Here is a 71430-nt window from a genome sequence, read left to right as displayed (position 1 = left end):
TAGTTATTTCCCTGGAAGCTCTCCTAAAATAGTTTGGGGTTCCTCTTAGTAAGAAAAATTCTTAAAAGATTTGTAGAGACCCTTAGTATCACTAGTAAGTGGTTTCTGGAGCAGGGTCAGGTCGACAGTGCCAATTGGAATAAGGCAATAGGAGATAGAGGAGGAGCCGACATTCAATTAACAAAGGTCATGCGAGGGTCGACAGAACCATATGCGGAGTTCCTAGCAAAACTGATGACTGCAGCTGGCGGATTCTAGGGAACACTGATGCCTCCCTACCGATAGTTAAACAGCTTGCATTTTGAAAATGCTAATAAGTGGTGTTAGGAAGCTATCAGACCCTGGAAAGCTCGGGCTAGTTTGTATGAGTATGTGAGACTTTGTTAGGATATTTGTGTATGTAATAATCGTTCATGTCTGGACTGGTGCCCTTTTGCCCTGGTGGGCCAGGGTGAGGTGAAATTATATAATGGCACTTACTCTGCAAACCGTACCTTTGAACAATCCGTTAGTGTCCAGAATAATGGGTCGGAGAGTTTGTCTGCTGCTGTCTGTTTGTCCCCTCCCTTCTTTCTTGTCCTCTCCAGTAATGCAGGAAATGCAACTGTGTTGAACTGTTCAGCGGAGACCTGCGCCCTCTCTGCCTGCTGGGCCTGGAGTGCGGAGAGGGTGGTGATGGTTCGTCTGCCTTCTACTTTAATCATGCCCATGATTGTTTCTGCACACCTTTCCCCTGTTCTACCTAAGAGGAGACGTGATTTTAGCATCACTGCAGCTATTGTCGCCATTTCAATAGCGGTGGCCGCGGCTGTGGTTGCTGCCGCCGTTGCTGTCACTCAAGCTGCTGCAAATATGGACACTATGGACAATTTAGCTGCCGGTGTTGCTTCTGCGTTGTCAACACAGTAAGATATGAATGGACATTTGCGGAATGGACTTTTCGTGCTTGGTCAGCAGATAGCTCTAATGTAAAAAGGGATAGACACACTTTTGTTAACTGCTCACATACCTTGTAACCCTCTGTACCATTTTATTTGTGTTACCCCTGTTACGGGTGAGGGTCTCATTGCCTGGTTTAGAGGACTCCTCCCAGAGTTGCAAGCTTGGGGCAGGGTGGTAGCCTTAGCTCTTGGCTTTTTGCTGTTTGTACATTCGGCATATGGTTTCTCTGTCGGCTACGGAAGCGAAACAAAGAACATGCTATTGCGGTCAGGCAAGCACTTGGCACCATGGTACTTGACCAGGACTCCCCAGTGGCACCTGGATGGGTCAACTTAGTCCTAGAGAACCTGTGAGACAAAGACGGGTAAGAGCGTAGCCCGTCCAGACCAAACTAAGACAGCGGTCCGGACCAAGTGCACCGGACTAGCAATGACGGGTAAGACTGGTCACGGGATGTGCCAACCTAAGACAGGCCAGGTGTCTCATTTAAAAGAAAAAAGGGGGAGATGTCCGGAGCCGTCCGGAGCATGCGCCGTGTTGCGTATGTATGCCATGAGTTAAGTTTCGCTTTACCGTTTCGCTTTCGGAGAACCACAGGTTTTTCCTGTAAATCACATGAGACTGGGAGGTACGGGGGGAGGAGCTACGAGGGTATAAGAGGAGAACACGGGAGAGAGGGAGAGAGAAGAGAGATTTAAGAGGAGACCCACGAGAGAGGAGAGTGCTGCGAGAGGAGCAGAGAGAAGGCCAGGGAAGTAAGAAAGACAGGGAAAAGAAAGACATGGAAAAGTAAGAGAAGGAAAAGGAAAAATAAAGAAGCATGCGCTAGCGTCAAGTTGTCTCAAGCCCCTCATTTCATCCTCAGCCCTTCTCTTTTCGTGCCTATGAACCCGCGGGTCGGGACACTACCTTTGCTTCAAATCCCTCATTCACCTTGGAATAACTCCCGTCTCTTTGGCCTGACCCAGAGTGACTGGTGCTCTCAGTCATCTCTCACGTAACAGTGGCAATGGTGCCCTCCCTTCCAGTTCCTCCTGCCACTGTTGTGCCTGGTTCACTCATCATTTCCTCAGAGAGGTCATCCCTAGTGTCACCATGTTACTTTTATGTCAGTGCTCTGGTCTTTGCCTTCCTCATGTTTTTGGCAGGATTGTTGTTTGTGACACTACGTAGTAACTGTTTGTGCTTTTATTTGTTGACCATGTGAGTCCCCTACTGGATGGCATCTGACTTGCAGAGAGGACTCAGCAGGCGTTACCCAAAGCCGGAGTCGGGGGGAGTGAAGGGGGAGGACAGTCGCTGGTGGTCATGGGACTGTGACCCCTGTCTCTGCTCTCCTCTTCACCTTCCTCTCTGGCTTTTGCAGCTCATGTGATCTTGGCTGAAGTCCTTAGGCTTGATCTGTGAGCCTCAAAGATAATGGGCTGTTGTGTTCCTTGTAGACCTCCTCAACAGGATGTGGTCTCTGTGCTCCTCCTTGGAATTAGCATGAGCACCTCCACTCAGCTCCAAGCACACAACCACAGCAGAGCACCAGGCAGACCAAACACACGAGGCAGCTACACCATTTTGACAATACAATTTGGGCCATAGCGATTGTCACTGTCCTTTACTGAGCTGTACTGAGGATGAAGACAATGTAAATTGAGCTGTTCTTAGATCAAGTTCTGGTGATATTGTAAACACCCTCAAATACTCAGTTTTAAAAATTCTTTTATATGTTGTTTTGTTTTCTTTCTATTTTATAGTCAATTTTCTTAGATTCTTCCCATCACTTGCTATTAATGCTATCTAACCCTCTGCTGTATTTTTGATTTATTTATATTTATTTTCTTACATCATTGTTCATTTTTGCAGACAATATTTGACTTCTCCCTTCAGGTGTAGTCCCCATAATTCTCCCCCCACCACAGCACCCATGAACCATCAGCATCGCTCCTTGTGATCTTCCCTCACCTGATTTGACCCCCCACTCCCTCCACTGCTGTATGCCCCAGACCTATGGGTGCCTGCAAGTTTTATCTTTTTTCCTGACCCTTTATTCAATGTCCCTATATTCCACCTGTAAATGAAGCCATCTGATGTTTATGTTTATGTTTCTCCTTCTGACTTATTTCAGTGAGCATCATCCCTTCCAGCTCCATCCATGTTGCTATGAGTGGCATGAGTTTGTCTTTTTGATGGCTGAGTAGTATTCCATTGTGTATATAGGCCACATTTTGATCCGTTCATCTGTTTGGGGCATTTAGGTTGTTTCCCTGTCTTGGCTATTGTTAATGGTGCCACAGTGAACATAGAAGGGCAGATTTCCTTTCAGATTAGTGTTTCTGTGTCCTAGGAGTGGGATCACTGGGTCATATGGCAAGTCCATCAAATATTAGTTATTAATGGGCAGAATAAACTGAATACCTCCTTGCCACTAAAGAAGTCAAGTATTTACCACTTGTCCTTGTGAAATTGAAGTCGCAGGGCATACGGTGGGGAGCACAGCCAGCTTGGCCTTGGCCACCCCTGGGGGCAGAGTCTGGAGGCTGAGCTCCCCCCATCATTTATTGAATAATCTGTTGAGTTCTACTTTCTGTTCCAGAAAGGAATGTGTTTTATGTTCTAAATTCTCAATAAGACATCTGGGTCTATTTCTAGACCATCTGTAATGGAAGCCCTGTGGGGACTGGTCACTGCAGGTTTAAAGAGTGTTTCTAGTCGGGAGAGACATGGATGCCCGGCCGACAGCTCACACGCATGTTCATGCCCATGTGCTTGGCTCGTGCGTTGTTCTGTGGGATCCCATGCATGTGCGCAGCACCCCACCTAGTGAGGGACACCCCTTCATTTAGACCAGGGTGTTGTTGACCATGTTTGGGGACATCTGTGGGTGTCACAACTGGACGGAGAGTGAGAAGACCACCACCATTCAGGGGGAGAGACCAGGGAAGCTCTCTGATCCCCAATCATGCCCAGAACAGCTCCCTCCCCACAAACAGCCAGAGCAGTGGTGCAGGGCCTGGAGGCAGTGGCCAGTGCGCCCGCCCTTGGTAAAGCTAAAGCGGTGGCACCTGCTGCATTCCTCACCCCACCCCACCCCCACCCCCGCCCCCAGCCCTCCAGCCGCCTGCGGGAGGCTTCCTGGGCACCAGCCAGTGGGCAGCTGAGCCCGGGTCCGGGCTGGCCAGAGATGCCACCTCTGGGCAGCGCCAGGCAGGCAGCATCGGGGAGCGGCAGGACACGCGGAGGGCCCCCAAGTGGCCATTCCCCCAGTAGGTCTGAGCACAGCCCCACCCCCACCCCTGGCTCCCCCTCCCGGAGCGGAGCGGTGCAGAGGGAGGCGCCTGTACTCACCCCCACCCCAGGCCCTGGGGCGCGGCTGCGCAGAGACGCCCCCGGCAGCAGCAGGGCGTGGGGAGAGGGGAGCGGTGGAGACGGGGCTCCGGGCCACTGCGCAGGGTGGAGCTGGAGCAGCCTCTGGCTGGGGAGCTGCGGGGAGAGGCCGGGGAGCTGGGCCGGCTTGGGGCTCCCCTGCGCCTCCAGAGCTGTGGGCACACGGGGGCGGCTCCCCGGGCAGGGGGCGCTGGTACCCGCGACACTGCCTCCTGGGACCGCGGGGACCGGGCCGTGGGAGGCGGCCAGGGCAGCGTTTTCCCTTGGCTTGTGCTTGGATTTTGCTCCTTTTCCTTCAGCCAATCCTGGCCCTCCTGCCCCTTTCCCGGGATCCCTGCCAGAAGGGGCTGAGACTGCGGCAGCTCCGGGCCTCAGCGGCTGTGTTTGGGCCACCCCTGTCGGGCGGAAATTTACCCACAGGGTGGAGACTTGGGGTGTTTCGTCGGAAACGCTACCTTTTTTAACTCTGTCCTTTCCCTTCTCTCTTGCACACCGACCCTGTTAAGATATTTTCTATGGAAGGTCTTTCACTCTAAGGGTATGTTTTGTCTACAAGTGGCAGACGGCAGAACCGATTTAGGGTGTACAGGGTTTGGGGGTTCAGGTGCCTCTGAGTCTGCCCCTAACACTGCTGCATGCCGCTGCCACTAAATATCCCTTTCCTTTTCTCACGGAGCTTTACCTCTTCTCACCCCTTAGGTAATTCCTTTAAAGTCCTTTTTTCTCTGCTTGTTGGGGGGCCTTGCCCTGGATTCTTCAGCGTGTGGTGAAGACTCCTCACCTGGGTCAACCCTTTCCTTCAGGTTTGCCCTGTGACACCTTCTGTCTGTCGCCCATTTTGTAAACTACTCTGGGTATGTGTCAGGATCTTTTAAAGAGGAAAAGTAATTTCCCCTCTGTTCTGCAGGGTTCTTGATGGAGGCCTTCCTGTAATAAAGGGCCAGTTAGTGGGAGAAAAATACATTTGAATGAACATGGACACCTGTTTGCACACCTGGGGAAGACCCAGGAAAACTGAGTAACCTGCCAACTTGGTCTCAGCCCCCTCCTCAATAACATCTTCAACTGCAGACAAAGGGCAGAGGATGGGGGGGTCAGCTCTGGGGGGCACCTGGAAGCTCAGAAACAAGGGTGTGGGTTGTGCAGACGGAAGGTGCCGCCACCTTCTCTGATAAGGGATGGAGCGATTAGGTCAGTGCCTTCTAGCCTGAAAACCTGGGAGCCTCCTCAGATGGGGAATGTTCCTTTATTTGTGGAAATGAGTCTTATAAAAGGGAAACCTCCACCTGCCTGTCAGAGCCTCCCCCCGCATCTGATTCCAGAAATGACCAGTAAATATAATCCTCCTGTCAAAGAGGCGCCTTGTAGAACCGCGAATTTCCTCCATCCACATTGCTGCAAATGGCTTGAGTTTATCTTTTTTGATGACTGAGTAGTGTCCCATTATGTATATAGACCCCATCCTGTTCCCCTTGACTGTTCTGGACCATACAGGTTGTTTCCAAATCTTAGCTAGTGTAAATAGTGCTGCAGTGAGCATAGGACCCGCAGGTTTCTTTTCAGATTAGTGCCTTTGTGTTCTTTGTTGATTTTTTTAAGGTTTATTTATTTATGCATACAGGAGCTAGGGTGCAGGCCAGAGGTTTGGGTAAGAGGATTCACCAGAGACAGAGTGGGAAGCAGAACAGGTGGATCTACTGAAATACATGGCTGAGGGGAGCATCAGGGAGACAGGAGAGGTCTGCCGCGCCATGTGGGTCATCTCCCTGGCTAGGGATCAAACTCAGGCTACAGTGGCTGTGGATAGTTTCACAGTGCTGAGGCTTAATCCCTTGTGCCACCAGGGAGGCCCCTCATTTGTGCTCTTTTGGGTAGATCCCTAGGAGTGGAACTGCTAGGTCATGTGGAAGATCCATTTTCAGTCTTTTGAGGACTCGCCACACTCCTGTCCATAGTGACTAGACTAGTTCATAGTCCCAACAGTGTGAGGGTCCTTTTCTCCACATCGTCTCCAGCACTTGTTTGTGTCTTTTTTTGGACTATGGGCCATTCTCACAGTGTGAGGCCATGTCTCATGGCTTGGTTTGCATTTCCCTGATGATAAATGATAAAGACAATTTTTTCATGTGTCTGTTGGCTGTCTTTATGTCTTCTTTGGAGAAGTGACTATTTAGCTCCTGTTCCCATTTTTGATTTGGTTGTTTTCATGTTGTTGAGTTGTATAAGTACTTTGTAGAACTTTGATATTAGTTCCTTATCAGATGTAGATCTTTGATATTAATTCCTTATCAGATTAATTCCTTATCACTCTTCCATTCAGAAGGGTGTCTGTGTGTTTTGGTCACTGTCTTTTTTGCAGTACAGAAAAACTTTAGTTTGATATAGTATCCATTGTTTACTTTCTGCTTTATTTGTTTCTGAGATTTATGTTAGGGAGCATTCTGCATAGGTTTCTCTCTATGTATTTGATGGTTTCAGGTCTTATATCCAAGTCACTTCTCCATTTTGAGTTGATTTTCATGTGTGGTGTGAGATAATGGTCTAATTTCATTATTTTACATGTGGCAGTCCAATTTTCCAGCACCCTTTATTGAAGAGGCTTTCTTTGTTCCAGTGTACGTACTTTGCTCCTGTCTTGTATATTAATTGTCCATAAACATGTGGTTTTATTTCTGGGCTCTCAGTTCTATTCCATTAGTCTGTGTGTCTGTTTTTGTTCCATTACCATGCTGCTTTAACTATTACGACTTTTTTTAAAGATTTATTTATACATGCATACAAGAGCTGGGGTATAAGCCAGAGGTGCAGGGTGTGAGAGGATTCAGTAGAGACAGAGTGGAGAACAGAGCAGGCAGATTTACTGAAATACACTACTGAGGAGAGCAGCGGGCGAGATAGGAGAGGTCTGCTGTGCCATGTGGGTCAGCTCCCTGGCCAGCCGGGGATTGAACTTGTGCTGTAGTGGCTGGCAGTAGCTTGATAGTGCTGTGTTCAACCCCCTGCCCCACCAGGGAGGCCCCCTTAAGTGTGATTTATTCATTCCCCCCTTTTTAATGGCAGGAAAGCTTTGGTTATTTGGGGTCTTTTGTGTTTTCATATGAACTTCAGTAATCTTTGTTCTATTCCTTGAAGAACGCCATTGGGATTTTTATTGGGGTTGCATTGAATCTATAAGGTGCTTTGGGTTGGATGGCCATTTTAACAATGCTGATTCTTCCAACCCATGAGCTGGGTCTATCTGTCCATCTCTCTGTGATTTCTATTTTTTTCACAATGTTTTCTAGTTTTCCTGGTAAGGTCTTTCACCTCCTCTGTTAGGTTTATTCCCAGGTAATTGATTTTTTGTGTGTGAGATTGTAAATGGGATGGCTTTGTTAATTTCTTCTTGTAGTTCATTATTTGTACATAGGAAGGTATATGTTTTTAAGTGCACAGTTTGGTGGTATTACGTACACTTACACTGTCATGTAACTCTATTTTCTGAAACCAGGATGTTCCCAAAGGCTTGAATACATCACCAAAATAGCCCTGTGTTCTTTCTGCTCGTAGCTTAACTGTTAACCAAGTCTAACTACTTTCTACTTTCTAGCCTGGCTACATTACCAAGATGAACATGATCTTCCCAAGCAGTTCTGCTTTTCCAGATGAATAGAACCTCGCAGCCCAAGGCTGGTCCTTCGTCTGAAAGGTATCCGGCTATCAGAAGGACCTGACTTAAGAATATCTCCCTTTAGGATGTCAACAGGGAACAGAGTATGTGACAAAAGATAATAGGACAAGTTGAACCACACAAGCACATTTTAAGCATCTGTTATTTTAGTAACACCCCTGGTCCAAAGTAAGTAATATGGCCAAGTCTAAAGTCATGGTGTAGAGACGTTCACTTCAGCCACACTAATGCTATGGTAAGAGTCATCTATTCCTTGGGGATGTAAAATCTGGTAGGATCATTAACTCAAATCATGACATACTTGGTGAGCAATTTTACCCTTTCAAGGTAGTTTGGAAATGACAAGACACCATGTTTATTACCATTTTTTATTAACTTAACATGATTTTTATGATTCTTTAAACATCTTCAGTTTAACTATAACCTACTTTGCACTTTAACCGAAGTAATATGTTTCTGCTATAAAGCCATTTTTATGCATTGTCTTTTGCAATGTAGCAAATTGTCCCAAAGTGAGTGACTTAACCACAATTTTGTACTTCATTACAATTTAGGCTGTGCACAGCTGGGATAGCTTGCTCATATAAGGACCTCCACTGAGGGATCCAAGATATCTACTTTATACCTGGAGCTGGATCTTTGATCAGAGATATCAAAAACATTTTAATCTTGTCCCACTACTTTATTAAAATTCTTCTTCACTTTCATCCCAAACAAAATATGTAAATTTGGGCCTCCCTGGTGGCACAAGGGGTTAAGCATAGCACTATGAAGCTATCGCAGCCTCTGCAGCACAAGTTCGATCCCCGGCCAGACAGGGAGAAACCCACATGGTGCAGCAGACCTCTCCTGTCTCTCCCGCTGCTTCCCTCAACAGTGTTTTCAGTCAGTCTGCCTGTTCTGCTCCCCACTCTGTCTTTGGTGAATCCTCTCACCCTCCACACCTTTGGCCTGTACCCCAGTTCTTGTATGCATAAATAAACAAGTCTTAAAAAATAAATGTGTAAATTTATTTAAGAAGTATATACTACCAGTAAGGCATATATTGAATGTCAGTAAGATTCCCTTCCTTTCAACTTAACATATGAGAAAGAACAAATTGTAACCATTACATATATCCTCAACAGAGTCTCCTGCTAATCCTTAGGAGACCACTGTTGTAGATTAGTAGATGGTTTTCCTAATGACGAAATTCATCTAAAACTCATTTTGGTTAGGTTGACAGTGAGTCCGAAAATATCTGAGTTATCACAATAGCTTTTTTTTTTCTAATTTACATAATAGTACTAGTGATTGACAGATGGTCTATGCAATATTTCCAAGACCTGGGAATATCTTATAGGTCTGTCCTCAGTATCTTATGGGTACTGTCCATTTTATCCAGTGGATGAATTAAGGAGTGGGAAGAGATTGAAGGGAGATGGCACAGACCGGGAAGTAGCACACACCTCCTGTCCCCATATCCAAAGGATAACAGCACATACAAGAATGGGCCCATAGCCTTCCTGGAGCCTCCCTGCTCCATAAGTCTCGACATTATGAAGCTGTCCACAGCCACTGCAGCACGAGTTCCATCCCCAGCCAGGGATCTACACACATAGCGCAGCAGACCTGTCTCCCCGCTGCTCCCCGCAGCAGTGGATTTCAGTGGATCTACCTATTCTGCTCCCCACTCTGTCTCCAGTAAGTCCTGTCACCACCCCCCCACCACCACCTCTGGCCTCTGCCCCAGTCTTGTATGCATAAATAACTCTTAAAAAAAAAGAATGGGGGCACAAGGGGTTTAGACACAGCCTATGAAACTATCTCCAGCCACTGCAGCACAAGTTTGATCCCCAGCAGGCCTGGAGCAACCCACATGCTGCAGCAGACCTCTGCTGTCTTGCCTGCTGCTCCCCTCAGCCCAGGATTTCAGTAGATCTGCCTGTTCTGCTCCCCACTGTCTCTGGTGAGTACTCTCGCTCCCACACCTCTGGCTTCTGTACCTGTCTTGTATGCATGAATAAAGAAATCTTTAAAAAAAAAATAAAAGAATGGGCCCACATCCCAACACGGGACCAGGGATGGGATCCACTGAGATGCCCCATTTCCAAGACCCACTCCTATGCCCAGTGCTAAGTGGTCCCACAGGGCTTGAAGGTCAATTGGAAAATAAGTGGCAAACTACCCTCTATTCTTTTACTAGTTATCAGTGATGTATAAAGCTACTGCTTTGTCCTTGATTTGGGACTGTCTGATCAAATCAACAAGTAGAAATTTTTAGAGATGAGGCAGGATGTGGAAACACCATTAAATGGGACTGCATCACATTAAAAAGCTTTTTACACAACAAAAGAAAAGATCAACCCATGCAAAATAAAGACAGCCTACTGCATGGGAGAGGCTATTTCTACAAGCATACATTTGATAACGAGTAAACTTTCAAGGTATGTAAAAATTCCTACTATTCAACAATAAATTTTCTCAAAGGACAGAAGATCTGAATAGCTACTTCTCCAAAGAGGACCCACGATGGTGACCGGGAACATGAGAAAATTCTCATCATCCCTTATTATTAGGGAAATGCAAATCAAAACCACAATCAGATATCGTCTCACACTGGTGGGCAATGTTTTATTTTTTCTACCACCGACGAGGGACAGCGGGGCCGGGGCTGGTGCAGGGCTGGGGTGGGGGCTGGGGGGCGAGCCCGACTCTGCTTCCCGCTTCTGCAGGGCGCGGGGCAGGTGCCCGCAGCCGCTGCAGCCGCTGCTCAGAGGTCCCGCCGTGGACGCCGCGGGACGGTCGCAGACCCAGGGGAGGCCGGACACAGAGACGATCCGGGCTGCACAGGCGGCCTCACATCTGTCCTGCCGGGAGGAGCAACGGGAACCCGGAGCCCACCAGGGCGGAATCCACCGGACCCAGACCCACGGACTCCGGTGGCGCGGGCTGCGCCCGGGCGGGAAGTCTCGTGCGGGAGGCCTCGCGAGACCGTATCGCGGCCAAGTCCAGCTGCGCGTCGCCGAATCTCGCGGGATCTCACCCGGGGGTCGCGCGCTCTCCAAGATGGCGGGTGTCCTAGCCGGGTTTCTCCGGTGGGGAGGTTTACGCGATCGCTTGTCCTTCCCCAGCCCTTGTCCTTCCCCGGCCCCTGATGACCCCGTCCGACCGCCTTCCGACCTCGCCGTGCCAGACGCCATCGCGGCCACAGCGCGCGCATGGACGGAGACGTCTGGGGGCAAAGGGAAAGGGCCGAGGAGAGGTGGCCGGGCCGAGGGCGCAGCGTCCCCTGATGGCGGCGGCGGCGGGAGGCGCCGAAGAAAGGAGACAGGACGGCTGGGAGGGGCGGGCTCAGGGGAGGAGGAGCTGGCGAGGGGCCTAGCGGACCCCGCAGCCACTGCGCTCATGATCTAGTGTTCATTGTCCTTCCGCCTGGACACAGTTACACATGTACGTTTGTAGGGTAAGGAAAAAGTATCAGGCTTTTCTGCCCTCCTGCCATTAGGCTAGATGAGGGAACCCTGTGGTCCTGAATGCATGCCTGATGGCGGGCACCTGAAGTGGGTACAGCTGGGCTGAGAGACTGAGGTTATAGGGCGGCATCATGGGGACACGAGCAGAAGCAGAGAGAACACCAGCGAGAGCCCAGATAGAGTGAAGAGTTGCTGAGGGGACTGCCAGCCTCCCAGCACCCCTGCCTTCCATACGCCTGGTAAATCTAAATAAAAGACCTGCAAAAGCCACTGAGGGCTCCCAGGACTCATTCCTCCTTTACCCAGTCTGCATGGGATCACAGAAAACCTGGTCAGCGGCCCTGTCCTGCCGCTACAAGATGGCACTGTAGGTTCCTTATAAATGCCTCAGTGCTGCAAGGTGCATGCCCGGTGACCAGGAAACTAAAGTGGACACTGCCCAGCACAGGCACAAACACTGACGTAACCACAAAAAATTAAACCCCTGGGGTTCAGCAGCATACGGGCCTCTACCACAGGTACTTATACAGTCACTCCTGACCTATCCTGACGCCCCGCCCCCAAAAGCAGCGCCCACGTTTTAACTCTATGGAGAGGGTCACCAGGCGGTCAAATCTAATGACTTGGGGTCATGCAGAGGTCAGTGAGTTCACAGAGAGGTCAACCCTAATTACTTGGGGTCTTGATTTCACCAAGAGAGAGCGCTCCTTATGGCTACTTATTTAGCTATATTTGTTCTCGAGGGAAACCGCCAGCTTTTTTTCTTCTGATTGAAATAATGAAAAACTTCAGAGAGGATGTCAAATTCATGATCCGTAGATCACCCTTTCTTATGATATGAAGTATTTATATTCTTTAACAGGAAAGCCATACACAATTACTTACCTAAATGATTTAAATGCTATTTCCTAGAAATCTAACAATGACAAAAACTATACTTTGAATTTACTATTTTATTTTTTTAGCGATTTACTTATTTATGTATACGAGAACTGGTTACAGGCCAGAGATTGTGGGGGGGGGGCAGTTTGTGTGTGAAAGGATTCACCAGAGACAGAGTAGGGGGCAGAGCAGGCAGACTGACGGAAATCCACTGCTGAGGGGAGCAGAGGGCAAGACAGGAGAGGCCTGCTGTGCCATGTGGGCAGCTCCCTGGCCAGTGATTGAACTTGTGCTGTAGAGGCTGCGGACAGTTCCATAGGTTGTGTCTTAAACCCTTGCGCCACCAGGGAGGCCCTTAATCTATTATTTTAGATAGGAAAATAGTAAAAATGTTTTTAGTATCAATGACCCCATGATAGGGTTATAAATATATCAGGGTGTAATTTAGAGTTTGTCTTAAATCCCATTAAGCTAATATGCTAGATTGTTTAAAAAACAAAAGTATTTGTAGAAATATTAGTAGGAAAACCATAGGTATCCAACAGATTAAACTGTAGATGAGAACTTCAAATTCTTTTTATTTTATTTTTTTTAAATAATAGATTTTATTTTTATATTCCCCATACAATTGCAACCCCCCCATTTTGACCCCAATCCCTCCACTCCCACCCTCACCCCCCAAAAAGAGTCTCTGGTTCATAGTTTTTTGTTGATTTTGATTTTCACTTTCTTATAGTTATTCATTTTCCTGGTCCCTTATTTAAGTTTTCTAGATTCCTGCTATGAGTGAGACCATCCGGTATTTTTCTTTTTCTTTCTGGCTTATTTCGCTGAGCATGATCCCTTCCAGCGCCATCCATGTTGCTGCAAATTGCATGTGTTTATCTTTTTTGAATGCTGAGTAATATTCCATGGTGTATATGTACCACATCTTCTTGATCCAGTCATCTATTTTTGGGCATTTGGGCTGTTTCCAAAGCTTAGCTATTGTACATAGTGCTGCTATAAACATAGGGGTGCAGGTGTTCTTTGGAATTGATGTTTCTCTGCCCTTTGGGTAAATACCTAGGAGTGGAATTGCTGGATCATATGGAAGCCCTATGTTTAGTAGGTCCAGAAATCTCCACACAGCTCTCCATAGTGGTTGGACCAGTTTGCACTCCCACCAGCAGTGCAGAAGAGTTCCTTTTTCTCCACACCCTCGCCAACATTTATTGTTGCTAGTTTTTTTAATATGTGCCATTCTCACTGGTGTAAGATGGTATCTCATGGTAGTTTTGATTTGCATTTCCCTGATTACAAGTGATGTTGAACATTTTTTCATATGCCTGTTGGCCATTTATATTTCTTCTTCAGAGAAGTTTCTTTTTAGCTCTTCTGCCCATTTTTTGACTGGATTATTTTCTTTGTTGTTGTTGAGTCTCCTCAGCTCTTTGCAGATTTTTGTGTTCAGTCCTTTATCATTAGTGTTGCGTGCAAAAATGTTCTCCCAGTTGGTGGGGTTTCTCTTTGTTTTTGTTATTGTCTCTTTTGCTGTGCAGAAGCTCTTTAATTTGATGTAGTCCCAGCTGTTTATCTTTGCCTTCACTATCACTGCTTTGGGTGATGTGTCTGTAAAGATGTCTTTCATGTGAATATCACGTAGTGTTTCGCCTATATTTCCTTCTATATATTTTATGGTTTCAGGTCTTATGTCTAGTTCTTTAATCCATTTTGAGTTGATTTTTGTGTATGGCATGAGGTAGCGGTCAAGCTTCATTCTTTTGCAGGTAGCGACCCAGTTTTCCCAGCACCATTTATTGAACAAACTTTCTTTGCTCCAATGCATAGTCTTTGCTCCTTTGTCAAAGATTAGTTGACCATAAATCTGTGGGTTTATTTTTGGATTTTCTATTCGATTCCATTGGTCTGTGTGTCTGTTCTTGTTCCAATACCATGCAGTTTTGATGATTATGGCTTTGTAGTAGAGTTTGAAGTCTGGGAGTGTGATGCCTCCATTCCCTTCTTTTTTTTTCAGGAGAGCTTTGGATATTCGGGGTTTTTTGTGATTCCATATGAATTTCATCAATAATTGTTCTATTTCTTTGAAGAATGACATTGAAATTTTGATTGGAATAGCATTGAATCTGTATATTGCTTTTGGTAGGATGGCCATTTTAATAATGTTTATTCTTCCAATCCATGAGCAGGGGATGTCTTTCCATTTCTTTATGTCTTCTTCTATTTCTTTTAACAGTGTTTTATAGTTTTCTTTGTATAGGTCCTTTACCTCTTTTGTTAGATTTATTCTCAAATATTTGATTTTTTTTGTTTCGATAATAAAAGGGATTTTTTTTTTTATTTCTTCTTCAGATTTATTGTTTGTGTATAGGAAGGCTACTGACTTTTGCATGTTGATTTTGTATCCTGCCACTTTGCTGAACAGATTGATGAGTTGAATTAGTTTTTTTGTGGAGTTTTGGGGTTCTCTATGTATATTATCATATCATCTGCAAATAGTGATAGTTTGACTTCTTCTTTTCCTATTTGGATTCCTTGTATGTCTTTCTCTTGTCTTATTGCTCTGGCTAGGACTTCCAGTATTATATTGAAAAGCAGTGGTGAGAGTGGACATCCTTGTCTTGTTCCAGATCTTAATGGAATTGCTTTCAGCTTTTCACCATTGAGAATGATACTGGCTGTTCGCTTATCATATATGGCCTTTATGATGTTGAGGTATGTTCCTTGTATCCCAAGAATTTCAAGGGCTTTTATCATGAATGGGTGTTGCACTTTGTCGAAAGCTTTCTCAGCAACTATTGATATTATCATATGGTTTTTATATTTCTTTTTGTTGATGTGTTGGATAACGTTGATTGATTTTCATATGTTGAACCATCCTTGTGTCCCTGGAATGAATCCTACTTGGTCGTGGTGAATTATCTTATGGATACATTGTTGGATTCTGATAGCTAAAATTTTATTGAGGATTTTTGCATCAGTGTTCATTAGGGAGATTGGCCTGTAGTTTTCCTTTTTTGCGTTGTCCTTGTTCGGTTTTGGTATTAGTGTAATGTTGGCTTCATAGAACGTGTTTGGTATTGTCCCTTCCTTCTCAATTTTTTGGAAGAGTTTGTGAAGGATAGGCACTAATTCGTCTCTGAATGTTTGGTAGAATTCATTTGTAAATCCATCAGGTTCTGGGCTTTTGTTTTTGGGGAGGTTTTTGATTACCATTTCAATTTCGCTTCTTGTAATTGGTCTGCTTAGGTGTTCTATTTCTTCTTTATCTACTTCGGGTGATTGTAGAGTTGTAGGAATTTGCCCATCTCCTCTAGATTGTTGAACTTGTTTCCATATAACTGTTCATAGTAGTTACTGATTATTCTTTTGATTTCTGCTGTATCCGTTGTGATTTCTCCTCTTTCATTTATGATCCTGTTTATTTGTGCTTTCTCCCTTTTTTCCTTTGTGAGCCTGGCTAGGGGTTTGTCTATTTTATTGATTTTTTCAAAGAACCAGCTCTTGGTTTCATTGATCTTTTGGATTGTTTTTTTAGTTTCAATTTCATTTATTTCCGCTTTGGTTTTTATTATTTCTTTTCTTCTACTGGTTTTGTGGGGTTTTTTTTGTTGTTCTTTTTCTAGAATTTTGAGCTTTGAGATTAAGTTGTTTCTTTGAGTTCTTTCTTGTTTCTTGATGTGAGCTTCTATTGCTATATATTTTCCTCTTATTACTGCTTTTGCTGCATCCCATACATTTAGGATAATGGTGTCCTCCTTGTCATTCAATTCAAAGAATTTTTAATTTCTTCTTTGATCTCCTTATTAGTCCAGTTGTCTTCCAGTAGTGTGGTTTTTAATCTCCATGAGGTAGGAAAGTTCCTTGCCTTCTTTTTATGGTTTATTTCTAGTCTGATGCCTTCATAGTCAGAACAGATGGTTGGTATGATTTCAATCTTGGTGTATCTGTTGATGTTTGTCTTGTGCCCCAGTATGTGATTGATCCTGGAGAATGATCCGTGTGCGCTTGAGAAAAATGTGTACTCCGTTTTTTGGGGGTTTAGTGTTCTATAGATGTCTGTTAAGCCCAAATGCTCTAGGTCCTTATTTAGAGCTTTAGTTTCTTTGCTTATTTTTTGTCTTGTTGATCTATCCATTGTTGATAGTGGTGTGTTGAAGTCTCCCACTACGTATGTGTTTTCTCTGATGTCTGTTTTCAGAGAGGACAACAGTTGTCTCATATATTTTGGTGCTCCTTCGTTTGGTGAGTATATGTTAATGAGTATTATTTCTTCTTGAAGTTTTGTCCCCTTGATCATAATGTAGTGACCGTTGGGGGTCTCTTTTTATTTTTTTGAGTTTGAAATCTGTTTTATCTGATATAAGTATAGCTGTTCCTGCTTTCTTTTTTGGTCCATTTGCTTGTAGGATTGTTTTCTAACCTTTAACTTTGAGTCTATTTTTATCTTTTGTAGCTAAATGTGTTTCCTGGAGACAGCAAAAGGTTGGGTTTTGTTTCTTAATCCAGGCTGCAACTCTGTGTCTTTTTATTGAAGAGTTTAGTCCATTTATATTTAGAGTTAATATTGATATGTTAGCATCTGTATTTGCCATTGTGTTTGTCTTTCCTTTGATTTTATTTATTTATTCTTTTAATAACTTTTTTTTTTTTTGGCCTTCTTTTGTTGTTATTCGTCCCTCTGAGGTTCTGGCTTTAGGATTCCTTGTAGTATTTTTTGGAGTTGGGGTTTAGTTGTAATGAAATTCCGGAGTTTCTGTTTGTCTGGGAAGGTCCTTATTCTTTCTTCATAGAGGAAGGAGAGCTTTGCGGGATAGAGTATTCTTGGTTGGCATCTGTTTTCTTGGAGTCTGTTGACTATGTCCCTCCACTCTCTCCTTGCCCGTAGTGTTTCTTCAGAGAAGTCTGATGTCAGTCTGATTGGTTTTCCTTTGAATGTTATCTGTTTCTTCTCTCTTGTCAGCTTCATTATTTTTTCCTTGTCCTGGATTCTTGGGAGCTTTACTATTATGTGTCTTGCTGTATTTTTCCTTTCATCGTGGAAGTTTGGTGTTCTTCTTGCTTCTTGTATATCAATTTTCAGCTCCTTCACATTTGGGAAGTTCTCTTCAATTATCTCCTTGAATATTTTCTCTGTTCCTACATCTCTCTCCTCTCCTTCTGGTATTCCTATAACTCTTATATTTCCTTTCCTCATGGAGTCAGATAGTTCCCGAAGTCTTTCTTCGTTCTTTTTCCTTCGTACTTCTCTTTCCTTTTCTGTTTTGGTTCTTTTTATTTCTGTGTCTTCAAGAGTACTTATTTGTTCTTCCATTTCATCTATTCTGCTTTCATTGCTTTTCCCAGAGTTCTTTAGTTCCTCCATTAATTCTTTGATCTCCTGCGTTTCTTTTGCTTCCCTCTTTAGGGACTCAATTTCCTTCTTCTGATCATTGTTTTCCTTTATGAGTTCTGTCATTTTTTTAATCACGGCAATTTTAAATTCTCTTTCTGGAAGGCTCAGAAGTTCTTCCAAGTTACTGTCGTTGTAATCTGGGGTGTGGTTTTCTTTTTGTGGTGTGCTTTTTTCCTGAGGAGTTGTTAGGTTGCGTGTGGTTCTTCTACTCCCTACTGTCTGTTTTCTAATTTGTCGTATGCATTAGGATACTGTGTTGCTGGGACTGGCCGGCATCTTGGGTGGGCTTCTCCGCTCCCCTCTTGCTCCTCCAAGGGCCATCTGTCTGTTTCAAGCAGACTTTACTGAAGAAAGTTTCCTGTTCTAAAATGCCGATGTGGGGACACACTCCCCTGTGCGCTTGGTCTGCCCCGGCAGTGGGTTCCCGCTCCCCCTCTGGGTTTGGACTGCAGGCCAGAAGAGGCCTGGCGTGGGCGAGCTTCCCCGCTCACCTCTGCCTCCTGAGGGACCCTCTGCAGGCAGTCTTTACTGAAGAAAAGTCCCTGTTCTAAAATGGCGATGCGGGGCGCACTCCCTGCACATCCGGTCTCAGGCACACTCTTCTGTGCGCCCCGTCTGCCCCGACCGTGGGTGCCCGCTCCCTCTGTGGGCTCAGACTACTGGTCAGAAGGGGCCTGGCATGGGCTAATTTCCCAGCTGGCCACTGGCACCTCCAGGAGCCTTCTGCTCGTTTCAAGTAGCTAGGTGGCGCCAGAGATCTCTCCTAGAGCCCTTGGGGAGCTGATTTTTCCACCCAGTGGGACAGGAAACAGAACAGGAATGGTAGAGTAAACCTCAACAGCTTTGGGGTGCTGTGTCTGCCTTGTGCCCCACCGTTGTGGAGAACCCACGCCCCAAATTTTGTGCCCCGGGTCTCAGTTCCAAAGCCCTCAGGTCCAGGACGCGGGCTGTTCAGTGCCAGTTCAGTGCCCGCAAAAATGGAGTCTTTTGCACCCTGCTCCCGTGCCTGGGTGCCTGGTTCCTGATTACTCAGTGAGGGGTTTTCACCTCAGTGATGGTCCCCGCGCATCTCCCCGCAAGCCTAGGTCGCAGGCGCGGGGACCTGGGCAGCCGCGAGATCTGCGTTTGCTTTTCAAGCGCGCCGCTTTTCCGAGCGAGCTTACCGGCAGGCCCGGGGCTGTGTGTGGGTCTCCTCCGGTGGTCTCTGCTGTTCTCTAATGGCGCCCGTAGCCATTCGCTCACCGCTGCGGCGAATCCTGCAGGGTTCTCCACAGCTCCTGTTCACGGGGTGTGGTGGCTGCAATAGTTCCTTTCCACTCACAGTCCCGCTTGATGCGTAGTTCGTTCTTGTTGGTCGTTTTAGTTTGTTTTTTTCCTCCTCTCTGCTGTTCGGAGAGTGCCGACTCTGTGGGTGGGGGAGGGGAGCAGGGTTCTGCGCTTTACTCCCTTCTAGTCCTCTTTTTTGGCAACTTTCTTCTTCGGGTAGTTTGCTGGAGTAGTCCTTTTATCTTCCTTGTCCCAGTTCTCACTGGGACCTGCCGCTTTTCCTCCCTATTAACTTTTTTTTAATGGGAGATCTTACTCGCAGTGTCTCCTCGCCGCCATGTTGCACCGCCTTCCCAAATTCTTTTTTATTTTAGAAGAAAGTACTACATAATGAATTTTTTTGAGTCTAGAGACCTAGCTTTTATGACTACTCTTAAGTGACTTTAGCAGTCTGGATCATGTAATTGTTAAAAAAAATAAATTGATGGTGTTTAATATTTTATTAAAGATGGCTATTTTAATAAGATACAAAGTTTATTTCTGAATTAGTCTTTCTTCCCCTTGTACAGGAAGCATAAACCAGTAGGTGGTATAAAATCTCGGTATTGTTGTATTTTATTCTAATATAAACACTATATTGGGGTCCACATACTATGTTGTAGGGTAAGGTAAAAAGTATCAGGCTTTTCTGCCCTCCCACCATTAGGGTAGATGACGGAACCCTGCGGTCCCGAATGCATGCCTGATGGTGGACACCTGGAGTAGGGTGTGGGCATAAGTAGATAGGATTCACTTGGGCTAAGACTGTGCTTTTAAGGGCGGCGTCACAGGACACCAGCAGAAGCCAAGCAGCAGAGAATCCGAGAGAGAAGCAGAGAATGGCGGAGAGCCCAGATGGAATGAAGACTTGCTATCTATTTAGTGTTGTTCAATAGAGCTAATTAAATATTAGTCCATTTTATTAACAGCAATAATTAGTTGTTTTACACCCAGTGGGGCAGCCAAAATGGCTGTCCCGGTCACTCGTGGGCCGTCCAGATCTCACATTTGTTCTGACGGACCCCATGCTGGCCCTCCCCCTCCTCGTGTCATCTCCAGGCGTGTTGCCTCTGCCCAAGGATGACTGTGGCCTCCCTCAAAGGCCCCTTTCCCTGATGACATCTGTAGGGTAAGGAAAAATGTCACGCTTTTCTGCCCTGCCACCATCAGGATAGATGACAGATCCTTGAGGTCCTGAATGCATGCCTGAGGGCGGGCACCTGGAATAGGGTGTGGACATAGGTAGATGGGATTCACCTGGGCTAAGACTGTGCTTTTAAGGGCGGCATCACGGGGACACCAGCAGCAGCAGAAGCTGAAAGAGAAGCCGAGAGAGAAGCAGAGAAGAAGCAGAAGCAGAGAACACCAGACAGCCCAGATAGAGTGAGGATTTGCTGGGGGCTGGGAGGACTGCCAGCCTCCCGGCCCCCCAGCACCCCTGCCTGCCATATGCCTGGTAAACCCCAATAAAGACCTGCAAAAACCTACTAAGGACTCTGACTCCTCCTTTACCCTGTCTGCTGGATATCAGAAAACCTGCATTGTGTCCAGTCCTGTCCTCTACAACATCCAAACCCCACTCTGGCCTCACAAAGTCTGGACACGGTGCCTGCTGCCCCCGCATGGACAGAGTCTCCCTCGCAGCCAAGACAGTGGCAGATGGGGGTCGCCACTACGCCAGAGCCCGTTTCTGCTCTCCCGACTGCTGGGCTGGGACACTGATGGAGGACAAGAATAGAAAAACTGGAAAGGAGTTCTCACAAGACTAAAACCTGACTCACACAAGGAGGTGGGGGTCGAGCGGAATAACATGACCATTAACCCAGCTGTAGAGGTTGGACCCTTAGGCACCAGAGTCTAATCACAAGGCAGGAGACCCAAGCAGGATCAGATGCTGCAGGGAGTGGAGCACAAGCCTGAGGGTAAAGATATGGAGAGTGGGCCCACCCTGGACTCTCTGGTCCCTTTCTAGTTTTGCCTGTTACCCAACATCAGCAACAAGCAGCCACTCCCCAGACCAGTGACTCCTCCCAAAGAGAAGAGGACTATATCAGTGCAGTCTCCGCACAGGCCCGGGGCAGCACTCCCACTGCCCACCTGTGACTATGCAGGTGCCTCTTTTCACAGCCTCCTGCCTGCCCATGACCTGTACATGCCGTTACTTCTCTTTACTGACCTCCCTCAGGGGAAGCCACTCTCAAGGCCGCCCGCCTGCAACCATGCAGGCCTCTCTTAGCAAAACCTGTCCCTTCCCGGATTAACCTGTTCTTTAAATATAACCAATGTCTCAGTCTTGTGGAGAAACCCGCCTGGGGAACTCACTGCGTGCTGCTGAAATGGGAGCTTTGGTGAAACCTTTCCCAGAGTGAACCCAAGGACCCACACTCTACAAAACAACATCATTTTGGCGACCACGAAGGGACTCTTCATGTCATCTGGTGCCAACATCATTGTGGCGCACCAACACAACGTGACTGAAAAGGCCAAAACCAAACAGGCGACCTCGACCTCAAGGAGCTGCATTCCGGCAGGGCAGTCCCGACGTCCCGCGGTGAGAGCGTCTGTCCCGTGGCAAGAACATGGACGCCCGTGACCATGACAAGCCCAACAGGTCTTCCAAAAACCCAAGACGGGGATGGTGGGAACCGAATCCACGGGGCAGGACATGGCCAGAAGCCTCTGGGGCACCCCAGTCCCACGAGCGCCCGGGTGTCACCCGCAAGGCGGCTGCTCCACCACACGTGGGGGCTGCAGCCACCTGCCGAGGGACAGGTCGCGGGCTGGGTCCCGCGGGGCGCCCGGACGTCCACCGGGGAGGATGGCCAACGTGGGGACCCACACCCACACCGGCGCACGGGGTCTCGGCGGGGCACAAAGCTGCTGGGGGATGATTCGGTCACTCCCAGGTCAGTTCCGGCAGGGCTCGGAGACACGCACGACGTCCCCCACCCACCCCTCCCGCTGGCCCGGGACACGGCTCCGATGTGCGGGCGGGCCCGGAGCGCCAGGAGGCGGGATCCCGCGAGATCTACGCGGCTCGTCGCCGAGATTTACGAGCTGGACAAGGTGCCCGTGGCCGGAGTTGCTGCGACAGATCCCACCTGAGATCCCGCGGGATCTTGATTCGTGAAAATGTTCCCCGGCACTTTATTTACAGTAACAAATGATTGGAAAAAATCTAAATGAAAACCCAAGGAAACATTACAGCATTCAATGAAGAAAGTGGAATATAAAACTCTCGAGATAGTGTTATTCCAGCCAGAATACAAAATAGGAATGAAATAGTCGAGTGTGCATATGGAAGAATGGAAAAATTACTTGGCCTTAAGTGGACTACAGTACAGCAGTGACAACAGGAGGCTCTAGCTAGGCCAGTCCTGTGCATCGTCTTGCCCACATATTGTTGAGTGAAAGTGTAGATGTAAAATAAACATAATATGATTTATTTATATTTTAAATACCAGACAAAATGAAAATCATGTCTTAATTATAATTATACATTTAATAATGGCATAATTATGTGAGAACTTGTCATGAAGAGCAAGTAAAATAGTTAATGTAAAGGGTGGTGGGAAAGTGGCCACTGATTGAGGAGATTGCACATGGAGACCGAGGACCCTAACTGGCTCTTAAACAACCTGGCTTTGAACTTCCCAGGTTCCCAGGGTCTATGCTGGGCTGCTCACTCATGGACTCAAGCAATTGTGAACGCCAGTGAGTTGAATCCAAGGACAGGAAGGGCCGACTCTCAATTATTTGTAGATTTTCAGCTCTTTGAAGTCTCCCGATGCGCTCATTCTGCCAACCTCCAAGGATGTGGTCCCCAGTACTTTGCCTCTTTAATGTGAAAGGAATTTTTGGCCAAAAACTACAAGGCCGAGGTCATAGACACACAGTGACAAAAGTAAATACCAAAGAGGTTAGAGCTGCCCCCACCACCAACTCTTCAAATGCTCATGTTTAACTCTCCAGTCCTTCTCCCTTAAAATGAGTTCAGGGCTGCCTTTCTCATCGACACCCCCCTCCAGGGAGGGGTTGGATCCATGCCACCCTCTAGCATTCTTGGATTCCTGGGTCTGGAGGGAGCCCTCACTCATCAGCCCCTCGGACTCCCCACGTAAGTGAGCTCTCTGGACTGTCCTCAACTGCCAGCTGCCCAGTCCTTCAAGTTCCATAAACGTCACACAGGCTTAGAGAGTAGCCCTGTAGCAACAGAGGTTTTGGAGAGGCTGATGATCACAGCTTCCTGGGACCCGGGGATGGGGGCGATGCTCAGGGTCTGCTGAACAGGTAGTTCTGGTAGATTTCATGCTCCATCTAGTGGGTCTGCAAGTTCAAAGTCACCCCCTGGCTCTGGTCTCTGGGATTCCCAGCATCAGGCCACCACCCCCACTGCTTGGCTCTGCTGGATAGTGGAGCTGGGGCCACAGTTGGTGACCAGCACCCTCACTGACTGTCCTCTCACCTCAAGACTTCAGAAGAGGCAGGAGCACCTGTAACATTAACTCCCCCTAAGAAGGACTTTACCGTTTGAGAAAGTACATTCACAGGGTCTGCTTTGACTGCCACATTGAAGGGAGGTCAGGCAAGAATTATTACCTCTGTCCTACAGACAGAGAAACTCATCTTCCATGGCAGCAGCCGGCGTGCTTGAGCTCAGTCACTGCCCCTGGGCTTGAACACATCTGTGAGGACTTCTGGCCCTGTGCTCCCTGTGACCCTGCTGCCTTCCTGTGTAGGCCATCAGGGCCACGTCACACAGTGCCGCAGCTTTCAGAAAGCACAGCCCTAATCCAGCTCCCCGGGCCCAGGAGAAGGGGCATCTTGCAAGGCTTGTCTCAGGAGCTGCACTGTGTGGACCTGGCTGCTGTTGCTCCAAAAGGGTCTCTCCGTGCACAGGCCTTGCTGGCCTAGTGGTGGTCTTGAGAGAAAATGGGGTTCCTGAGGCCTAGGAGACACCTCTGTAAAATAGGACTAGAAGATCTTGAGCTCACCTTCACAGGAGTTCATGGGAGGAGCCTGGGAGATCTGACTTGAATTGTTTTCTCACCATGCCCAGGTGGGGAGGTTGGAAAACCAGGTGTTTGCGGAGCAGAAACGGGGAGCTGAGGCTCTGAAGGGGGCCCACAAATATGAACTCAAGGTCAAGGAAATGACTTACCAGGTAGAGGACTCAAAACTTCGTCAAGTCCTCTGAGGATCAGTCCCATCCAAGCAGCAATGGATCTGGGGCTGGACTATGGAAGCTCTAGTTGCAGGCTGAGGAGACCCACAAGGCCGCCCTCGGGCTCCAGGACCTGGTGGACAAGTTGCAAGCCAAGGTGAAGGCATACACGAGGCAGGCAGAGGAGATTTTAAGTATGGAAGTTCCTGGTGAGCACCTCGGGCCCTCGCCACCCTGGAGGATCCCCTACCCCACCCCGAGGCTGAGTTGGCAGGCTCTAAGCACAGGCCTGCCTGTCCCTCCTCCCTCCTCTGGCCTGTGGAACTGCCCACCTCCTCTGCCCTTCTTGCCTCACCCCACATGGCCCAACACACTCCAGCCCTGCCCCCTGCCTCAGCCCCCCTCCCTGACCTCAACTCTGACTCCACCCCCAGAACATTAGTCCACCCTCCTGGCCTTGGCCTTGCTCACCCACTCCCTCACCATCTCAGCTCCCCACCTGCACCCCCCCAGCCCCTCCTCCTGGCCCACATCACCCCCAACACCCCATATCCCTAGTGCCCAGCCCCTGGCCTTCCTCCAGCCTCCAGGAGGGACCAACAGGGAGGAAATGGGATGGGCTGAAACCAGCATTTCCACATGTACCTTCGTGGGTCTGCTAGACTTAATCCGCTAGAATTAAATGGCCTGTTCAGCCACCATTATGGTTACTGCAGTTCTACATTCCTATACAAAGGTCAGAACTGTCCAGTCACAGTCATATGAGCCAAACCTTACAAGGTACCTTTCATATCAATCAAGAGCAGAAAGCTGGATCACTCTGAGAAGGGTATGAATCAAGAGGTATGACCGGGAATGCCCAGGGTGGGGCAAGGACTGATGTATGACAAGGGACCCCAGAAGTTGATCAATGGAATGCCTTGTTGATAAGATTAGGACCATGGCTGGGGGGGTCTGGGGTCCAGTTTTGATTACAACACTTGGTCATCAGGCTAACATGGTCAGTAGACGCATGTCCCCCAAGCCCTAGATGACATTCCTGAGTTTCACCCATCCTTTTCTCCTTGTCCTCCTAACGCACGTAGCTGATGCTGTATGATTGTTCTATCAATAAAAACGGCCAGGATCTTGCTCTCAGCAGCCTGCTCCATGACTCCCGTGTTTTTGTCAGTGTGGTGTTGCTCAATGCAATATACCTCCGGGATCCCTGGGTCTGAGGGGTGTCAGCAGTAGAGACTGAGCAGAGAGGTGGTGGGGCCGGGACACACTTTCTTTAGAGAAAAGACATAGTTGGAGGATCTCTGGGTTAAATGACGTTGAACAGGGGTTGCTCTGGGGTCACCCCATGGAATTGCCTGTTTTCAGGGTATCATCTCAAGGCTGAGGCCCTGGTGGCCCCAAGCCTACATCCCCCACCAACTTCCTCCGTCACCAACACTGGCATAATCATTGAGTTCAGAGCATCAAGTCAGGTGAATCCGCCTCCTCTTCCTTCCCTCGGGATCCTGGACAGTCGACCCACGCAGGGCCCATCAGTCCTGTCATTGGGCGTAGCCAACCGCGGGTCCAACCATCAGTCTCCCCGTGTCTGCTGCGCTGTCCTCCACCCAGCAACTCCCACAGCCGTAGAGCCAACACCTAAGCCCTCATTGAAGAGGTTCTGACATGCGGCCTGAGCCCTGGCCATGGGCCAGGAGGTTCCTCTGCGATTCTATGCACACCTGACATGCAAAGCCACATCCCTGGTCTCACGACAGTCCTGCAGGAGGCCCAGGCGCACGGACCCCAGGGAACACACAGCGGGGTGTCAATCTGGAAGGGGAGCAGCTCTCAGGAGGCAGAGGCTCCAGCTCAGCCCTCCCAGGCGGCCAGAGACCCCACGTGTGACCGCTTCTTCCTCCCATGACAGCACTTCACACTCAGACCCTGTACAGTTTGGTGGCTTTGCTCTTGTCTGTCATATTCTGCTATTTGAGAGGGGGCAGGAGAGCAGACCGATCTCCCAGTGATAGCACAACTGCCCCCCACACTGCCCTGTAGCGTCCTTACCACTGCAGTGTGGACAGTATCTCTGGGCTGCTCTGATCAGCCTACGACCCTGAGCTCCTGCGCTTCATGATCCTGGGCCCCGGCTCAGCCGGGCAAGGTCCCCCTGGAGTGAGTGGAGGCCTCTCCCAAGCCTCTGCTGACAGCATCAACACCACCCACCTGGATTGCCCACCCATCCAGAGTGAGGCCTCACCCTCCACACCCCTGGATGCCCCAATACCCCTGCAAGGGGACGCAAGACGAGTGCCTCCTGAACCCCTCACCCTCACCATGGAGAGTGAGCCTTGTTGCAAACAGCTCACATGGTTCACCTCACAGCAACAGACGCTTCAAGGAAACCTGGTACTAGCAGAGGAGTGTTGTCTCAGCAAATCCTACAACCCTCTTTGGACCAGGTCTGAGGTGAGGGCTGATGGGAGGCACCAGAGGCGATCTTTAATGGGGCTTTAAGGACACTTAGGAAATCGCAGCCTTGGGGAGGCAGCATGGCGGGGGTGTCTCCTGGCACAAGAGCCAAGGACGGCACCCAAGGAGGAAGCCCCGCAGGACTGGACTCAGAGGGGAGCCTCAGGAGCCCAGAGAAAGGGCTCCTGCCTCTCTGCTGAGGAAACTCAGGATGGGGACTCTGGCCGGGAAGATGTTCTTGACAAGGAAGTTGGGAAGTGGGCAGAGGCAGGCAGTCAGGAGCAGGTGCCCAAGTTCCAAATCCATTATCAGCCGGACAGAGAAACAGTCCCCGACGGAACGGTGCCCCCAGCCCAGCCCAGAGAGGAACGCTGAGGAACCAACACAGGACACAACTCTAAATCCACAGACCGAGGCTCGTTGTGAAAATGCCATGCCAGTGATGTGGGCAAACTCAGTGGGCATCAGTAGCCCCACAGGCCAAGCCATTCAGCAAGAGGCACACGGCAGAGACATCCATGACCAAACCCCACTCCTTGCCCACACTACCCAGGTGAGCCCCTGCTTCTCGCCCCCTCACTAGCCACCCACTCAGGGCCCCTCTGCTCAGAGCTTTCTTGTCCCTTATTCCTGTGAATAAATCTCTTGCTTTTCTGTAACTCTGGTCTCCACTGTGAAGTGCTTTCACACCAAAGACAAGAAATGAGGAAGAGCACATCTGAGGGCCTCCGGCTCTGGGCCTGCTACCAAAAACCTCTGTTCATCAATCACCACCAGTGGCAAGAAACACACCAGAAGGCGCCGGTTGCCCCTGAGAAGGAGGGGTGAGAGTGTCCTCAGGGAGTCCGTCTGACACCACCTTCCACACCAGTCCCTAAACCCAAAGTATGAACTGAGTCAGACAAAGATCACATTCAAGACACAACCAGTAACGTGTAGCCTCAGAATACATCCGAAGCACAATTTTACTCGCCACAGACCCTCTGCCACTCTCAAAAGGCTCACAAATCCTCACAAGTTGATATACAAGGTTTTCAAGTGTGATGAGGCTTGGGGAAGTGGTTCTATTCCAAAATGCAGGTGTGGTTTAAATTTAATGCAGTGGTTTATAAAGGATCAAAATCTGTTTCTTAAAGGATGTAAATCTACCTCATAGAAAAGGTTTAGAAATAGTTCCACTGACATGATTTTCCTGGCAGAAAGACTGAAGTCACTGCAGTGAAGCCTGGGGCAGTGTGGGCGTTGGTGGCACTGACCCCCTGGCCCAAGCAGTTAATAAATCCACTTGTATCTTCTGACTACAAATGGTTACCTTAAAAATCAGTGGATTAACTGCTCTCTTGTAGGACACCTGCATAATACACTGTGTCTTAGAGAAGTTAGGGAAAATGAAATGTCAGTAAAGTGATGAGGAAAACAGGCTGACAACAATATGTTGTATTTATCAGCCCCATAAACCCACCTGGGCTATTTACCGGCAGAACCATATGTTGGAACCACATCAATCATTCTCTCATGTGGACAAAACATTTCATTTTGCAGGAAGTGCAAGGGTTTTTGCACCTCCTGTCATAGTGACAGCCGCGGATTCACAATATATTTTTTTATGTTAGTTCCTAAGCAAGAATCCTTTAGAGCTAAGAATATGCAATGGAACAAGGAGTCTCTTCAGGAAATGGTGCTGGGAAAACTGGACCACTACATGCAAAAGAATGAAACTAGAATACTACCTCACACACCACATACAAAAATCAACTCAAAATGGATAAAAGACTTCAATACCTGAAACCATAAAACATAAAGGGAAAAACAGGCAAAAAAAATCCTAACAGTCACCTCAGAAACTCTGTGAGGACTCATATCACATGCAAGCAAAATGAAGGAAAAGATAATACAGCTGGGACAACATCAAACTGAAAACCTTCTATACAGCAAAAGATACAATCACAAAGTGAGACACAGAGCAATCTAGGAATTAGGCAGTTTTAGGGACACTGCAGAAGGGGACCTCGGAGAACTAAGGAAGGCTTCAGAAATAAGGGCAGCAAGAGGAATGTAACTAATTCCACCTGGAAAAACAAACCTCCCAGGACCAAGGACAACATTGTTAATGCTGGCCTTGGTTTCCTTCAGGTGATAAAGGGAGGTAGAGATTGGGGAAATGCAGAGTGGTTTAATTTATGGACAACTTAAAAGGGCAGCTGTTTAACTTCAATGCAGGGATGCTCACCCAGAGGACTGGGCCATAAAGATAAAGATGCAACAAATGGGGAAAGACAGACCTGCTAGATAAGGAATGTGAACATCCCCCACTCAGTAGCAAATTAAGTGAAACAGCACAGAACTAACCAATCACAAAGAGACTGGTGGAGCTTTAGAATAATTAGGGAAAGAAGGTATATATTCCCTGAGACACGACTCCACTTTGGCTAACTTGCCCCTCCCAGGCCTGGTTTCATGGCCTGGGAGTCCCACTTTATTTCTGTTCCTTTTCTCCTCAATAAACTTTTTCTTTCTCTAAACAAACCTGTCTCTTCTCGCTTACTTGCCTAAGTCTGCAAAGTTCCTGCTGCAGCTTCGTGAGACACCAACCCGTGGTGGTCTAGTGGCTGGGGCTCAGCGCTGCCCCTGCAGCCTGGGATCTGTTCCTGGCTGGGAGACTAGGCCTGACAATTCCGGTATCAAAAGCAAAGAGACACCCAACTTGTTGGGAGTGGATATTTGCACTCCATACAACTGATAAGGGACTGATTTCAAAGATCTACAAAGAACTCACAAAACTCAACAAAAACAAGCAACCCAGTTTAAAAAAAAAATGTAAGGAGAACTGAAAAGGCATTTCTCAAAGGGAAATGCAAATGGTTAACTGGTATATGAAAAAATGCTCAACATCACTTATAAGCAGGAAAATGCAAATCAAAACCACAATGAGACAACACCTCACACCAGTTTAAAAAAAAAAAAAAACTGGCAACAACAAATGCTGGTGAAAATGTGAAGAAAAAGGAGCCTCTTACACTGCTGGTGGGAATGCAACCTGGTTCAGCTGACACAGGGCAGCAAGGGACACTAAACTGATGAAGGCACTGCCCAAATAGTTCATCAGTCTTGAGTTCTTCACCCAGGCACACAATTGCAAGACTACTCAAGTTCAGAGAATAACAATGGGATTTACTTTAACAAACCAGGAAAAACAGAGTTACTGAGGCCAAAAATGGCCACTCACCTTACCCAAAGTAGTGTCCAAGTGTTTTTAAAAGTCCTAAACACAAACACTCCAAAAATGACATCGCCCACCACTGAGGACACGGAGCTCCTCTCCTGAACAATAGGCCACAGTCCCAAAATGGCATCTTCTTGCCACTGTGGACCTGAGCACACGGCAGCCAGACTACATGCCCGGTTCCAACTCATAAAGACAACAGAAGACACAGCAGGAAATGATCCCCTGAGCTGCCATGATGCCCCAGTGCTGCGGACAGCCAGACAGCCAATCAAGTTCTCTGCCCTTAACAGGACTTGGAGTCTAAATGAATCTGCAGTGGGGGTAGGCTAGGGAGAGCCATCGAGAGCAGCTCTGCCTTTCACCCTCCAGGCTCAAGCTTTTATTAAAGATATGAACAAAGAAGCAAAAAATAGCATGCAATTGTGTTTACGATAATACAGATTAGTAAGTTACTGCTGGATCAAGCTTATCTTCTTAGTAGGGATCATGCACACAAGCCAGTACGTCCTCAGAGAACAGCAGTCAATTCTGGAAAGTAGTTCTGTTTGCAGAACTTCTAACATCCTGGAACTCCATATGCAGAGTAAACAGGTACTCCCAGAGAACTCTGGCTCCCTGGAAGGCAGCTGCTGCCAACACCCCAGCAATGCACCAGAGAAGCGACACTCAAAACAGCAGCTGCAGCAGCCAAAAGCCCCGACAAAATGGCCATACTCACACAGGTCATAGAGGCACCCACTCCAGGTCTTCACCATCTCAACCAGCTAGTAACTTTAGCAAAAGCTGGGAACAGTTTCAGTCACTCAGTCACTGAAAGCCTCCAAACTTTCCCTCTCTGAGGCTGGCCGCTGGAAGCCTCTCCACGTTCCTCAGAGGCTCACAATAGCCTTCTGGAAGACTGGCATGGCGGGGGCAGAAATTTTTGACCCCAGAATCGCTTAAGATCCAAAAACGCCAAATCCCAAACACCAAATATCCTGGGGGCTGCCTCTGCAGACCTTCACATTTCTTATCAGAGTCTGCACCCCCTAATGATACTCTTTGTTACCATTTTCCATGGGGCTATCCATGCCCACCAGCACTGCCGTCCAGGGTGCACCACTTATAATAGTTAGCTTCAGTCACCACTTAAATGAACACCATGGAAAGCTGCATGGAAATTCCACAAATTACTAAAAATAGAGCGACCATATGACCCAGCAATTCCACTCCTAGGAATCTATCCCAAGGACACAAAATCATGAATTCAAAAGGAAACCTGGATTCCTATGTTTAGTGCAACATAATTTACAACAGCTAAGACAAGGAAACAACATAAATGCCCAAAATAGATGACTGGATCAAAAAGATGTGGTCTCTATACACAATGGAATATTACTCAGCAATCAAAAGATAAAATCACGACATTTGCAGAAACATGGAGTTGGAAGGGATTATGTTCTGAAAGAAGAAAGGAGGAAAAAGAAAAACATTGGATCGTTTCATTTATAGGAGGAATATAGGGAAACTGAACAAAAGGTCACAGGAAAAATAAAGACAAAACTAGCAGGCAAATTATAGATGGGAGACATACAGGTGGTGGGGGGGGACAAAACAGGGGAGTGAAAAGCACAAGGGACTATGGTTACTGTTCACAGGGGAGGTGGTGATGGAACATTTATGGGGACCGTACATGAGGAAAGCAAATAAATACTGCACAAAAATGAACAATTCAGTAAGAAAATTTTAAGAAAGAATCCTTTATTTTAAAAATACATTTATTTTGTATAACTGGGGTGTAGGCCAGAGGTACAGGGTGTGAGAGGGCTCACCAGACAAAGAGTGGGAAACAGAACAGGCGGATCCACTGAAATACACTGCTGAGGGGAGCAGCAGGCGAGACGAGGTCTAATGCGGCCATCTGTGGGTCAGCTCCCTGGCTGGGGATCAAACTCCAGCCAGTGGTGATAGCACTCAGACAGAACCACTAGGCCACCAAGGAGGCCCCATGAAAACTTTAACTTGAAAGGTGGCTACAGCTAAAGGACAGCTGTAGACCTCAATCTATAGTGAATATCTAACAGCTCAACTTCTACTGGAATGACATTTTGGTGTTGAGCAATTCCAGCATTTCTGGTGGCACCTTGTCTAAGTCCCATGGCACCACACAGGCTTAGAGTACAGGACAGAACATGATGACAAACTTAGAAGAACCCAGAGAGATCACTTACCAATGCAAAATGCAATGTACCGTATAGACAGGATGGCTACCGTGGACATGAACAGCATCAGCCAGGAACTAAGTGGACACTAGAAGCGACAGCAACAGGAACAGCTACATAATCACTGCATGAACTTGGAGAAAAGAATGAATCAGTAATTTCAGGCAACTGTGATTTAAACCGCATGTTTGCTCACATGACTCTCAACTGAATGATGTAGTCTGTGTTCTTAGGTTTGAACATTTTTGTTTTCTTTTTTTCATGATTTTTTTAAAAAGATTTATTTATTTATACAAAAACTGAGATACAGGTGAGAGGTGTGGGAGGGTGAGAGAATTCTCCACAGACAGAGCGGGGAGCAGAATAGGTAGATGGACCAAAGATACTGCTAAGGGGAGCAGTGGTCAAGGCAGGAGAGGTCTGCTGTGCTGTGTGGGTTACTCCCTGGCAGCCAGGAATAGAACCCGTGCTGCAGGAGCTGTGGACAGCTTCACAGCGCGGTGCTCAACCTGCTCTGCCACTGGGGAGGACCCAGGTTTGAATATTTTAAACATTTTATAATAGAAATAATATTCAAAGAGAAATAAAGTTCCTTGTCTGTGTTGACATACTCCTGAGCTGAGTTCAGTTATAGGATAAGGTCTGCCCCCAACAGAATTAAAATGCTGTGCAGATATGTGCCATTTCTACCACAGTGTCACCTTGCTCTGTAAAATTTATATTATTACTTAAGATTGACTTCCATATAATTTCCCTACACACATTCCCCCATAGGGTTTCTCTCATGTATGATACCCGCATGCAGTGTGAGCTCCTTCTGGCAAAAAACCACCCTACAATATTGACAGTCACAGGGTTATTCTCCTTTGAGTTCTCTGCTACACAGTGACATTTGGTTTGAAGTAAAAAGCTTTATTACATTCAGGATACCCACATATACACAGGTCATCTGTGAGTTATCTGTAGAGGCAGACCAAGGGCTAACCTCCAGGAGCATCTCCCTACACTGCACACATTAATAAGAAGTTCTCCTGTATGAATTCTTTGATCTACATTCAATTGAATTCTGAGAGATGCATTTTTGGACACACCAAAAAAATTAGGACATGACTTTCTCGACAACACAATAGTTCTCCTACATTCTTGACATCCATGGGGTTATTCTCTTGTGAGAATTCTCTGCTGTCAAGTGACACCTGATTTATAGGAGTAAGGTTTCCTATAGAGGTTTTGTAAATTCTAACGTCTAGAATGCATATAGAGGCCTGATACCCAGGAGAAAGATTTACCAGTGTTATCATTCATACAGTTTGTCAACAGTGTGCCTTCTGTGATAGTTACTGAGGGCAGACTTATTGGAGAACGTTCTCCCACACTATTCACATTCAAAAGGTTTGTCTACAGTATGATTTCTCTGATGTTTACTGATAGCTGATTTGGAAGAGAAAGTTTTTCTATAGTTAACATTCATAGGGTTTCTCTCCAGTATGACGTCTCTGATGTCTAGAGCGGGCAGAATTACTGGAAAAAGTTTTCCCACACTCTTGACATTCATAGGGTTTCTCTCCAGTGTGAATCCTCTTATGTACAACAAGATATGACTTGTAGAAGAACACTTTCCTACACTCTTGACATTCATAGGGCTTCACTCCTCTGTGGATCTTTCGATGACTAGAGAGGCCTGACCTGTGGTGGAAACCCTTCTTACACTCTTGACATTCATACCGTTTTTCTCGAGTGTGAGTCACTTGATGTTCATAGAGGCCTGACCTGTCGTAGAAAGCCTTCCCACACTCTTCACATTCATAACATTTCTCTCCAGTGTGGATTTTGCCATGCCTCTTCAGGTGTGATTTACCAGAAAAAGTTTTCCCACACTCTTGACATTCATAGGGCCTCTCCGGTGTGTCTTTTCTGATGTACAATGAAGGCGCGCTTACTGGAAAATGCTTTCCCACACTCTTGACATTCGTAAGGTTTCACGCCAGTGTGACTTCTCTGATGTCTACTGATGTCTGAATTACTGCAAAAAGTTTTCCCACATTCTTGACATTTATAGGGTTTCTCTCCAGTGTGTCTTCTCTGATGTACATTGAAGGCGGGCTTACTGGAAAATGCTTTCCCACACTCTTTACATTCATAAGGTTTCTCTCCCGTGTGAGTCCTCTGATGTACAACAAGACCTGACTTCTGGGAGAACACTTTCCTACACTCTTGACATTCATAGGGTTTCTCTCCAGTATGACATCTCTGATGTTTAGAGAGGGTGGAATTACTGGAACAAGTTTTCCCACACTCTTGACATTTATAGGGTTCCTTTCCAGTGTGTATTCTCTGATGTATGTTGAAGGCGGGCTTACTGGAAAATGCCTTCCCACACTCTTCACATTCATAAGGTTTCTCTCCAGTGTGAGTCCTCTGATGTACAACAAGATCTGACTTCCGGGAGAAATCTTTCCCACACTCTTCACATTCATAGAGTTTCTTTTCAGTGTGACTTCTCTTATGTATGATGAGGATGGACTTACTGGAAAAAGTTTTCCCACATTCTTGACATTTATAAGGTTTCCCTCCAGTGTGATTTCCCTGATGTAAAAAGACGACTGATTTCCAGGAAAACATTTTTCTACACTCTTGGTATTTGTAGAGTTTCTCTCTAGCATGTATTTGGTGATGGTGTGTGAGGGCTGATTTTCTTCCTCCCTTTCTAAATATTGTGTCTTTGTTCAAGGCGTTCCCTTGCTCACAAAATTCAAAAGGCTGTAGAAAATTTTGAATCACCTGATGACTAAGGTGCTCAGGATACCTGATGGAGTCCCTAATTCTATGAAAGACCTCCTCATTCTCTCCAGCATGCTCTTCATGAGGCCCACCAGGAGTAAACATTGTCCTATATATAGTAGGGTTCTCGGGCATCATTGCTGAAATGTTTCCCTTTTTGATATCCCAGTTCAAATGATAAATTGAGTCCAAATTACTTTTTTCCCCTAAGTCAGTTCTCTTGTTGGTTGATATTTTGTTGTTGGCAGTAAAAGCTTGCCACAAATGTCTTCCCTGATTTGGAGGGTTGGTTTTAGTGAGGTAATCCACAGTACAAACATCTAAAAAGAGATAAAAATGATCATTTGTATAAATAACTCTAAATGTTTCTAGTAACTGCTACTAAAAAGCACAAAAGTTTCTACACTACAACAGAATTTCACAGGTATTGAATTTTTCTGATTCATGCTTTTCACCCCTAAACAATTACAGGAAAAATTAAACAGATTTTCTTTTACTTTTACTTTGGCATAAAAGAGACGGGGTATAGACCAGAGGTGCATGGGGGGCTGGGGGGGAAATTCAGAGGATAACCAAACAGAATGGGGAGCAGAAGAGGCAGACTGAGTGAAACACACTGCTGAGGGGAGCTGCGGGGAGACAGAAGAGGTTTGCTGCACCATGTAGGGTAAGCCCCTGCCCGTGGACCAAACTCAGGCGATAGCCGTGAGAGCACAGAGACTTAACCCCTCTAGGCCTCGAGGAAGGCCCCAATTAACTGATTTTTCTAATGTCAAATCAGGTTGACAAGGAAGCTGAAAAACTTACCTCACAGTGTTTTTATAAAATCATAAATATTTGGTAAAAATATTCATTTAACTGTAGATGTCGATTTCAACCAGGAGCATTTAACCTAACATAGAGTCTATATTCTTTCTTTTGTAGGATGACCTTGTGCTACTTCTGCTGGTATGTTTTGAATAATCAAGCTCTGCAGAAGTCATGGTTTTCCTATTGACTGAAAGTGACACAGGGTCATTTTCCAGGCACTTTTAAAGAGCACAGCTTAGACACAAGGATTCTGCATGTACATTTCCTTAGATTTTATTTCTCCTTCAGCACTGGCTACAGTCACCTGCAGAGGTTCTCAGAGACAAGTACTTCCCTCCACGGCAGGAAGAGACCTCTCTGTCAATGCTTATTTGAATATTATAGCATATGCTGCTCAGAATCCTGATAAATGCAGCAAACTCCACCTCATCATTGTGTCCAACTTTCCCTGCTGATGGAAAGGACAAAAGTTCTGCAATCCAACCTGTGGCCATCATCCTTAAAGGCTTTTCCCACATTTGAGATCAACACCCTGGTATTCTCGCTGCACTCGATGGTACCTGTGTTTCCACTGCATTCATAGCAGCTCAAGTTTTTATCTACTATGTTAGCTTTGGCTATATCACACTATCATTGATTCTGTTGTTTTCTTCCCAATGATTCCAACGAAAAGGTGGAATTGCACAGTTCAAACTCCTCTCCCAGGGTATGAGCCCCCAACTTGAAACACTTGGTTCCATGGCTTCAGAAACCACAACCTCATGTTTCCACTCCCATGTCACAGAACATGCTGAACAATTTCTGGGTCCGCCTCAGCCTCACAATATCAGTGTCGCATGTGGGCAGTCAGAAGGCTTGTCTCTGAAAAACTACTCACGTTCTAAATAACTCTCCAATCAAACCCCCCCTCTATGAGTTTTGAGTCAGTTACCTGGTAAATGACATCTCCAGGTGCCACACACAACCTCCAGCTCAGACTGCACAGAGAACTACATACATGACATGTCAGTTAAAAGCCATGTATCTCACCTGAGCGCTACAAAGACTTCATCTCCCTAATGATGCCTTTGGAGCATATACTCTAAAAATCACATCCTCCACTTTTTCTCTTTCATCCTGGTTAATCATTCTCCATGCTTTATCTGTCTAATATATGTATTTGTTATATTATCCTTTCTCACAGAATATAACTTTAACAAAGGAAAGGCCATTTCTGTGGTTACTGTCACTATCCGCACTCATAGAAAATTTACCACTAGCAAAAACTTCCCATGAACATGCTAAAAGAATGAATGAACGCCTGAACAAATACATCAAAGAGAACAGTCTGTGAGAACAATTAATAAAGAGAACACAGAAAATGTGACTAATGCAGAATAATTTTCCACAGTATCAGGGACTGCATACTGGTTTAAGATATAGACAACCATGAAAAGAGCAGAAGGAAATCTAGGAGACAGCAATATTTGGAAACTGAATGAAGAATCACTTTAATGAATGCAGACAAACTGCCCAAAGTTTGAACACCGGAAAAGTAAATCAGTGTGGCCAATATCACTGGCCACACTCCCAGCCTTCTGCCAGACTTCCGGCCCGGCAAGCACTGACTGACCTGAGAGGTCCTGGTTTGGGGGTTTCTCCAAAGTCCATGGCTGTACTCCCTGCTCCAACCTGATGCTCACCTTAGGATCAGTAACACAATGCCCTGTGATGAGAAACAGTGTTGGTCTTTCATCAAGTTAAACTTCAGTTTTAAAAACTAACGAAAGCAGGGTTAAGAGCTGTGTAATGAAGGCCCACCGGAACTTTTCATAAAAAGGGAACACCCACATCTAGTATGTTTGCCATGTTCAACCTCACCAGCACCCAATTTCATAAGCCAGTGCACACTTATCAGTGTAGAAAACAGCGCGCTTAAACTCAAGTGTTGCATTGGAGTTTCCTCACCTACTGACACCAGGTGACTGTAGGTCTCCAGCATCACATCCCGGTACAGGGTCCTCTGAGCAACATTCAGGTCCTGCCACTCCTCCCGGGTGAAGCTCACAGCCACATCCTCAAATGACACCACCCCCTGGGAGGGAACATTTCTCCTCATTGTAGGACTTCAGCCTGGGCCAGACAAAGCAAGTGTAAACGCACCTTCGTTTGTGGGTCTCTGACCTTGTATAGGAGGCACCATCTTCTTACTCTACATTGTGGGGTGAACAGAATTCTCAGTAGAAACAGCCTTACCTCTAAACTAACTCATTTGCTCCTAAAAGTTCTTTTATAAATTACCTTATAAATTGGGAAGTATCTTTGATGCTAAGAATAAAAGGATGAATAAAATTTGCTCCTTGGAGAGGTTATAACTGGGTTGGCAGGTAGAATAGACACGTACCTGGAATAATGTGCTAAAGGAGTGGAGTGAAAAGGATGCTGAATGCAGATACAGGTACAAGAAAAACCCAACACTGTGCTGTCGGCTGACACATCAATGAAGACCCAAACACTTAGCTCTTCCTGTAAAAAACACTGTCATCAGTGTGTGAGACGCAGCAGGTGTCATCATGTGAGAAAATAAAAAGCACTCACCATGGTAACTGAACTGGAGATCAGGCAGCATCCCTGGCAGTGAGGTGAGAATGACAGTAAAAGTATTCTGGAACTGAAGCCAGTCAGCTTCATGAACTGTGGGATATGTGAGCTTAATTCACCACTATAGAGGGGTCTCCCCTGGTGGCGCAGCGGTTGAGCACTGGGCTGCGAAGCTGCCCACAGCCTCTGAAGCGCCAGTTTGATCCCTGGCCACCAGCGAGGGTTCCACATGGCACACAGACCTCTCCTGCTGCCCATTGCTCCCCTCAGCAGTGTGTTTTGTCAGTCTGCCTGTTCTGTTCCCTGCTCTGGCTCTGGTGAATCCTTTCACCCTCCTGCACTTCTGATTATACCCAGAGCTTGTATAAATAAATAAATAAATCTTTTAAAAAAAAATTCACCACTATAGAATATTATGTGATCATACTCTTCATAACAAGAAAAGCATGTAAAAATTGGGGTTGATATTTTATTCCTGTGATTTCAAAGCCTGGAATCTCCAACTCAGAGTAAACAAAACCTAGACCCTAAACCAGATGTGCAAACAATGAGAGGGATATAAACAGAGGTAAGAGATGTTCAACAGACAGAGCCATAAGAATACAAGACAGGGCATCACTTCTGAAACAGAGGAGGAAAGGGGAGGAGAACTTGCTAATAACTTGGTGGCTAAAGGTACAGGAATATTTTCCTAGTATGCTGTCTGCATGACCAGCTGGTAGATACTGGTGTTCCATACTCAACTGGACACGTGTTTTATACATCAAGAGCTCTAAGCTGAAGATAGAAATTTGGGAATCAGGGCCTTCCTGGTGGCTCAAGGGGTTAAGTCTCAGCACTATGAAGCTATCGGCAGCCAAGGCAGGATGAGTTCCATCCCCAGCCAGGGAGCTGACACACAGGGCACAGCAGACCTCTCCTCTATCCCCGCTGCTCCCCTCAGCAATGGATTTCAGTCAATCTGCCTGTTCTTCTCCCCACTGTGTCTCTGGGGAATCCTCTCACCCCCTGCGCTTCTGGTTTGCACCCTAGCTCTATGTGCAAAAATAAATAAAATAAATCTTTACCAAAAAAAAAAAAAAAAAACATAAATTTGCAAATCTCCAGTATATTATGGGTAGTTTTCAACATCATAGGGAATAATATGGTCGACCAGAACAATAGGCATTAAAAGAAGAGGAAAAAAACTGGTAGAGACCAATATTTCTATTGGAGGAAGAAAAAACAGATCATAGCAATGAAAGGCTTTCGGAAAAGATGACACTAAGTATAAGGAAACAAAAATCTTAAGAAAACTGTTAATGTATTCCATCATATCACATCACATTCCTGTGCAGAAAATCCTATGAACATCCACATATATAGTAAGACCCCATACAAACACCTTCCATTTGCAATGACTAAAATAAGGATTCAGAGGATTTCTCCTTAATACAATTCAACGTCCTTGATGGCCACAGATGACATCAACATTCACAGTGAGACAAGGAGTAACAAAGATGCTCAGTTTTCCCTTATTCTCAGTGGATTAGGGTAACTCTACACAACAGAAAAAAGAAAATGTTAAGTAAAAAATGGTCGTAACTAGTTATAATTCATCCACAGAAAACTAATGAAAATCACATTGACGCTACTCTAGAAAGGAAAATCCAATAAGCACACTACAGAAATAACACATCCAAGTATTGACGTGTACAGGAACTTGCGTACATGACTGATAAGAGCACCAAACAGCAAGCAACGCATTTAACAGAACCAAGGACAGAGTCTGAGCCGGAGAAAAGGAAAAAACACAAATCGAATAAACTTAATGATCTGTAATCAGGTCACAGTAAAGAAAACCAGTCCAGGCCCTTCACAAACAGCCACTGTCCAAGGATAAGACAAGATCTTCGGAGCAGTCAGAAAAATGACAGCAGATGATACAACCACATATGAATGATGGATGACTTCTCCTCAGAAGGGGAAGATACCTTGAAAGTGCTGAAACATCCTTCAACCCACCATCTCAAACTGGGTAAAACTAGATGAACAGAAAACAAAGGAGAAGTAAAGACATTGCAGAGACACAAAAGCTAAGGTAATGCAGAAGCAGCAGACCGCAGCGGGAGGGGACGCCCTGCAGGCTGAAAGAAGCACACGAGATGGCTACTTGGATCCAAAGAAAAAAATCAGGCTCACTGGAAATGGTACCTATGTGGGTAATTGTACAGAAGACTCCACAGACGTGTTTCCTCTCCTAATTCTTTAAAAAGAAATGTTGATTAAAGAAAAAAACATTAACAAAAAGGAGACAATAATGTGCACAGAACCAATGTGCAAATATACATATGTAAGAAAACAGTGCAAATGATGGCGTTTAAGGCCCACAGACACTCTGTGAACTAGTGCACTGCAACTCCAGCATGGTGAGAAAGCCTCATATTGGAGACTGCTGGAGGAACCTGTAAAACAGGAACGCAACAAAGTAGGATATTAATATGCTGAGGTTACCAGACAGACCACCACCAGATTAGGGCCATCTGCACAGAGTTCGGTGCTGAATGGAAGAGGAAACCACACTGTCAACAGCTTTCCTGCCTGCCTGGGGGTAGGCAGACAGAATCTTTCACAAAAAACAAACACCCATAAAATAGTCCATCAGAAATGAGCAAAGGAATGGAATACATAATTCTGCAAATCAGATACTCAACATGAAAACACTCAATACTACCAGTCACTAGGAAAAAGAAATCAAAAGTATGAGAGATGGGATTTTACATCCCCTAGGATGGAAATTATTTTAAAAAAAAAGAAAAGAACAAGTATGGGCAAAAATTGAGACCCGGAAGCCTTGTGCACTGTTGGAGCAAACATAAATGATGCAGCCGGGAAGGACAACAGGAACGAAGGTGATTCTTGGGGAAAGGGAATACGGAACGACAGTAGGACCCAACCCCCCTGGGCTGTTCACCAACAGCAGGGATAGCATGGACAGGAAGAGACATCTGCACACCAAGGTGGGGACAGCTGTACAACACCGTAAAGATACTACATGCCAAAGAACACTACATGCAAAAACAGCTAAAATGAGACTTTATTTTACAATTTAAAGGAGCAGGTTTACTAGGAAAGGGAGAAAAAGAAGCACCTGAAGAGTCACTGTGGGCAGGAGACCTGCCACGGCTGCTTTCCAGAGTGCAAAGGTTTATAAAATGAAACAGCTGCACAGTGATAGGAGAGTGACTAAAATTAGATTATAAGTCATACACATTCTATCAAAATTCTATCATTCTATCAAATTAAAAAAAGAAATCTACCATTAACCAGAATTCCAGCCAAGAATCATAGTTAAGACTACTGCACACACCTATTGTACTCCAGACTCAATGACATAAATGTGAAGCTCTTTATTAAAAACTACATTTAGCAGCACCGACATAAACTCCCAACAACCAAAGGTCAAATGATGCATATCTGTGCTACCTGGTTTTAGTCAGCGAGTGTCTGTCTGTCATGACCCTTGTTTAAACGTGTCCCCACTGACCCCTGAGTACTTTCTCCCACTGGACTCTGAGGTGTCACCACACACAGGCCAGCAGGAGGCGGAAAAGGGAGCAACCTCATCACCTGCAAACACATCCTTCAGGTTTGGCCAAGAATGGTAACTGTAATGTAAATATATTAATGTAAATATAAGAAAGTGAATATATTTACACACACACACACACACACACACTCACACACACAGTGGTGCTGTTCTTAGCATCCATGAAGATATTAGATAATGCTGCAAATAACTTGCACTAGATGAGATTAAACTCTGGAATTGGGAAATCCCATTCTGGTGGTTTGAGACCTGAGCTGAGAAGAATCTAATTCCACATGCGAGGGCAGAACAAGATGAGGTTTTCATGTTGCAGGAGCTGCAGATGCCACCTGGACAGCGACAGGTGCATTCAAGTGGCAGCTGAGCCTGTGCTACTAGAATGGGCAGGAGGCCCAAGCTCAAGTGTGACTGGTAGAACTGGCAAAACACAGTTGACATCAGTGGGGGCTCAATCTAGAAGGGGAGCAGCTCTCAGGAGGCAGAGGCTCAGCTCAGCCTTCCCAGGGGCCAGAGACCCCGCGTGTGGCCACTTCTTCCTCCCGTGACAGCACTTCACACTCTGACCCTGTACAGTTGTGGTGGCTTTGCTCATCTGTCATATTTTGCTACTCAGAGGGGCAGGAGGGGCAGATGGATCTCTCCGTGATGGCACAACTGCCATCCACACTGCCCTGTGACATCCCCTGGCCACAGCCCACAGAGGGCGCGTCCACTCTCTGTCCCTAGAGCTCAGGGCTTCAGTGGCGTCCTCACCACTGCAGTGCGGACAGTGTCTCTGGGCTGCGCTGATCACCTATGACCCCCTGAACTCCTGCGCTTCCTGACCCTGGGCCCCGGCTCAGCCGGGCAAGGTCCCCCAGGAGCTTGGGTGGAGGCCTCTCCCAAGCCTCTGCTGACAGCATCAACGACACTCACCTGGGTTGCATGCCCATCCACAGAGTGAGGCCTCACCCTCCATACCCCTGGACGCCCAACACACCTGCAAGGGGACACAACAGAAGCACCCCCTGAACCCCTCACCTGTAGAGCACGGAGAGTGACCCTTGTTGCAAACCAACAGCACCTCCACCCCACCCCACCCCACCCCAGCAGAGTGCAACAGTCAGGACACTAACATGGGAACACAACGTTAAAGCGAGAGACCAAAGCTGGTGTTCCAAGGGCAGACCAGGGGATGTGGGCAAAATCAACAGGTGTCGCAGCCTAGAAGAACCCCAACAGAAAGAGACACACCATGGAGACACCCAACACCCAACCCCACACTCCGTGCCCATGACACCCTCTATGAGCACCTGCTTCTCAGCCCCTCAGGGGTCCCCACTCATGACTACTCTCTACTAAGAGAGTTTTCCTGTCCTGTTTCTATCAATTAGCCTCTTGCTTTTGTGTAATTCTGATCTTGACATTCAATCCTTTTCTCACCCAAGACAGGAAATGAGAGAGCACACTTGGGGTCGTCAGGTTCCCTACCTGCTCCCAAAAACCCTGATTCACCTTCACCATGGTGGCAAAGACACACCCCAGAAGGGCCAGCCCCCACTAAGGCAGGAGGGCGCACCGGAGAATGCCAGAGCTTCCCTCTGACCCTGCCTCGCCAGACATATCAAACCCATGGCAAACAGCTAAAGAAAATGCCGTTTTCTCCTGAGCCTTGACATCCCCCTCTGGGACTTTTACTGGAGAGGCAAAGACTGTCTGAGCCAGGGAAGCTGAAATGCAGCCCCAGAACACCAAGCGCAGCAACCAAGGCTGGGTTTCTTCCTCAGAGACACAAAATTCATAGCCGCTGGGTCATAAGGTGAATGTAGAGGAAGAATAACTGCAAAGAACTATCGCTCCGCTGTGAGGACCGGCCTGAGTAAAACCCACTACAGGCAGGATTAGTCAGGCTTCCTTCCAGCTACTCTGGTCAGCCAAAGAATCTGAAACTACGAACTGAGCACACACAGACCACATTCAGCACATAGCCAGTAAAATGGAGCCTCAGAACCAATCTCTGAGGCAAGATGATATTGTCACAGACCCTCTTGCCGCTCTAGAGTGGCCTGCAGATCCTCACAAGGTGGTCAACAGGCCTCTTGAATGTGACGAGTCTTGTCCCTGAATGGCTCCAGAGTTTCAGTGAAGTGGATCTGTCCCAAAATATGGGTATGGCTTCAATTCAATGTAGTGGATTATAATGAATCGAAATCCCAAGAAGTTCCTAAAAGGATATACATCCACCTCATAGAAAAGCTTTAGAATGCGCTCCAGTGAGAAGACCTTCCACGCCAGAAAGGCAGGTGGAAGACACTGCAGCTGACCCTGGAGCAGTGTGGGCGCTGGTGGCACTGACCCCTGGCCCAGGCCGTTCAAATATCCACTTCTGGCTCCACACACTTAACTCAGAAAGCAGCTGATTAACATATCTTGTATGACACCTGCATTGCAGACTGTATCTAACAGAAGTTAGGGAAAATAAAATGTCAGTGGAGTGGTAAGGAAAACAGGATGACAATACTGCCTCATAGTCATCAACCCTACAAAGGTACATGGTCTATTCACAAGCTGAACCATCTCAGAACCACAGCAATATTTTCTCATGGACAAAACACTGCATTCAACAGTAAGTGCAAGGGTTTTGCACCCCCTGCCAGAGTTACAGCTCTGGCTTTACAGTATTTTTCTTTCCATTGGTCCTTAAGCTAGAAACCCTCTTCCCAGAAGGTGGGCAAGGCCCCTGCACACCTCAATCTATAGTAGATACCAACAGATCAACTTTTTAATGACATGACATTGGGCTGTTGAAAGCAATTCCAGCATTGCTGGTGGCACTCTGCCTAGTCCAATGGCACCACAGAGGATTACAGCACTGGACACAATATGGCGACAAAGTCAGAGAAACCCAGAGAGATCACTATCAATGCAGCATGGAATGCACCAGGCAGACCCACTGCTACTGTGGACATGACTAGCCAGCAGCTAAGAGGACACCAGGAGCAACAGGAACAGCTACATAATGACAGCATGAACTTGGAGAAAAGAACGAACCAGGTAATTTCATGCAGCTATGATTTAAGCAGCCTGTTTGTTCACATGGCTCTCAACTGAATTGTGTATTGTGTTCTTAAGGTTTAATAATTTTTTTAAAAGATTTATTTATTTATTTATTTATACAAGCACTGGGTACAGTCAGAAGTGGGGGAGGGTGAGAGAATTCACCAGAGCCAGAGCGGGGAACAGAACAGGCAGACTGACGAAATACACTGCTGAGGGAAGCAGCAGGCAAGACAGGAGAGGTCTGTGACGCCATGTGGGACCCTCGGCGGCGGCCGGGGATCGAACCGATGCTGCAGAGGCTGTGGGCAGCTTCGCAGCCCAGTGCTCAACCGCTGTGCCACCAGGGGAGGCCCTTAATACTTTTTAACATTTTATGATAGCTTTATGCCCATTTTATGATAATAGACTACTGGCTATGTCTATTTTATGCAATGACATATCTAACGTCCCTGAAAACATTTTTGACATCATAGGATACAAACTCAGTGGGTCTTAAAAAGTCATTAGAGTCTAAATATTTTAAACCCATTTATTGAAAATCATCAATATGCAAATGGAACTGGCAGCTGAAACCTACATTATTCCAAGGTCAAACATAGTCCCTTACTAAATCAAACCACAGCTTCAAGGAAAAAAAGTGCTGCACCTCCCCCTGCAGTGACCTTTAGGGCTAACAGTCCCTAGGTCTGGCTGGGCAACCAGCGCGCAGGGGGAGAACAGCAAAACACCCTGAAGCAGAGGAAGTACAGTGGAAGTTCCCTGAAAAGGCAGAAGCTTATCAAAAGATAAGACCACCAGGAACCACTACAAGAATGCTAAAAATCTTATCCTGTCTTTCTAGAACTACAAACTTTAATTCCTTATTTGTCTTTCTAAACTTCCTTCTTCTATAAAAGTCATTGCTTGTTATGTAGATCAATTCCCTGATGGTGATAGACTGAGCCCATGAGCAAGCTGATTTCATTGATATTCATTGTCCATGTGCTTTTGGAAAACATATATATATTGGTCACAAACTCAAAGAAAATTACACTCAGATTTTCACTCTTGAAGTGTGTCTGTTTGTCATTTCTTTCACCGATGCCCTGACCACCCTGCACGCTTCTCTCAACCCTGAGGTGGCCTCATCGTCTACTGCTGTGCTGGTCCGTGGCAAAAAGGACAGAGCACACAGCCATGCATTAAGGAAGTAATTCCCAGGATTCCTGCAGCTTAACCAAGGAAGTGATCATAGCCCAGCCCGATTCAAAGTTTCTAGGACCACGAGTCACTAAGTGCCTCTAACCCACCTTCCCCTTGAATGGGCTGTCTGCTGACACCTGTGATGCTACCCTCAATATCAGGAGACTAATCAAACTCACATGTTCAGTTCAAAGTGTACTGATTCAGGGTGTACAGATTCACTGCAAACCCAAGTTGTGCCCAATGGACAATATGAAAGGATTTTCTAAAAGGAAATGTGGGAGGTAAGAGATGATTAGAGTTAAGAAGCTCAAACTATTCCTTGCTATAAATAATTGTTAAGTCACTCTCTAGAAAGGAGGAAAATGGAACTCATTCTGTCCTCGGACTAAAAGTCCACAATCACCAGTTCTCAGGAGTCTAAAAACTTAAACAATTGTTTTCTTGACAGTTTCACAGTGTAATCATACTTGGTTCCATCTAAAGTGTGTTGCTCCAAGCCACTGTTCTTTTTTTTTTTTTTTCTTAAGATTTATGCATACAAGAACTGGGGTACAGGCCAGAGCTGTGCAGGGGTTGAGAGGATTCACCAGAGACAGAGCAGGAGCAGAGCAGGCAGATCTACTGAAATACACTGACTGCTGAGGGGAGCAGTGGGGAAGACAGGAGAGGTTTGCTGCACCCTGTGGGAATGTTAATGTGTTTATCCTGCCCACACTTGACACCCATAAGCTGTGGAGATGGCAGGTCACTTGCATCTGCAGACACAGATCTCTGCACTAACAGCAGCAACACCTGGACATGCCACAGGGTCCTGGCCACATGCACAAATCTGGGCTTTTCAGAGAAAAGGAATTAGCCCCATGGGGCGTTATTAGGGTCAGCTCTCAAGACAGGAGCCGAACTGGAGACACACACGGATGTATGCCTCATGGACAGTGTATGCCCATCTCAGTGTTGCTGCTCAGGTGACTGTTTTTTTTTTTAAAAAATTTATGTATCTTCACATACTGAAATACACTGTTGAGGGGAGCAGCGGGCGAGAAATGAGAGGTCTGCCTAGCCATGTGGGTTGCTCCCTCACTGGCCGGGAGCAGAGGCCGCTGCAGAGGACCTCAAGTCCGCTGCAGAGGCTGCGGATTGCTTCGTAGTGTGGTGCTTAACCCCTTGCGCCACCAGGCAGGCCCTGCTCAGGAGACTTTGAAGAAATTGTCAATGGAAGAGATTCCAACACTCTGAGCATCTTGACGAGCTGAAACTGTTCCCTGCACTCTTTCCTCTTGTCCCAAGGACCAGGACTATTCCAGTAAAGGCTATTCTATCAACTAGAGGTCACAGAGAGATGAAATAGGCCTTGCTGCAGAAGAGACTTGGAAGTGAGGGTCACTGGTTACCACAGCTCAGCCTCCCCAGGCAGCCTGATTTCAGGCTCAACAGGTAGGAGTACTTTATTAGTACATATTTCAACCAATTCAAAAGGGCCAGTAATGAAGACACTAGATGCTGACATATTGATCGCAATGTTTGAAACAACAAACTAATAAACTTAATACATTATTTAACAAAGGTACCATATAAAATTCTGGGCTGGATCCAGGGATATTTCCTAAAGTGGTGTAATGTGACTATCTAGAAAAAAGTAAAGGTTGGATCCATCTTCACCTCAAGTGCCTGATAACTACAGATACAGAGAGTGACTTCCTGATACTCACTGATTAAGAAAGGCCATTCTAAGTAAATCTAAGCCTCATAAACAATACACTAGAAACTAAGAAATCAAATATAACATGAAGCATTCTGTGTCAAAAACAAAAACACAAAGTCAAAGGAAAAATAGCACATCTGATCACAGATTCATTATGAACGTTAACACTTGGGGCAGGAGTGCATAAGAAATGAAGAAAAAACAGCAACCTGGGAGAAAAATGAGCTAAGAATGATAATCACCAGAAATCTTGCAAAATTTCAGTCTTTTAAACTATGAAGATATATTTAAATTTTTTTAAGATTTATTTATTTATGCATACAAGAGCTGGGGTACAGGTCAGAGATGCAGGGGGTGAGAGGATTCACCAGAGACAGAGTAGGGAACAGAACAGGCAGACTGACTGAAACACACTGCTAAGGGAGCAATGGGTGAGACAGGAGAGGTCTGCTTCGCCATGTGGGTTGCTCCCAGGCCGGGGATTGAACTCGTGCTGCAGAGGCTGCAGATTGCTTCATAGTGTGGTGCTTAACCCCTTGCGCCACCAAGGAGGCCCCTATTTAAAAATTTTTTAAGGTGATTAAGTCCAAATGAAAATCACAGTTTTGTTAGATTTCACCGAACAAATCTGAAAAAGATGTGGTTTTAAAAGACAGCTTTTGGGGATGCAATGACCAAAGACTGCTGGCTCAACCTTCACAACATCCCCAATGTCAGGCCAGATCTTACCATTCCCACTGCTCCTACCATTTCCAAGCAACTGGAAACTGCCATCCACCTTGCCACAATACTTGCTTCCAGAAAGTCCCGGCCTCGAAACTTTCCCTGGAAAAGGGTCTGGGAACCAACAAGCCAGTAGAACCTCGGCTGTCCACACAGACCAGCAGTGACATTAACAACCTGAGGGCTCTCGGGACACGATCACTTTCCCTTCACGACACTTGACGAATTACTCAAACTACACAGGAGAGGAGCTAAAGTCCAATTATAAAAACACTCTAAAAGCAAAGGGCAAGTTATTTTTATATCTTCATGCAGAGCTGACAAAGACCCTTCAGGGGAAGAGGCCCCGTGAAAACAAAAGTGAAACAGGGGTACCCTCTGGCACGAAGGGGATGGATGACAGCATGGGATAGGCCGGAACAGCCACCCATCTGCCCGGGCTCTGAGACTAGAGAGCCATTGAAAAACCCCAAAAGGCAGAAAGGCCAAAAATCCAAACGAAGGGCTACTGCAATACAACACCTACATACAGGGGTCTGCGGGCTAGGGCCAAACAAAAGACAGTGCCTGGTCTCACCCACACACACTGCAAGAGGCCTCGGACTCCAGGAACAACCATGGGGTATTTCACAAACTGGACAAACAAAGTGCTACTGTAGCCACAAGTGGCCGGCCACCTCGCCCAGAAAGTGGGGGTCACCACTTTTCAAAAGGACTGCTGGACAGCACTACCCAGTAGTGATGGTTGCTACTGGTTCCCCAGAGGGGGTGTCAGAGATGCCCAGTGTTAACAGCTTTTTGTGAGTTGTTGGGCGATACCAACAACAAACAGCTTCTTGAGACACCACGCACGGAGTCTTTTTTTCCTCCTTTCAGGGGATGTCAGAGACAGGACCAAGGCCCCGTCTCTCACAGATTCTTGGTCTTCTTGTGCCTCGCTGGAGGTCAGCTGCTGGATGCTGCTTCTTTCAAGGTCGGGTTCTGGTCCATCTTCTTTCTTCGGAGGCTGGAACAGAGTGGTTCCACTTCCACTAACCATGTTATATGCTCTTTCAGGGAGCCTCACCCACAAGTCTGATTGGACCATTTTTCAATCCTGTGGCTGACTGGACCATTTAGCACCAATCAGCTCAGAGCTTGCACCTGGTCCGTCCACTCCATGACCCAGGAAGCACATGTAATAAGGCCATTGCTGAACTCCTCATGAGGAGACACAGCTACAACTGGCTTGTCATAGAGCAGCAAGGAGAGAAACCCCCATTGTTGCAGAGGCGCCCCTCCTCTGAGGCAGCGGGTTCCCATATCAGCAGGAGTGGAAGCCCCGGAATCAGTGATGTCGGGGACATTATGTGGTGATACAACCAACGAAGAACTGGAGTTGGGTAGATCATGTAGAGACAACAAATATTTGAAAATACACAAAAACCAAACAACTTTCCAAACCTGATAAAACATAAATCCAGAGAACCTGTGCTATGTAACTAAAAACAAGCTACATCCACAAAAAGGTTACACCTTTGTCTTGGCCTGGAGGGGTGGTGAAAGGGAGCTCTAAGTGCCTATATCCTGAGTGACGGGGATGTCTCTCTTAACCTGGCAGCTTTGAGTCCACAGATGTCCTTGTGGCACAATATACTGAAATTGACAGAAATTGTCAGCAAAAGTAATCAGCTCAGTTCATGAGGGCCTGCACACGAGGTCAGGGCACAGGAGGCTGCCCACGCCGGCAGGACAGAGCCCCAGTCAAAGCTGTACATCGGGGCTCAAGCGGGCTTCCCTGGCCATCACGATCCTGCGCCTATGGCGTTCTCGTTGCTAGGGTGACAGCTCTGTCACAGAACTCTCTTGGCAGAGGAAGGGAAACCAGTACATAATGAATGCTGGACCCTGACCTGTGAGCCTCTTCCCCAATGGGTTGACTCAAAATCACTCTTCTTAAAAATACAACAGGATCCAGAATCTCTGCAACATACGATTTATGGCGCCCAGCAAGGTATAATTCATAACCACTACCATGTAAAAAAAAATAGGAAATGTTATTCACATTCAACAAAAACAAACAGAAAACAAGAAAGCAGTCACTAGAAACTAAAGCCAAGGGATCTGTGATTCTGCTGGCACCAGACAAGGGTTAAACACCCATAAGAAGTTTTTCAGTATGTTAACAAAAATATTAGAACAATGTCTTAAGGAAAACTGTTGGGAGAGAAAGGTAACCTACAAAAGAAACCAAATGAAAATGGGAGACTGTAAAATGAAAAATTTACTGGTGGGCTAAACCTCAGATTTAATAAAGGAAAAGGAAGTCACTGAAATTGATGGTAAACAATTTCTTTATGAAAAAGAAAAATAAGGGCCCCTCCCTGGTGGCGCAGGGGTTAAGACGCAACCTATGAAGTTATCTGCAGCCTCTGCAGCACGAGTTCCATCCCCGGCCATGGAGCCGCCCACATGGCGCAGCAGACCTCTCCTGACTCGCCCGCTGCTCCCCTCAGCAGTGTATTTCAGTACATCTCACTGTTCTGCTCCCCACTGTCTCTGGCGAATTCTCTCACCTCCCACACCTCTGGCCTATACCCCAGATCTTATATGCATAAATAAATAAATTTTTACAAAAAAAAAAAAAAAAAAAGAAAAATAAGGAGAATAGAAAGATGCTCAGAAATACTCCAGAGAACAGTTTCACTCACATGTAATTGGAGTTCCAGAAGGAAAGGGAAAGAAGGTACATAATATGTATTTTCACACACAATGGCTAAAACTTCCCCTAATTTACAGACGCAACTTACAAACCTAACAAATTTGATGATCTGTAATCAGGTCACAGCAAAGAAAACCAGTCCAGGCTCTTCACAAACAGCCACCGCCCAAAGGTAAGACAAGATCTTGAGAGTAGCCAGAGAGAAGTCGTCTTAGCAGATGATTCAACTACAAAGGAACGATGGACGTCTCACCAGAAGAAGGGAAATACCTTTAAAGTGCTGAAACATCCTTCAACCCCCATCTTAAAGTTGATGACACCAGACTAAAAGAAAAAGTAGGAGAAGTCATTTCAGAAAGACAAACGCTGAGGTAACTCACCAGCAGCAGACCGCAGCTCACAGCACTAAGGGACATTCTACAGGCTGAAAGGAAAGGACACCAGATGGCTACTTGGATCCAAGGAAAAGAATCAGGCTCACAAGAAATGGCCTCTGTGTAGGTAACTGTACAAAGATCTCTGCATACATTGTACTTCTAATACTTTGCACTTCTAATAAACAATTATTGGGGTCGCTGGTAGCCTGGGGTGTCTCAGGCTATCACCACTATAGCCTGAGTTTGATCCCTGGCCATGAAGCTGAACCACACATGGTGCAGCTGACCTCTCCTGTCTCACCCGTCTCTCCCACTGCTCCCCTTGGCAGTGTATTTCAGTCAATTCACCTGCTCTGCACCCACTATGTCTCTGCTGAGTCCTCTCACCAACTCCCAACCCCCTCACCTCTGGCCTGCACCCCAGATCTTCTTTGCAAAAAGAAAAAAAAAAGGAAAAAAAAGACAATTGCTTAGAGGGGAGAAAAAAAAAACATTAAAAGAGGGGCCAATAATATGCACAGAACCAATGTGCAAATACAAGTGTGTAAGACAACTGCAAATGATGGAGTTTAAAGCCCACAGACACTATGTGAACTAGTGCACTGCTACTCCAGTGTGGTGAGAAAGCCTCATGCTGCAGACTGCTGGAGAAACCTGAAAAATAGGAACTCAACAAAGCAGGACAGTAATTTGCTGAGGTTACCAGACAGACTACCACCAGAGTGGGGTTGTCTGCACAGAGCTCGGTGCTATCTGGAAAAGGAAACCACACTGTTGGCAGCTCTCCTGCCTGCCTGGGACTAGGCAGGGGCCTCTTTTTCTCCTTCCCTAATAAACCTGTCTTTTAAAAACGTGAATTAAAAATATTCAAAAACACTAGATTCAGTCCCTACACTTCTATTATGTACCCAACAGATGGGAACACTCACTTCCTATGAGCAGCAGGTCGACACACACGGCAGCTTTATTACCACGGCCCACACTGGAAAGTGACCAAACTGACCTCCGTGGATAAATGGATAAATTGTGCTTCATCCAGAAAATAGCATCATCATTCAGGGCTCAGAGAAATGAACCATCAAGGCATGAAAAGACAGCAATCTTCTATGAACTCCTTCAAAAATGCTACCCAATGCATGACTGGACTGCAGGACACTCTAGTACGGGGGAATGATGGAGAGAGTAAAAGGATCCATGGTAACGGGATGGGGGGACTGGAAGGAGCACAAGATGTTTAGGGCAGTGAGGCTATTCTGTATAGCTACAGTAGTAAATACCTATCATCGCTCCTCCAGAACTATAAAGTACACCACCTAGAGTATATCGTACTGGGAACCAAGCCCATGGTGATGGTGTCTCAACATAGATTTGTCAAAATGAGGAGAAGGTGTGCTCCATGTTTTTACTCAGCAAATGAGTCTCTGTCTGGACCTGTGGTAAAATATGTCCCACTGACCCAAGTGCTCTCTCCTGCTGGACTGAGGTGTCACCACACACTGGCCAGCAGGATGCAAAAGAGGGAGCAACCTTATCACTGAGCAAACACATCTTCAGGTTTGGCCAACAATGATGAATCTAATGTAAAATAAAGTGGGTATGTATCTTTTTTTTAATGTGTGTGTATAATTTTTTGTGTTTTGCTTTTTGTTCACACCTAGGGGTCATTAGATAATGCTGAAGAACAATTCACATTAGATGAGATTAAACTCGAGAGGCAGGAATCCAGGAGAAATCTTTTTCTGGTGGCCTGAGTCACTCACTGGTGGGAAGGAACTCACTCCGTATGTGAGGACACAACACAGGATGAGGTTCTCATTTTCCAAGAGCTGCAGGTGCTATCTGGACCGCTGCAATGACACATCACATGGGAGTGGAGCCTGTGGTACTATGATTGAGCAAGAGGTCCAAGCTCAAGTGTAACTGGTAGTAATGGCAAAACACAGCTGATTGACTCAGTCAGGAGAACTGCAGACTGAAGAAAGGATACTGGAACTGGATGCATGGAGTAGCTACATTCAGGAGAAAAAGAAACAGAAGCACTCAGGGATATGGAGAAGAAATCATCAAAGAGACTGTGACAGAAGCAAATACAAAGAAATGTACATCTTCCAAAAACTGAAGACCAAGCAAAGTGCCCAACACACTCTAAGAGGTCAGCACTACCCTGATCCCGGAAACAAAGACAGCACAAAAGGGAAATTTTGACCAGCATCAGCAGTGAACATAAAGGCAAAAATCCTCAACAAAACCTTAGCGAACCAAACACTGCAACATACCAGAGGTTCACCCCTCTTGACCAAGGAGGACTCGCCCAGAAATGAAAGGCTGGCTCGACATACATAAATCAATGTAGCCACCAGGTGACAAAAAAGGAAGACCAAAGCCACATGATCTTCTCAACAGATACCAAACAGCATTAGACAAGATTTAACTTTCACTTATCATTAAAACTCTCGCAAAAAAGGGCCATGCTGTGAGGCTGTCCGCAGCCTCTGGAGCTGCAGACCTTTCCTGTTGCGCCCGCCACTCCCCTCAGCAGTGTATTTCGTCAGTCTGCCTGTTCTGCTCCCCACTCTGGTGAATCCTCTCACCTTCCTGTGCATCTAACCTGTACCTTGGTTCTTGAATAAATAAATAAATCTTAAAAAAAACCAAAAAACAAAAAAACACCTCGCAAAGAAAGAGGAATAAATGAAATTTATCCAAATCTTATAAAAGCTGTAATACAATTCCCCAGCCAACATCACACCCAGCAGTGAAGAGCTGAGTGCATTCTTACTAATATCAGGAACAAGATGCGGATGTCCACTACCACAAGTTATTCACATAGTTTGGAAACTCTACATAAAGCAACTAGATAAGAAAAAGACATAAAAGGAATACAAACTGGAAGAGAAAAAGTGTAATGGTCACTTTCACAGATCAGATGTTAGCACACTTGGAGAAACCAAAAGACTCCACCCAAAAATCTCTAGAAACAATAAAATGAATACAGTAAAGTGCAGGATACAAAAATCAGTGGCATTTCTCAATACAAACAATGCATCAAAAGGGAAATAAGGAGGACAGTTCCATTTACAACCAGGCCCAAAAGAACTACCTGGGAAAGGTTAAAGGAGGTGAAAGACATGGACACTGAAAAGGGTAAAACTTGATTAAAGTAAACAAGTCACAAAGAAAGATACCCTGTGTTCTTTAGATGGAGTAACTGACATCATTAAATGGCCTTACTGCCCAGAGCAATTTGCAGATTTAATGCAAATTACCAATGATTTTTTTAAAGAAAATAAAATGAACAATTATCAAATTCATATGGAACCAAAAAATTTCCAAATAGCTAAAATATCTTGAAAGAAGAAAAAATTGGGGCCTCCCTGGTGGCCTGCGGGTTAAGTCTCAGTGCTATCACTGCTGCGTGCTATCACTATTTCCTGTCTCCCGCTGCTCTCCTCAGCAGTGGATTTCAGTGGATCTGCCTGTTCTGCTCCCCACTCCGTCTCCGAAGAATCCTCTCACCCCCTCAAGTGTGGTCTACACCCTAGTTCTTCTATGCAAAAATAAATTTTAAAAAAATTAAAAAAGAAGAAAAACTGAAGTACATCATTTACTGACTTCAAACTATATCAAAGAACAACAGTACTCAAAACAGTATGATATTGGAACAAAAAACAAATCAGACTAATGGGAGAGAACTGAAAGCCCAGAAATAATGAGATAAATGTGAACAGTTGATCTTTTGACAAAGGTGTTACGGCCATTAAATGGAGAAAAGATGGCCTACTGATAAATGGTGTGGGGCAACATGGAAAGCCACTTGCAAAAATATGAAATAAGACCCATATAATTAATTCCAAATGGAGTAAAGATCTGGACATAAGAATCAAAACCTTAAATTTTGGAAAGAACATACAGGGGCACGCCACAGGACAGCAGCCGCGAACATGTACTAGGACACACAAGTTCAACACCAAGGGAACCAAAATCAAAATCAACAAGCAGGACAACACCAAACTGAACAGCAAAAGAAACCAGCACAAAAACAGAAAGGCATCCTACAGAACAGAAAAAACATTTGCAAGCCACACATTTGACAAGGGGTTAACCTCCAAAATTACCAAAGTTCTTACACAATTCAACAAAAATTAATGTCCCAATTAAAAAATGGGCAGGCCACCCTGGTGGCACAAGGGGTTAAGACGCCACCTATGAAGCAATCCCCAGCCACTGCAGCACAAGTTTGATCCCCGGCCAAGGAGGTACCCACATGGCGCAGCAGACCTCTCCCGCCTCCCCACTGCTCCCCTCAGCAGTATATTTCAGTTAATCTGCCTATTCTGCTCCCCACTCTGTCTCTGGTGAATCCTCTCACTTCCACACCTCTGGCCTGTACCCCAGTTCTTGTATGCATAAATAAATAAATCTTAAAAAAAAAAAAAAGAGAAATTCAGATGTCTTACAGACATAAGAAGTGTTAACATCACTTACTGTAAGGGAAATGCAAATTAAAACCACACTGAGATGCTGCCTCACCCCTGTGAGAATGGCCCAAATAAAAAAGAATGGAATTCACAATGCTCAAGAGGTTACAAAGAAAAAGGAGCTCTGGGGCCTCCCTGGCGGCACAAGGGGTTAAGATTCAGCCTATAAAGCTGTCCGCAGCCACTGCAGCATGAATTGATTCCCGGCCAGGGAATCAACCCACACGGCACACCAGCCCTCTCCTGACTTGCCTGCTGCTCCCCTCAGGAGTGTATTTGAGTCAATCTGCTTGTTCTGTTCCCCAATCTGTCTCTGGTGAATCCTCTCACCTCCCGCACCTCTGACCTTTACCCCAGTTCTTGCATGCATGCATAAACAAAAATCTTAAAAAAAAGAAAGAAAAAGGAGCTCTCACCCACAGCTGGTGGCCATGACAATTGGTACAGTCCCTGTGGAAATGGTCTAAACATTTGAGAACGTATAAATGGAAATTCCATGTATTCCAGTAATACCTCTACTAGTTATTTATGTAAATGATATGAAAGCTCAAATGCCAAAAGATATCTATGTCTAAGATTCATCTATGCCTAAGTACAGAGCAGCACTGCTCACAACTGCCCAGTCATGGAGCCAACCTATGTCCCTTCAGCAGATGACCGGTAGGGAAGTTCTGGAACACATACTCAATGGAGCATTACACAGCTGTGAGGAAAGATCAAAGGGTAGCATTTAGCACAAATGGGATGGACCAGGAGGTGATTTTATTGAGTAAAGTAAGTCAAAAAGTAAACACAGATATCAGAATGTCTCACTCATTTGTGGAATATAAATAATAAAAAAAAAAATTATAGACAAAGCACAGTGAGAATGAAACTTGAACAAGGCAAAAAGAAGATAATGGTTACCAGAAGGAACAGAGTAAAGGGTGGAGAGCGTGGGGAGGGAGGCAGATGGGGTATGGGCCAGGGTGGTTTAGTAGAGGGCTAAACCCATTAGGAATGCAGGAGAAAACTGACTATGATAGTAGAAGGCCGCTAGTGCTACTGTTAGTGTCAGACAGATTAAGCAGTCCAAAAATAAGTAAAGGAAATAAGCAAAAAAATTAAGCATACTGAATGTTTCAACAATTACCAAAAAAAAAAAAAAAAAAAAAGGTTTCCAGAAGAACATATACAATATTTTCAAATATGGCAGATATTTAATTAGCAAAGGCTGGAGAAGTGTAACTGGGCTTGAGAACATCTTTGGGCATTGGTGAGCTTCACTAGAAATGCACTCAGACTACACCAAGATGAATGCAAAGGAGCAGTGGAAACAACTGCCAGAAAGTATGACTCTGAACAGTCTACTGGGCACTTTGAGTTTCCAGACCACCTGAGAGAAAGGCATGGGGAGTCAGCCTGCAATAGGTGTCTTGAAGCAGGAAATGGCAAAGTCTGCTGCTTGCTGGAGGGGAAAGTTCCTATGTTGTGCTGCTTGCCCACAGATGTAGCCCAGGCTACCCTGACCCCCTTCTCAAACAATAAAGAAAGTCATGATGGATGGGGTGACAAGCTTCAGCACATAAACTGTATAAAATCTGACCTCTCCTGTAATTCAGAGCTCAGACTTTGGGGAGCTATCCCACTGAGCCCGCTGGCACAGGGAGTTCCCAGAGGTTAGAGTTCTGCAAACAGAACTTCTTCCCAGAATTGACTCCTGTTCTCTGAGGACAGTACTGGCTTGTGTGCATGATTCCTACTAACTAGAATAAACTTGTTCCAGCAGTAACTTATTAATTTGTATCAGCATAAACACAATTGTGTGCTATATTCTTGTCCCTTTGTTCATATCTTTAATAAAAGCTTGGGCAGGGAGAGTGAGAGGCAGAGCTGCTCTCAATGGCTCTCCCCTGTCTCCCCCTACTGAAGAGTCATTTAGACTCCTGGTCTTCATTAATAGCTGAGAACTTTTCATTCCTCTCCGCGGCATTCAGGTGGCTTCCTTAACCCCAACACCTGCACTCAGGTCCTCACCCACCTTTCCTCTCCCTCCCCCTTCACCCTGCACCTGACAGATAACCATGGACCAGACCAGTGCAGCACGCAGTGTTTAGTTCCAGATTGGTGAAACATCATCATCTATAGGTAAACAGAGACCCAGATTCAGACTCTGTTCTGCAAGAGGTCAGGCCCCACAACAGGCAGCAGTGTCCCCCAGGGGTCTGTTCTCATCAGGGGGCATGTGTCTGACTTTCTGACATGGCATCAGGGCAGACCCCAATTTCCATTCATGTTTGACATGTGATTTGCCTGCATCTACATGACACCTTTGTCTTGTTGATGTATGTATCCTTGAAAAAAACTTTACGTTTCTACTTTTACATTTCAGTTGATGAACTCTCATAAAGTACATAAACTCAATGTACCAAAAGCTAAGGAAAAACAAATTACTCACCAGAGATTTATTCATTGCCTGCTGCTCTCACAGATGCATAAGGACTCTGGAGGTGGTGGGGAGAGGTTAATGGAGTCCAGCAGGAGAGGACTGAGGCAGCTGCATCTAGGCCTGGGGTCTCCTGTCCACAGTGCTCTGTACACGGCCTGGGAGAGACCAGAAAATCATTGCGTGAGACACTGCGAAAAGGAGTAGGAAAGGACAAACAGGTCCATTCACTGGTAGAATTGAGGTTTACGATGGACTCTTAAGTTAATGAAAACTCATATTTGATACTGATGGACTAATAGTTAATGTGAAGATTTCAACATTTCTAAGGCGCTTATTCAAACACAAAATTGTTGGCCACAATTTCATAGGAATACATACCCCTAATGTACTTTTTTGATAGGACACTCCCAAAAATGGTACTGAGTGCCCCACTTCCTCCATTCATTTCCTTGGACACCCCCCTTGACAATGATTTAGATTTGCCCTGGGATGTTTGCCCAAGGGAATCAGTGTGCATAAGCACAGGATAAAAAGTGCTTTCCCAGGGTCCTGCCTTCTGGGACACTGTCCTCCTGGGAAGACACCTGGGGGAAGCCCGTCAGGGGACATGACTGGGCGACAGTCACGATAAATCCACCAGAAAGGCTGGGAAATTCTTACCCAACAAGGCTCAGTCAGGGCACCGAGTAACCACTGCCTCCAGTGTCATCCCGGCCACACCAGCAAAGGACCTGCGGGGGAAACCAGCCCAAAATGCAAAGCACCCAACTTCCCATCAGAAAGTGCTTGGGCCTGTTTTTCTTTAAGTCGTTAACTGTTGGGTGGATCTTAACAGAGAAAGTACTCAGGGGTCCATCCAAACCCACTCTCCGCGTTTGCGACAAGGCACGTGGGCGAGGAATTCTTAAATTCCACGACATAACAATCAACACAACGTCACAATCGCACTTAGAACTCTTGAAAATACGAAGGGGCGTCACCTGAAGGGACTCACCTGTGTCCAGGGCGGGGTCCCCACAGGAGGGCGCACCCACAGGCCCCTCGTCACACCCGCACATCAGGCGCCCGGGAACCTGACACCAGCAGAATCCGAGAGAAGCTGACAGCAGCCAACAACTCCAGCAGACCCCGCCGGCAGAAAAGACCTCCCTCATGCACACCCAAAATTGCAGCAGTCGCCTAAACCTGTAAGTCCCGCGCGCACTCCCATGTGGGGCGCGACTCTCGGCCTGGGGAGTCACAGACTCTCAAGAAAGCCCGTTTCGGTCGGATACTCTTGGCCTCCTCTTTTCTAACGTTCTGGGCCGAAACCCGGGGCTGGCTTCCTCTCTAGCCTCACACCCACAACACCCAACCTTACTCCGCGCCCCACCCACCTGCCCCTACCCCAACCCACCCCAGTTCAGGGGCCACGGGGCTCCCTCCCCCCACGACCGCCCTCAGGGCCTCACCGACGCTCATCTCTGCCGTGCCCACAACGCCCGGGCTCCCCCTTCCTCCCACACCCGCACGCAGATCCTCAGGCGCTCAGCTTCACCCAAACCCCAAACTTCAGGAACAAATGCCCCTCACAACCTGCCCGCGGCAGCAGCGAACATGGAGCCTCCGGCACATCCGGGAAGAAGTGGGGCCACGGCCGCGCCTGCGCAGACGACGACGGAAGCCCCTGCCAAGAGCCAAGGCGGGAAGCGCCTGTCTTCGGGAGACTACGTTCCCCACAATCCTGTGCGCGCCCGTCAGGGTCGGCGAGGCGGGGACAGGTGGGAGGGGCCCTGGGGAACCGGGACCGGGAGGTGAGGTAAAAGGGCACCTTACTTCTCCAGCAGAGAGCGAATTTCCTCCAACTCCCCCTCCCGTCTGCTCCGAGCTGGCGACGCTGACGCCCCGGGGGCAGGTGTCCGAGGCTACAGGTCTTGGTGTCGCGTGGGGTCCTGCCCCGGCTGAGTAGCTGAGCCTTCTTCAGCCCTTGAAGCGAAGACTGAGCCCCGGTTAGTCCAGCCTGTTTGGGGGACAAGCGATCATCGTGGGGTGACCTGGGCCTCCACCACAGGAACAGGAGACTCCTGCTACAACTGAATTAGCACCTGGCCAGGGCAAGCTGGGCTACCCAGGCTACCCCCCCAGGCTACACCTGAGGAATAAGTGCAATTAATTAATCTCTAACTGTCCTTGATCGCAATTCCCAACTCCTGCTCCCACCATTCACTGTCTCCATCTGCCTCCCTGGGAATTTGGGGAGATTATTATGAGAAAATATATTATTGAGCAAATGAATATAATAAAGATTCCAGCAGAACTTCTGTTATAGAGCTGTTATAGAGCAACCCCGATATTAAACGGGTTCCTGGCTGTGGGTCCTCACCCGCGCGCTTTAAAGGGACTTATGAATACTCTACTACAGACACACACAAAAGGGTTAATAAAAGGTTTATTTACAAGAGAAAAAGAAATAAGGAAAATGTACAACTCAGGGAGAAAATAGGGAAATAAAGTCTTTAATGCGTCCTACCTGATCCGACGACCTGGAAACCCAAAGTCACTCTCAGAGCTGGCCGGACGCTGCTGCTGGCCAAGAGCCCAAAAATGGAGAGAGCCCCCAAAGCCCACGTGTCTGCCTTTTGTATCCACCTGGCTGCTTAACCCCACCCTCAGGTCCCAGCCACCTTCCCTTTGGTGGTGATGGGATTTGGAGTTCCCAGTGTCTTTGGCTTTGACCTGGGGTGGGGGTGGAGTCCACAAAGCCTATATGGAATTTGCTTTGGGACATCCTTTTCCCCCTAACAATTCCCCCCTTTCACTTGTTGCCACCATTTCCATGGTGATGAAGATCGAATATATGGAGGTTGGGATGTAGTCTCAGATGAACATTTTGTCAGGTTCCAGTGTGAAAGAAAACCAGTCTCTCCAGGTATTTGTCCATTGTGGAAAGCAAAAAGTCCTCCACTCTAGGAAAAATAGTTCATCAGTTTAAAAAAAAATCTGGAGACGTTAGCCAAAACAAGACAGCAGATATGTAAAAATTACAGGAAAAAAAAATCTTAAAATGTTTCAACTGATGTAAAAAAAAAAACCACAAATTTTTTCAACCTTGATCCCAAACTTTTAACAGCAAAGCAAAAGTTTGCAAACTAAATCTACTTTTAAACCATTTTTTCTATTTTTGCATAAAATCACAGGGCAGAAAATAACTAACAGCAATTTTTTAGCTGGCTTTGTTGAAATACTCCATACAGGATCAGAGCAAACCGGTGGCATCCAGTCGATGTAGGCTTCAGGTATAAAGTTGGTCTCATCAGACTCCACCTGGGCTTTCCTCTTCTCGAGGGTACCAGGGCTTTTTCGTTGGCCGGGTTGTCCAGTCCTGCCAATGGAGGCAAGCTTCCTCACCTTCTTTGGAGGTCTCTGGAACCCTACAAACAAGGCAAACAGGTTCTCCTCTTTTTGGTTAAGCTCTTTTTCAACTTTTTGGAAGAACTCCACACAAAGCCACACAATCAAACTCACGTCCAATTTTTTTGTTAAAACAGGCAAAATCCCTATGTAAGTTATGCAAAAACAGACTCTAAGATAAGTAGCAAAATTACTACCACTATTTGTATGTAAGAAAAATATACAACTCAGGGAGAAAATAGGGAAATAAAGTCTTTAATGCGTCCTACCTGATCCGACGACCTGGAAACCCAAAGTCACTCTCAGAGCTGGCCGGACGCTGCTGCTGGCCAAGAGCCCAAAAATGGAGAGAGCCCCCAAAGCCCACGTGTCTGCCTTTTGTATCCACCTGGCTGCTTAACCCCACCCTCAGGTCCCAGCCACCTTCCCTTTGGTGGTGATGGGATTTGGAGTTCCCAGTGTCTTTGGCTTTGACCTGGGGTAGGGGTGGAGTCCACAAAGCCTATATGGAATTTGCTTTGGGACATCATTTTCCCCCTAACACTTCCACCCCAGGTGCAACTGTTACAGGGTTTTCAATATTGGGGTGAGTGCCCTTTTGAGGACTGGCAGGTAGACTTTACACAAATGCCTAGAACAACAGGCAATTTCAAATACCTACAGTTTTTGTGCACACGTTCTTGGGATGGATGGAAGCATTTCCCACAAAGATGGGACAAGCTTCCGAGGTTGCAAAACAGCTGCCGAAGGAGATAATCCCTCGCTTTGGGTTGCCCAACTCCATCCAGAGTGATAATGGGCCACCATTCGTCTCTGACGTTACTCATGCAGTAAGCAGTGCATTACAGATCAACTGGAAATTGCATGTTGCATGGAGACCGCAGTCTTCTGGGCAAACAGAAAAAATGTACCACACCTTGAAGAAAACCTCGGCAAAACTGCCAAGAAACACAACTTCGTTGGGACCAGATGTTAGGGGGAAGTGATTTCCTGAGTTAATCCCATACAGGATTAACTTTGTGGACTCCACCCCCACTCCAGACTAAAGCCATCAAGACTCTGGGATAGACAAATCCCATCACCACCAAGGGAGGATGGCTGGGACCTGAGGGTGGAGTTGGGCAGCCAGGTTGGATATAAAAAACCAAACACGTGGGCCTTGGGCTCTCTCTGGCTCGCGATCGCTCGCCTCCTGGCTTCACCGCTCCTGGCTGGCGGCCAGCTCTCAGAGCGCCATTTTGGGATTCCTAATCGGCAGATCGGGTAGGACTCATTTAAAACTTTGTCTCCCACTTTTCTCCCAGAGCTGTACATTTCCTCATTTCCCCTTCCCTTTGTAAATAAACCTTTTATTAACCTTTCACGTGTGCCTGCAGTACAGCATTGATAAGTCCTTTTAAGCCCGCGGGTGAGGACCCACAGTCAGGCACCCCGTTTTGTATCGGGGTTGCTCTACAACACAGGTACTATCCCTTGCCCTCCTCCAGATTAGGGTGGCACCTAGAAGTGGGCTACAATTAAGCCCCTTTGAGATTGTGTTTGGAAGACCCTTCCAGGCCTCAGTTCTGAAAGCCAGTCCAGAAATAGCACAAGATTGCTGGATCACACAATATGTGAAACATATCCAGGAGGTTCTGGCAGTAATTCATAACTTTGCAACCTCGAGGTTCTCTATGCCTCCTGATCAACCATTACATCCCTTCAGACCCAGAGATAGGGTCTTACTGAAGACCTGGCAGAGTGGGGATGCCCAAAACCAGCTGTCAAAAAAATGGACTCGTCCCTATGACATTTTGCTGAGCACACATACTTCTCTGAAACTTGCAGGCATAAAACCTTGGGTACATCATTCCAGAATTAAGAAAGTGCCAGGAGGAACTAACCCAGAGACGAAGTCCCATTGGTCTTGTGAACCCATTGAGGACTTGAGATATTTGTTTAAGAAACAGACAAAAACTTGAATGTTACTGACTTCTTTTCCAGTTATTGTTGCATGATACCAAAGGATTCACTTCTGAAAAACTCTGAGAAAACTAACATGCGCTAACCAATCTTCCTTACAAAGTTTAGGAGACATGCGATAACATCTAGGATCACGCATATGCTGGCAGTGTTTTTTGTTTTTGTTTTTTTTTTAACGTAGAAAGGCTTTCAATCTTGATTTTGGTATTTCATTTTAACTTTTTGTTTTTTCTTTTAACTTCAAATTTTTTTTCTGCTTGTTTTTGAAAACCCAATGGCTTTAGGGTGGGAGTCAGTCTTGGTATTATTCCTGGCACGTTTGATAACCTCAGGTGACCCGTTGTGCTATTTTCTGTAAATATGGGCCCTTCAAATATGGGTGTATGGTTTCTAATAAGGCATCTCTCCCATAGCGCGATCCTTCGTGCAGATGTTTTAGCACCTGATATACCAGGGTCTCTGGGATGAGTATCATCCCATGGGAGTTTACTCTCCAAGTAGAGCTGGGGTCAAACGCAGTGAATCGCCACGCACAAGCTCTCTCCTCATCCCGCTCAGTGTGTATTCAGGAGCATACTGAGTCAGGTCTGCAAGAGGGATGAGTGCACACTAGAGAGCAGAACGGGCAGTGACCTTAGCCACCCGATCAGCTGCCCTGTTGCCCTTTGCCATGTCAGACCCACCCTTTTGGTGGCCAGGACAATGCATCACGGCAGCAGCTGATGGTAAAGCTACTGCCTTTAACAAGGCCAGGATTTCTAATGGGTGTTTGACATCCTTGTTACTGGCGGTAAGGAGTCCACACTCCTTCCAAATGGCCCCGTGCATGTGGAGAATCATAAAAGAGTACCTTGAGTCAGTAAATATATCGACTCTTTTACCTTTTGAGAGTTCCAAGGCATAGGTCAGGGCTATTAATTCAGCTTTCTGCGCTGATGTACCTGCCGGAAGAGCCTTGGCTTCCACGATGTTCTGGAGCATCACCACACATCGACCGCCTTGCTCCATGAAGCTGCTGCCATCTGTAAATAGCTCCCACTCTGGATCTGGCAGAGGCTGATCGGTCAGATCCGGTCGGCTGGCATACACTGTGTCTATGGTTTCTAAACAGTTATGGATTAATGTGGCATCCTCAGGTCTGTCTGCATTGCTTGGGAGCAGTATGGCAGGATTCAAGGAACTAGAAACCTGCAGTTTCACATTAGGATTATCCAACAGAGCTGGTTGATATTTCCCTATTAGCCCAGTGGTCAACCGAAGTCCACCCTTCTGCTCCAGCAATGTCAAGATCTGATATGGCACACACACGGTAATAGGCTAACCCAATGTAAACTTCTCTGCCTCGTGTAGGAGGTCACAAGTGGCAGCTACAGCAAGCAAACATGGAGGCCATCCCTTAGTGTTGTGGTCCAATTGTTTGGACAGATATGCAACGGGCTGCATTTCTGGCCCCAAAAATCGGATTAGCACTCCTAGGCCATCCCCGTCTCTCATGTACATTAAGTCTGAATGGCTTCCTAAGATCTGGAAGCACTAATGTTGGTGCTGAGATCAACTTTACTTTTATGTCATCAAAGGCTTTTTGACATTCTGGAGTCCAAGACAAAGGTTCAGAGTCCAGGCCTTTGAGAGCATCATATAAGGGTTTTGCTATTAGTCCAAAGTTAGGAATCCAAATCCTGCAAATCCCAGCCACACCCAAAAATCCGTGCAACTGTCGCCAGTTGCTTGGGACTTTAAGGACTGAAATTACCTGTTTTCTTTCCATCATCAGGCTCCATTTGCCTTTCTTAATTTCAAACCCCAAATATGTCTTCGTTTGTTTACATATCTGTGCTTTGTTAGGTGACACCTTATAGCCACATTCTGCCAGGTGGTTCAGTACCACTATGGTATTTTCCAGACAAGATTCATAGTCTGGACTTGCAATCAACAAATCATCTACATATTATAATAAGATGCCCTGGTTTAATTGAACCTTCCTGAGATCCCTGGCCAATATTTCCCCAAAAATAGTTGGGGAGTTCTTAAACCCCTGTGGGAGCACAGTCCAGCAATACTGGAGAGTGCTCTTGGACTTAGGGTCTTGCCACTCAAAGGCAAAAAGCAGTTGATGCTGGACATCTATTGGGATACAGAAAAAGGCATCCTTAAGGTCTAATACTGAAAGCCACCCAAAGTCATCAGGTATGGCAGTTAATAAGGTGTAGGGATTAGGCATAGTGGGATATAAATCCTGAACAATGTCATTAATGGCCCTTAAATCTTGGACTAAATGGTACTCGCCTGTATGGGGTTTCTTCACTGGCAGAATCGGAGTGTTGTACAGTGAGCAGCAGAGCCGAATGAGTGCAGACTGAAGGAAACTTTTCAATAGTGGCTCAATTCCCCTCAAGGCCTCCTCCTTTAAAGGGTATTGCTTCCTCCTCGGGGTTTCGCTCCCCTCTATCGCTTCTGTCTTTATAGTCTCTGCATTTTTCACACATCCCATCAGCCCATATCCATTAACTTACTTGTTCAACAATTTCTGAAGGTGAAAGTTCACCTTTCGGTGGAACATCTTGAGTAACATCTGGAACCACAGAGCATGCTCTGGAGGTATCTGTAGGTGAAGCCTCTGATTTTGGGGTGAGAATATAATTTGTGCATTGAATTTACTTAAAAGTAGAGGGATTAGACACTCTTCCATGTACAGGAAGCTATGCTGGAGCTGTGTGGTGCCCAGCCGGCACTCCAAATGTTGTAAGAAGGCTTTCTGTTGTGGTCTTCCTGTAATCCCAGTGAGTGGTACAGTCTCTTTGCTCACTCCAGTCAATTTAGAATTCAAAACCGAATATGTCGTTCCATGTCCTTCATTCAAATGATCCCCCACAGCGAGTGTCACCCGGGGCTCTGAGGGGGTTATTCTAATGGGCTTCTTTGGATCTAGTGAGGCCCCTGGGCACCCCTATTCTTCATCTGAACCTTCTCCATGAACTATCATTTGTCTCCTTTCCTCTGCACTTGGCTCTAGATTCCTTCTACTCTGTCTATATTACCTCCTATCTTCACCTGAGGCTCAACTCTGTGCTATCATTTGTCTCCTTTCCTCTGTACTGGGCTCTTGACTTCTTCTCTGTCTGTATTCCCTATTATCATCTGAGCCTCTACTCTATGCTAACATTTGTCTTCTTTCCTCTCTCCTTGGTTCCTGGTTCTGTATACTCCTTCTATATTCCCTCTTGTAATCCCTGTGCGAATCATCATATCGTGGTGTTCTCAGTCTTCTATCCTGCCTTCTGTAATTACTGTGTCTGCCGCTTCCCTGTAATCTGGGACAACTGTACTTCCAATGTCTCTCTTCCCTGCAATAAGCACATTGATTTCTCCCTAGGGGTTCACTTCTGGGTTCACGCCTCAGTTCATTACTGGTTCCCTGAACCTGTCCTGAGCTCTCTTTGTATGAAAACAGTAGCAGGTTTCGGTCTCCTGTCCTCTCCATTATTATAAACCCTAAATGCTAAGTCCACAACCTGGGATGGACTCATCTCTGTGACGCCGTCCACCTTTGCTGACTTCTTTATGTCTGGGGCACTATGGGTAATGAACACCATAGTGATCAGATGAGCATTTTCTGGGGCATCTGGATTTATATCCATATGGTTGGTGTACGTTTGAATAATTCCCTCAAGGAACTCTGATGGATCCTCATTAACTCCTTGTTGAAGTTGTAATATTTTGTTAAAATTTTTTTGTTTGGGGATCCCCTGCTGCAGTCCTAGCAGTAAACATTTTTTTATACAGTTCTAACATTGCCATTCCTCCATTGTTGGGGTCCCATTCAGGATCTACCACCGAGACATCCATCTCTGGCTCTGGGGATTCTCTATCCTGTTGGTGGAGATGGTCAGCCTCCTCCCTGGCTTTTCTGAATACCATTCTCTGTTCATCCAGAGTTAGTAAAGTATGTAACATTGACTGTATATCTGCCCAGTTAGGGCGGTGGGAGATGAAGATAGAGGCAAACAAGCTCACCGTCCTCTTAGGAGCCTGCCGGTATGAAGGGACAGAGCTCCTCCAATTCAGGAGGTCCACAGTGCTATAAGGATGGTGCGACCAAAAGTACCAAGCAGGTTGCCCATGTTCATTCAAGCCACCCATCAGCATCTGGTGAAGAGGAAACTGTCCTGCCTCAGGGTGATCCTTCCTGCCAAAATGGGTGCCGTGTCTATTGTGGGGAGGAGATGCCATTTTAGTTTCCTCCCCAGAGGGCAGTGGAGGCTGTGAAGCCTTAGGAGTCTGCGCAGGAGGGGCCTTGTCACATGGAGAAGGACTTTGTCCTGATGTATTTAAGGTATTTAACATATGATGCTCCTCCTCTCTAACTCTGCCCTCTTGCAGTCCTCATGGGAAAGGGAAGGTTTATCCCTTTTCTGTGCCATCAGTCGAGCTTCTGCCATATCCGATTTATGGAGGGCAGCCTGTATCTGGTCCTGCATACTTTTAAAAGCTTGATCCTATATGCTTTTAAAAGCTGACTCAAAAACTGAATAGTATTCATCCCTCATGCTCTTAGTAGTTAAATCAAGAGCCTGAAGAGCCTGAATCTGTTGTTGCATAGCTAGGTTAAGAGCTTGAATTTGTTGCTGCATGGTCTCAATATGTGCAGTGCAGCATCTAGCTCTCAGAGAAGCAACAATGTAGCAAATGGTGCTCACACATGCTGTCAGAAAAACAGCCAGAAGCACAGATTGTAGAGGTATGGCTTGTAAACCACCCATGTATGTACACAGAAGTAAAATCATGTGCCATACACCAGGGTTCATCAAATTACTTACATTTATGAAAATGGTGGTAATTAAATGGAAAAAGGCTACTTAAACTCAAGGCTGGAAGAAAACTGAAAGAACTCAAGCTAGGGATAAAATTGTGGTTGAGCTCATGGTTGAGGCCATATTTGGGTCCAAAACACACCCACAAGAGCTGTACGCATGGGAAAAAAAGTAGACTTTTCAAGACTGGAGACAAAGATTACACTGCAAGTCCTGCAGACCTGGTGCGCTTATGGAGACCAACGCAAGGAAAGTTACTTTGGGCTGGTCAACCACGGGTGTAACTTGGAAACCACATTGGGTGCCAAACTGTTACAGGTCAGCCCTGATATAAAAGGGGTTGCCTGACTGTGGGTCCTCACCTGTGCGCTTCAAAGGGGCTTAATACTCCACTGCAGGCACACACAAAAGGTTAACAAAAGATTTATTCACTAGGGAAGGGGAAATGAGGAAATGTACAACTCAGGGAGAAAAGTTGGAGATAAAGTTTTAAATGCATCCTACCCATTCTGCTGACCTGGAATCCCAAATGGCACTCTGAGAGCTGGCTGCAAGCCACCAGCTGTGAAGCTGGGAGGCCAGCAAGAGAGAGACCCCAAGGCTCATGTGTTTGGTTTTTATACCAAACCTGGCTGCTTAACTCCACCCTCAGGTCCCAGCAACATTCCCTTTGGTGGTGATGGGATTTGTCTTTCCCAATGTCTTGATGGCTTTGGTCTGGAGTGGGTGTGCAGTCCACAAAGCCTGTAAGGAATTATCTCAGGACCTCCTTTGCCCCTAACACAATGAACACCCTAATGCAGGCATAATTAACAAGTTTGCTTACAGCTCTTTCCCTTTCAAGATTCATGGCCAGGGCCTCAGCACTTTATTTTTTAATATTTATTTATTTATGCATACAAGAGCTGGGGTATAGTCCAGAATTGTGGGTTGGGGGAGGTGAGAGGGTGAAAGGATTCACCAGAGACAGAGTGGAGAACAGAACAGGCAGATTGACCGAAGTACACTGCTGAGGAGAGTGATACCAGAATTGTCAGGCCTAGTCTCCCAGCCAGGAATGGAGCCCAGGCTGCAGGGGCAATGCTGAGCCCCAGCCACTAGACCCCCACGGGTTGGTGTCTCACGAAGCCACAGCAGGAACTTCGCAGACTCTCAGGCAAGCAAGCGAGAAGAGGCAGGTTTGTTTATAGAAAGAAAAAGTTTATTGAGGAGAAAAAAGAGCAGATATAAAGTGGGACTCCCAGGCCATGAAACCAGGCCTGGGAGGGGCAAGGAAGCCAAAGTGGAGTCGTGTCTCAGGGAATATATACCTTCTTTCCCTCATTACTCTAAAGCTCCACCAGTCTCTTTGTGATTGGTTAGTTCTGGGCTGTCTCACTTAATTTGCTACTGAGTGGGGGATCTTCATGTTCCTTATCTAACAGCTTTCTCTTTCCCCATTTGTTACATCTTTATCTTTATGGCCCAGTCCTCTGGATGAGCATCCCTGCATTGAAGTTAAACAGCTGCCCTTCTAAGTTGTCCATAAATTAAACCACTCTCCATTTCTCCAATCTCTGCCTCCTTTTACCACCTGAAGGAAACCAGGACCAGCGTTAACAATGTTGTCCTTGTTCCTGAGATGTTTGTTTTTCCTAGTGGAATTGGTTACATTCCCTTGGTTGTCCTTATCTCTGAAGCCTCCCTAAATTTTTCAGAGGTCCCCTCCTGCACTGTCCCTAAAACTGCCTAATTCCTAGCTTGCCCTGTGTCTCAGGAGCATCAGGCGAGTCAGGAGAGGTCTGCTGCGCCATGTGGGTTGCTCCCTGGCCAGCCGGGGATCGAACTCATGCTGCAGAGGCTGTGGATTGCTTCATAGTGTGGTGTTTAACCCCTTGTGCCATCGGGGGGGCCTCAGCACTCATATCTACAAGGTCGGGCAGCCGGCCACCTGGTCTATCTCTCCAAGGCCATGCCCGAATGCCTGCATCTTTCCCACCTTGCCTGGCCCCCCTTGTCTGGGGACCTTGCTGCAAATGGTTGTGCCTGCTAAAAAACGATGCTATCAATGTAACAGATATGGAGACAGTTGTGGATAAAAGGAACTCTTGGTCTTTAAACGGGTGCTCAGACCTTATGGGTACCCAGGTCTGGGACCTCATCATGCATGAGTAATAAAGCTTCTTTTGACCTTACCATTCCTGAAGGACCACTTGTTTTCCCTCTGTCTGGGTAAAAGGCCAGAATTTCTACAACAATTACACCCCCAGTAAAATTCTTGGTGCCTCTTGAGGTTGATGGGGACGTCAGAAACAGGCATGTACAAGCAGCTGAGAAAGCACCCAGCCCTGACTCATGTCGCCATGAATCCTAGGGCAAGTTAGGGATAATTATGCAGCCTCAAGGACAGTGCAGGGACTTCAGGAGAATTAAGGAAGGCTCCAGAGATAAGGGCAACAAATTCCAAAGGGGACTAACCAAACACCCCAGGACTTAATGACATTAGGGACTTACTTTATGACCTTAGGGTCAACAAGACATTCCAAATAGAGGACAATGAAGAAAAAAAGATAAGGGCTGGGACCCAGAGACTTAGTTCTGGGCACAGAGACATTTAGGCAGTGAGTGAGACCACCGAGAACTAACCAATCATAAAGAGACAGGTGGAGCTTTAGAGTAATTAGGGAAAGAAGGCCTATGTTCCCTGAGGCACAACTCAACTTCGGCTTCCTTGCCCCTCCCTGGCCTGGTTCCATGGCCTGGGAGTCCCACTTTATTTCTGTACCTTTTCTCCTCAACAAACTTTTTCTTTCTCTAAACAAA

The 71430-nt window shown here is 46.3% G+C and overlaps 1 protein-coding gene and 1 long non-coding RNA gene across 13 annotated transcripts in view; one reads left to right on the top strand and one right to left on the bottom strand.

Moving 5' to 3' along the window:
* LOC129145026 (uncharacterized) overlaps positions 1-8028 on the top strand; it is a 12550-nt gene extending 4522 nt beyond the window's left edge. Inside the window, exon 4 of one of the 2 annotated variants that reach the window (XR_008550004.1) lies at positions 7910-8028. This is a non-coding gene — a long non-coding RNA (uncharacterized LOC129145026). Of the gene's footprint in view, positions 1829-7909 lie in introns of those variants that run through there. The other variant, XR_008550003.1, reaches the window with a different exon arrangement.
* A 14166-nt stretch (positions 8029-22194) lies between these two features.
* LOC119233402 (zinc finger protein 664-like) lies at positions 22195-60101 on the bottom strand. Of its 11 annotated transcripts, XR_008550132.1 has the most exons (9): positions 59917-60101; positions 59126-59196; positions 58475-58620; positions 38047-38168; positions 37611-37775; positions 37276-37368; positions 32082-35173; positions 24189-24324; positions 22202-22864 (listed from the first exon to the last, which is right to left on the bottom strand). XR_008550132.1 is itself a non-coding variant. In XM_054690769.1 (8 exons), the coding sequence occupies exons 6-8, from the start codon at positions 37759-37761 to the stop codon at positions 33960-33962; spliced, it is 1458 nt and encodes a 485-aa protein (XP_054546744.1). In that variant the 5' UTR covers positions 37762-37775; positions 38047-38168; positions 42748-42811; positions 58475-58620; positions 59126-59196; positions 59917-60101; the 3' UTR covers positions 29619-33959. The 11 variants fall into 11 exon arrangements, 9 of the variants coding, with proteins under 9 accessions (XP_054546744.1, XP_054546741.1, XP_054546748.1 ...); XR_008550131.1 differs by having other exon boundaries at positions 22195-24324; XM_054690769.1 differs by lacking the exons at positions 22202-22864; positions 24189-24324 and adding an exon at positions 42748-42811 and having other exon boundaries at positions 29619-35173.
* Positions 60102-71430: the final 11329 nt, after the last annotated feature.

The sequence above is a fragment of the Talpa occidentalis genome, unplaced genomic scaffold, assembly GCF_014898055.3.
Source record: "Talpa occidentalis isolate TD23 unplaced genomic scaffold, MPIMG_talOcc4v2.1 talOcc4.8, whole genome shotgun sequence".
NCBI classification, from domain to species: domain Eukaryota; kingdom Metazoa; phylum Chordata; class Mammalia; order Eulipotyphla; family Talpidae; genus Talpa; species Talpa occidentalis.
The sequence above is the reverse complement of the archived record's forward strand: the minus strand, read 5'-3'. Positions and strand labels throughout refer to the sequence as shown.

What these genes read in the sequence shown, in the direction of transcription:
- LOC119233402 (XM_054690769.1), bottom strand. Translation starts at nt 37,761, where the DNA reads ATGAGGAGAAATGTTCCCTCCCAGGGGGTGGTGTCATTTGAGGATGTG. An exon ending in CAGTCACCTGGTGTCAGTAG is followed by an intron (nt 37,369 to 37,610) that starts GTGAGGAAACTC and finishes TTCTCATCACAG; the next exon opens with GGCATTGTGTTACTGATCCT. An exon ending in CCCAAACCAGGACCTCTCAG is followed by an intron (nt 35,174 to 37,275) that starts GTCAGTCAGTGC and finishes ATCTCTTTTTAG; the next exon opens with ATGTTTGTACTGTGGATTAC.